The following is a 72,089-nucleotide window of genomic DNA, read 5'->3' as shown; positions in this document are numbered from 1 at the left end:
ATAACCCTTACCTTTTTTGGATCCACTATTATGCCCTTCTTAAAGACAACATGTCCTAAGTAATGTACTGCAATCTTGAAGAAACTGCACTTGTTGATCTTAGCATATAACTAATTCTCTCTCAACAACCTTAACACTAATGAAAAATTCTTAACATGCTCTTACTCATTTTTAGAATATACCAATATGTCATTAATGAACACAATATCACACACATAGATATGGTTAGGGCATTAGTCAAACCGAATGGAACTACAAAAAACTCAGAATTCCCATACCTGGTCTGGAAACTTGTATTGTAAATTATGGATCTCAGATCAATCTTTGAGAACACTGTTGTTCCCTTCATCTGATCAAACAAGTCAACAATCCTCAGAAATGAATGCCTATTCTTGATGGCCACTTTGATCAACTCCTTGTAGTCAATGCAAAATACGAGAGTACCATCCTTCTTCTTCATAAACAATACCAGTGTGCCCTAAGGTGATAAACTTGGCCTAATGTACCACTTAACAAGAATCTCTTTTAGCTATAAATTTAACTCTACCAAATCAGGTGTTCTCATCCTATAAGGTGCTTTTGATGTTGGTGCTACCCCTTGCACCAAATCAATAGAGAATTCTACTTCCCTGTGGGGTGGTAACTCTAAAGTCTCTTCAGGAAATACATCTTGAAACTGCTATAGAACTAGGTACCTTCTCAAAAAATATGCATCCTCAACTTCCTTACCTTTGTCACTAGAAATATGCACTGCAAATAACACACACCATTTTGGGCGACTTCGCTTTTCCTGCATAGTTGTCTCCATCCTAACTGTTATGGTTTTCTTCTTTCCCTGTAAGACCCTTGGTTCCCCATTGTCATCCAAAAATGCAATGGCTTTGTCATAACAATCCACCTTGGTCCTATGAAGGTACAACCAATCCATGCCCAACAACATATTGTATGATCCTAATCGAATACATTCAAATGTGTTGTGGTAGGCATACCATTAAAATCAAATGCACAAGCTTTTACCCAATGATGAACTCATTTCTTTCTCACTATAGCCAACGTTACTAACCAGGATTTTGCATTCATTTCTTTATTTAGACCACACTTATCCACCAAGTCAGGATTATCATAACTATAATTAGATCTAGGGTCAATCAAAATAGAAACAACTTGATCATAAATTTTACCACCCATCTCAATGATAGATACCTAATGGTTTTCCTGTCTATTATCCAGTGATGTATAGATACAAGGGATTCTCTGACCAACATCCCTAACAACCTCCACCTTCTGTGCACTATATATATGATGCCTACCACCGTGATTTTGTGGAAAATCTCTCTTAAGGTGTTCCTTACCGCATGTCCAACACTCCAACCATCCAGTACGATAATTTCTATGTTGCTATTGTGACCCATGTCTCTATGTAGCTACATTGAACTCATTTTGTGGTGCCACATTTTCTTTCTCTTCTGCATTTTGAGGCGTTTCTCTTTTCAACTTCCATTTCCCTTTACCTTTATCTTTCCCTTTCCATCCTTCTTTATATTGATTCTTATGCTTTGACTACTCATAGAATTGTTTCAATTTCTCAATAACTTCCTCAAGTGATCGAGGTTCATCATACTCAATCGAATCTCTAAATTCTAATGGTAAATCACTGAAAAAAGTTGAAATTTAGCTTTCTCATCTTTAATATATGCTAGATACCTCAATAGATCTAGGAACTTAGTCATGTACTCTTCATCTGTGATTGATCCCATCTTTAGCTTATAGAATTGTTTAGCCTTTCCATCGCAGTACCTCTTTGACAAGTACTTCTCCATGAAACGCCTCTTGAACTCATGCAAACTCACATCCACCTCCCTGATGTCCCTAACCCACTTCACATCTTCGCACTAGATATCTACTTTATCTCTCAAGCCGAAGATAGTAATTCTTGCCTTCAAGTTTTCTACGTAATTATGGAACTCAAACAACTTCTTCTTCCCAAGTATCCAAGCCTCTGCATCTTCTGTTTTCTTTAAATTACATCAAAAGTATGTGGATTTGTTTTCTTAAATTCATATTGAAAGTATTCCATATAACTCCTTCTTTAAGAATGATAACGATGAGGATCATAATATTTTTAGAACAAGAACTAGAATAATACCTGCATCCATCACCCCTCCTAACCAAAGTATCTAACAATCTTCCATATATAACCATGTCATCTCTATCTGACCTGTGACCACCATGAGACCTACTTCCATATGCCCCATTAGTTATGTCATATTGTCCATGGATGATCCGAAGTGGCCCATGTTGCTACAATTTTGACAAAATCTGAAGGATTATTCCATTCTCCTCTACTCCTTTCTCTTGTTCCTGCATGATTTTTTCATTGTCAGCCTTACAACTCGTTATTTCCTCCTTCAATATTCTCAACGTGTATTCTAAATTAGAAGATTGCCCAACACCACACTACACATATGAGTCATTAGGATAACCTCTGTAGTCTATCATTTTTCTAGTCATTTCTAATCTCTTTCCTGCAAGGCATACTATGTCCTCTAAACCAAATCACAATAAAGCAACATACCTTATAAAAATTCGAGGAAGATATATCTCTTTGGCAAGATCAACTAATCGACATAGTACATGTATAACATAATCATTGCAACATATGAAATATAATACATAAGCATATATCCATGTAACCGATAGTCTAACTAGAGTCCAGTCATAAATGCATGACCATATCAACTGCACATACCATGAACTCATGTATGACAACAACAACCATACCAATGTATACTGACAATATGCATGCATAAACAACATGTAACTAATCATACACTCATGATGATACTCTTCACAACAACAACATCCTCTTTCCCATGGTGACATCACTACAACCATGACCTAAAACATGCATACAAAAAAAGCATATAGACCACAAGGATGATTAACACACGTGCAACTGACATGAATCCATCACCAACACACATTTCCCATCCAGTCCAAGGGGTGAAACATGCTCTGATACCACTATGTGGTATCAGATATGACCCAAAGAGAGCGTAACTTGCTCTCATACCACTCTGTAACAACCTCATCCCACATCTACCCAAGTAGCCAACCAAACATGGTAAATATGCAATGAGAGGCTATTATGATGGGATTAAACCTCCTATGTGACCTTAATGAAGTGGAATCGATGGAAACACACCACACAAACCTTCCACATCAACAACAGAACTCCCAAGATCCATCCCAACTAGTCAGGTAACCATCCCCTCAGACCAACTGGAGTTTTATACCATTAAACCCATGGAAACTCCCTTGATATCAGCATGCATGGCTTTAGGAGGCTCTAGACGCTGCCACAAGATGGGTACGCATGCATCCAGGGAATTTTCTCCTTAGACTTGTGCCTGTGTCTATGAAATTTGTGCCACCTTTTTGGTCTAGAGCCTAGGTCACTACCTAGAACTCAATAACACTTTTGGAAATGAATTTACACAACATAATAATGATGTATTTGCAAAACATTGACAAGGTGTAGACTGGACCCCTACTATACATGACATGCATTTCATCAAACATGTCACAAATATGTAATCTATATATGTAAAAAACATATCTGAGCATAGGGGTATCATACTTACCTGAGAATCGTTAAGAAGCATTGTTCCCTCATATCATTAGATGCATTATCTTCTATTAGGTAACAGATACATTATTCATTCATTTACAAATAAACACATGAGGAGAGCCATACATCATCACTGTCATAAAACATGCTTCTAATTAGCATAATAACAACAAAAATATCAATGATCAATCAGCCATAGAATCCACATATACACCGATATATTTACACATAAGATGGAAGGGAAATAACCTCTTATTAATGAATGCAAAATCCAACTTGGGATGGAACTACCACATTCCACGTGACTATAGAATGACTGATCCAATTCTCTCTTCAATCATTCACCCCCGTGCCATATTCCAATCATGAATGTGGGACTCAAGCCAAAATAACCAACCAGGGCATCCTAAGGCTAAATGACCTCACCCTCATCAATAGAAACTAAGCTTTACTATAATCCATCCCAGATCACTAGGCTTTACCGTAATCCATACCAGATCACTAGGCTAAAAAATAAACATGTAATAACAGGCTTTACCATGATCTCCACCAAATCAATAGGCCAAACAAGCATGAACTAAAAAAAAGGTACCAACTGAATCTCATCAGCCTTTTTATTAATTAGGCCTCTATTCTCTTCATTTTCCTAATCACGTGCAACTTGTGACCTTTCACCTCCCTTTTCTCCTAATTTCCATTATTTTCATAAATAAATGTGAGAAAAATGCCATTTTTCCTTTCCAAAGACCTAGGCACTAACTTTACCAATTTCCATAGCCATAGTAAACCAATGAACACCCACACTAGGATGTCTTTCCCAACATTCAACTTGGAACAAATGTCCTATCAACCATGGTTATTATTTTTCCTTTATTAACTTTTATTACATGAAATTTTCCCTAGGGCTGTTACACTAAAATGTACCATTAAGTTATTGAAAGTGGTTGGGAGTCAAGCCCTGAAAAGGAAGCACTGATTCTAGGGTTGCATGTTCAAAACTGGAAATTTTGGGTTGCAAAAATTACCTTCCAGGCTTATGCATGTGACTAGAGGCCTACCATTGCATGGAGGCTTTTTCATGCATGCAACTAGAGGTCTAAATGACTAAAAAGGTAAATTAGTTGAGGGTTTAAGAACCTAGAGTGGTTGTTTAGCTCCTGGGGGTCCTATATCTCTCAAGTGAGGTTATTAAAGTTTCAGTTTGTGAACTCCACTTCCTTAATGAAGCTAGGAGGTCGAATCATGTCATAGTAGCTCTCAGCTCATGTTTACCTTGTAAAGCCAGTGAAACTAGGTAGATATGGGAGAGGTGGTTACAAAAAAGTTTTCAAAATGTTAGGAAATTATATAATTGGGCTGATAAAATCTCAAGGAAACTTCTTTCCTTATGAAACTAATTTCTATTTCATTATTGTAGATAAAAAATAGTTACATAAAAAAATAGTGAACAACAACATCATTAAAAACATGAGAAATGAAATAGAGGAATTCTTGAAATTACATTAATATGCGATAAAATTAGTAATGACTACATAAATAACTCATAATGAATAATTGTTCAAACAAACTCATACCTAATTGTGCACAAAACCATCAAAATGTAACTTCCAAAATTGCTAATGCTGGAAAATGAAAAAATGAAAATCATAACAACAACAGTACTAGAGGAGGGCTATAAATGTCTTAGGTTGGGCCCTACCTAAGGATAATTAGAGTCATTAAAGGAAAACCCAACTAAAATTTAGAATAAAAACTGCTTCCGTCAACTCAAAAATTATTCTTATATTACAAGACTTAAAGAATTACCTGAGAAAGAAAAAAGCCTAATATTGATTTCTAGTTCTTCCTTTTTCTCTCTATGCCCTACTGGGATAACTCAAGCCTCTTATTTATCCAGAAAGTGGGGAGTGAAATCCTTGATATGGGGGTCTCATTTTCCTCCAAAAATTCCTAGAAATATGGATCTTGTTCATGGTCCCCTTTGCAACAATAAGAGGGGGCATTAAATGCCCCAAACCAGAAGTGTTTAGGCCTTCCTACTATAGGGAACAAGTCCCTGAAATCTCTCTAGTGCTATATCTCTTGGAATTTTCTCAATATTGTAACATCCCTAGGATAAAACTTCATGTCATAAAGGTTAATAAAGGAAAAATAAGACCATGCTCATGGGACATGGATTCCAAACTAAATGTTGGGAAAAACACTATACTAGGCATCACATTTAGTTTGTTAATGTTTATGAAAATTGGAAAAGGAAAAGAGCAATTAATTGGAATTTATTTATGAGAAAAAAGGAAAATAGGAGAAAAGGGAGGGAAATGGACACAATTTTTCGTGCTAAAGAAATTACAAGGAAAATTGAGGAAAATGAAGAAAAATAGATGCATAAAGAATAAAAATTCTTTAGATAGCGAGTTAACAACTTTGTTAGTTCTATCTTCGATCAAGTGAGAAAGGGAGATATAGAGAAACAAGTGGGGAAATCATGCAAGAAAGCACAATAAGTAAAAGGAAAGCAAAGGAAAAACAAGGAAAGCAAGGAGAATGTTCGATCAATAGTTCAACAAGAATATTTTACAGGTAACAGGTTTCATGTGTGATTTCCTAGTTGAGGTGTGAATGCATGGTTCATGCATTTATTTATTGGTTCATTTGTTATTACTTGAATTGGTTTTGTCAGGTTTGATAGTGGTTTCAACTTTGCCTTGCCATTTCCTAGATAGCCATGGTGTGATGGGATTCATTCTTGGTTGATCTTTTGATTTCTAGAATTTTTTGGAACCGGGTAAAGCAGTCTTAGAAAAATTCCCAAGGGTTGGGGGTGGAGATGGTTCCCTCTAGGAATCCCTAGAAGAGTGGGTTGATAAAGGAAAATTCCTCAAGGTAGGGTGAATAAATTCTAAGGCATCCAAGCTTATTTTGGTTTTGTGATCTCTTAACCAATTCTTGCGAGATCATGGTAGTTTGAGGGTGGAGTTAGTTTATTTTCTGCATTCACTTGTTTGATTATGTCTTGGTTTACCCCACGAGATCCCACATTCATGCTTGGAATATGGCATGGGGGTGATTAGATGAAAGAAATATTTGGCTCAGCTCAATCTATGGTCAAGTGGTACGTGGAAGTCTCTGACTTGGTTGGCTTTTGCATATGTTAATAAGAGCTAATTTCCTTCTGTGATTTATGATAATTTGTACTTGTTAATATTTTGATTTGATGGTTTTTATGTCATGGTTAATATTCTTGTTATATTCTAGTGATAATCTTGGTTTATGATGTGCACTAGCTATGACTCTTATTATGATTTGATAATTTAATTAATGGTTGATGAATGCATGGGACAGAAAGTATGGTTGTTGCTACTTGAGAGGGAATTATACCTTCTCGGTGACTTTAAGCTAAAGTACAGATATTTACATTCATATATGCATTCATGATTGTAACTCACATATTAACCATATGTTTGACAAAATTTCTAGTATGTTTTAGTTAGTCTAGGTCAAGTTTTGGCTTCATGCTTGAACGATGAGAATTTTGGTTATTAGGAATATGATTATAGAAAGTGACAGGAAGTTTTGGGAAGTTGTCTAGAGGCTAGCCTACAAAAGTGTCTCATATCTCAGGGCTGCAGTCACACAACTGAGGATTTTGGGTCATAACCACATGGAGCAAGGCTTGTGAGTGTGATTCAAGGATAACAACCGCATCCTGGTAGTGTCAAGGGTGAAATTATATGTCGAGATCTGATAAATATGGTTACAACTCAAGGATTGGTCACCTAGGGTGGTTGTTCAGACTTTGAGCGATTTGTGGTTCCCGAGGAAGGTCAGTAAGTCTCAATTGTGGGCCCCACATTCTCAACTATAACTAAGAAGTTGGGTAATGTCATAGTGACACTTTGCTAAAAAATTTACATTGACGACTTGTAAAAGTGGGTAATGGCATGATTACAGATTGTTATAATAGATTCTTGTTTGTTGTGCATGCATTGTTATGGTTATCGTTGTCATATATGTATTCGGTTTTATAGTTTGAGTTACCATGCATGATAATCGAGATGATGTCGATAGGTTGATAAGTTGGTGTCATTATGTGTATATACATGTATATCATGTGAATCTGGACTGATTTATGTAGTTGAGATAGACTCCCATGAATTTTACTAAGGTATTTTTTATTATGTTTATATTTGGTTTATTTGAAATGGTATGTTTTCATGAAGTAGAAGTTCATAAATGAGAAGAAAAATCGTGGGTTACAGTTCACTTGACTCTCCTTATAGATCAAATGAGTAGAATGGGTAAGAGTAATCTCTTGACATAGTAGATATCTTGAGAAGTATGAAGGTAGAGATCAAGAGTTATGAGGTGGATAATGAAAAGATAATTCAATTACAGGAATGGCTTTCGAGGGCTGAGAAAAACCAAGTCGATGTCAATTTGGTCATCCATTGGAGCTTATCATATTTGTAGAGATAAGGATAGCTAAGGATCAATTATGGATAAGAGGAAAGGACTAATGATGCATATGGTAGCAAGTCTCATGGAGGGCATAGGTTAGATAAGGATGACATAGTTAGAGGTGGCAGATGGTTGGATACACCTAATACAAGAGTTAGTTTTTATGGGTTATATTCTAGTTTTGGTTTAGATAGATAGCATGCTCATCATCTCTATCATTCTTACAGGAGGAGTGATATGGGGTACTTTATAGATGAGTTCAAGAATGCCAAGCCTCCTACCTTTGATGGAGACATGAAGAAGCTAGAATATGCAGAAGCATGGTTGCCTAGAATGAAGAATTTCTTTGAGCTGTGTGATTATAAAGTTAACGTGAAATCCATAATAGCTATTTTTAGTCGCAAGGGAATAGAAAAAACTTAGTGGGAATGTGTAAAGCATGTCAAAGAGATCAAGACAAAGGGGTTTAGTTGGCATGAGTTCAAAAGACTCTTCAGGAAGAAGTAATTATCAAAGAGATACTATGATGGTAAGGCTAAGGAGTTCTATGAATTGATGATGGGGTCTATGAAAAATGAAGAGTACATGAAAAATTTTTTGGGGTTGTTGAGGTATGTACCTTATCTTAAGCATGAGAAGAAGAAGGTTCAAAGATTCATTAGTTGACTAGCATTAGAATTTGAGGATCAAATTGAGTATGATGAGCCTCAGTCATTGGAGGAAGTCATTGGGAACTTGAAACATTGTTATGAGTAGTTAAAGCATAATAATGAGCCTAAGCATTACTAGAAAGGAAATGACAAGACCGAAGGAAAATCATCTTCGAAACAAGAAATACATATGGGTGTTGTGAGAAATAAAATGTGGCTTCTTACAAGAATTTTAGTACAACAGAGAAGGGACATGGATCTTGTCTTGGAGAGTATCAGAATACAAGTAGTGGTAGGGAACCATTGCATTTTTGGATTTGTAGCAAAGATCATTGAAAGAAGGATTTTCCATTGTACTAGAATGCATAACCTCATATCTACAATGCTCAGGAGGTGCAAAAATTTGGGGATGTTAGTAAGAGAATTCCTTGGATTTATGCACCATTTGATTACAAGTAGGTGGATCAACAAACATTTGTTATTGATATGGAAGGAAATCTCTTTGATCAAGTTCTTTCCATTTTGATTGATCTTGGATATAATTATAGTTATATTAATCATGACCTGGTAGATAAGTGTGGCTTGAGTAAAGAAGCATATGTAGGGTCCTAGTTGGTGTAGTTAGCTACAGAGACCAAGAACAGCGTTCATAATTAGGTGAGTCCTTCTACATTTGAGTTGAACAGTATGCCTATATCATCACACCTAAATGTTCTTCTTTTCCATTCATACACCATTCTTTTGTGCATGGATTGATTTTACCTTAATAGGAATAATGTACATTGCTACGAGAAGGCTACTGAGTGCTTGGATGATGATGGAGAGAAGACAACCTTGTAGTGTAGGAAGAATCCTAATTCAGTGAGAATGGTTACGACTATGTAGGAAAAGCACAGTTACATGAAAGGTTGTGTATTGTTTATAGTGCATGTTTTTAGTAATAATCGGAAGGATGTTGAGGATGCTAGAGTCCTGAAGAGGTATATAGTTTTGCATCAGTTTTAGGATGTATTTCCAACAGAGATTTCAAAGTTACTACCTCATAGGGAATTGGACTTTTCTATTGAGCTAGTACAAAGAGGAACACAAACATCAAAGGCATCATAGAGGATGAGCACTCTAGAGTTAGTGGAATTGAAGTTGAAACTTAAGGAAATGTTTGATAAATGATACATTAGGCCCAATGTGTCAAGTTGGGGTGCACTGGTGTTGTTTGTAAAGAAGGATGGTACTCTCGAGTTGTTTATTGACTATGGGAAGTTGAACAAGGTGATGATCAAGAACAAGTATCCTTTGACATAGATTGATGATTTGTTTGATAAGTTGAAGGGAGCAATAATGTTTTCAAGTATTCACTTGAGATCAAGATATCATTAGGTACGCATAAAAAAAGACCACATATATAAGACTATATTCTATACTAGGTATGGCCATTATGAGTTTGTAGTGGTTTTGTTTGGTCTTACTAATTCTCTAGATACTTTCATGTGTTTGATGAATAGTGTGTTACATCCTTATCACAACAAGTTTCTAAATTTGTTCGTTGATGTTATATTGATATATTCTAAGAATGAGGAAAACCATGTACAACACCTGGTAGCAATGGTAATATTGCTAATAGAGTGTCAGTTGTATCCCAATCTTATTAAGTGTGGTTTCTTTCAAATAGAACTTAATTACTTGTGGCATGTTGTTTCTAAGGAAGGCATAGAAGTGGACCTGGAAAAGATGAAAGCTATCATGGAGTGGGAAACTCATAGGAACGTGGATCAGGTTATATCATTCAATCATGTTACTACAAGTGGTTCATAAAACAATTCTCATGGTTTTCCTATCCTATCACATCCTTGTAGAGAAAAGGGAAGAAGTTTGAATGGATTGAGGAGTGTGTTGTGGGGAAAAATGCCTATGCAGGACGATCCTATCCACCTAAGGTGTGACAGTGCCTTAGCAACAAATAGAAACAGCTATTCTAGTATTCTTCCTTTATGAATTAAGAATGAAGAGAGATGGATGGACTAACCGGTGTCTTCCGTCTGTCCCTCGATCCGGCTTCTCTTCTCCTTGGGAGTTCCCAGCTACTTGCCTTCTCGCTCACCCAGCTTCAAGAGGTTTCTGCAAGATCACAAGAAGAGAACACTACATAAAGACACAGATTCATATTCATAACTAGTTCAGGATTAGAAATAAACTAAACATACTAATGCAATCATACATCAAAGATACACCAGTATATAGGAGAAACCAAGATAGCTCTATTGATGAATAACAAGGTTCAGGAAGAGATACAAACCAGAGGGCTCCAATCCAGCATCTCCTTCCCAGCAAATGAAATTCCTATGTTCCCCTTCTTTCAAAGCATTAAGCACCCAATGATTCCAATATCAAACCAACAGTAATTCTTTGCAATAACAAAATTCCAGCCTCCAGATCTCATGGAGGAGAGATCCATATATAGATGTTTGGAGAGAGGATGAGTCAGCTTGAGATCTGACTAGTGTCCTCTCCCTCTGTCAGTTCTTGATTCCACTTGGAGGTTCTTGCTTCCACTTGGAGATTGGGAACCTCTTACTCATCACTAGTCGAATTCACTGAGGCAAGTGTCATTGAGGAAGATTCTGGAAGCTTCCTGGGTCTTGACACCTCTTGGAATGAACTTGCCATTTGTCAACTCTTGCTCAGCGCACCTTGGTAGTGCTTCTACCTGCGTTGCAATGCAGGTAGCCAGTGTTGACTTTGCATTTCAGCGCAGACAGCTAGTGGAGCCACTGAATTGATCCTGAATTGACTTGTTTTTGAGCAGTTTCTGGTGGAGAACTTCTGTGAATTGCTGTGGTTTGTTAGCCTTGTTCCTCTAGGGGTAGGAACAACATGTTTAGGGACTTTGGATCCCTTAGATTATGGACATTTCATGCTTATAGCTGTAAGGCACAAAAATGTCTATAACAGTTGCCCCCTAAAGTATGAGGTCGTTTATCGGGTGAAATGCTTTATCAGGAGGATCCGAAGTTCATTCATTGCTGGGAGGAGACCTGTAATACAATACAATACAATACATTATTTTTCATACTGCTTTCATGATCTAGCTAAGGCGGGCATTCCCATGCTCAGCTTTATAAATTCATTTTTCTGTACATAGAACAGACAATCGTCTGATGGTAGACTGATAATTTTGATGAAATTATCATCCTTTGGGTAGGATGATTATCTGCTGCAATGATGTACATGTCAATGTCTTTATCTTTCCTGAATATATATTGCAGCCCGGATGGATGAAACTGGATCCGGGGTCTTCAAACTCGTTCGATCTTCTCTCTAAGTACAAGTCGATCCATGTGAGAAATGTTCTGAAGTCGAACATGGAAAGACATCGCTTGATTACCGGTCAATGAGGTAAACCATTAACAAGCGTGAGAGGAATCATCGATAATGATAATGACCCTCAAGGTACTGCAGTACAATTCACGTGGTGTGAATAAAGGACTTGGCGTCGAACACCACACAAAATCTTTCGGTCGAAGGTCATTGATGTATACCTGTCGCCGGAAGTGAGAAATTTGCCATTGAGGCATGCAAGCTTCAAAGTACTGAAGGGTTTGTTCCTAGATCAACTTCTTGGATAATGAGCTGATGTCGACAAGAAGTGATCCGTCAATGGAGGGCCTTAATGAATCCCACATCAATGAGACGGAACGGAGCTAATGATTTTGATGGAGGTGAAAACGATCTGTGACATATGATTTAGGGTGGCGGTCATGAAAGGATGAAGGATAATGTACGGCAGTGGATGGGACACGGTTGACTTTTCTAAACGACTTCTCTTGAACATATGGCGACACTGATGTGATGGATTGGTAGCATTACCCCAAATATGGATGGTATGGCGAGACCATGGTGATGTGACCGGTGAATGAAACAACCCAACCCGATTGTGGTACGGAGGAAAAGTGTCATCTTCAAGAGCAACTTGCTACCATCAAAGTTTTCTTGAGTTTCTCCCAATTTTTCCCCAGTCATTGCTGACCAGTTCCTCTTTATTTTTGTCAAGCTTGAGGAGGATAACATATGCTTGTTCTATAACCTGCCCTTCAGGCAAGCCCATCGCTATGTTTTAACGAGCCTAGCGATAGTGAAACTCGTTCTTGTCTAAAGACAAGTTTGTCGCTATTTAATGATTTTAACGAGTCTAACGACAAAGATAACTTGGTCCTTTTCATTTTTAGAGAGTCTGAAAAGGTACATAAAGTTAACTCCAAAAGTCCTTCTTCGTCATCTAATCCCTTAGGTCCGAAAAAGTATAAAACAATACAGAAGGGATGAGTTTTCGATAGTTTTAACGAGCTGAATAAAACAAGCGCTCGATCTTTTTGTGCAATAATCCCTCAGGTCCAAAAAGATTAAAATCTAGAGGAGGGATAGCACTTCTTGTCCCTTTAACGAGCTGAAAGGCGAAGGACTCGGCAATCTTTTCATATTTTACGAGTCAGATGAAAAGAGCTTAAAGAAGACTCGTCTTTTGAGGAACGAGTGATGAAACAGGTTAGCAGCTGATTCCAGGTACATGTTGGAATTTTCCAATCACGGCAGTGTCACAAGGATGGCTAGTGAAATCACTCTTCACAGCTGTTCCTCAAAATGGGTAAACAAACATATGGAGGTGAACGATCGGCCAATGGAAAAGTGGAGGTGACGGTGCAAACACGACCAAGGCTTTAATGGCTGATAATGTTACATTCACAGTGGTTATTTACCGGAATAGTTCATTTTTTAACGAGCTTAAACGCGGGAAAACACTTGCTCGATCTTATGTTTATTTTTTAACGAGCATGAACTATACGATAAAACTGCTCAGATCTTGCGTTTATTTTTTAACGAGCATGAACTGTGTGCTAAAACTGCTCGATCAATCCAGTCATATGATAAAAATGTCTCACGTAAGATTCCATTTTCTATGGAGCTTGCACCTTACCAAAGCTATGCCCCACATCCTTTCGTTATGCAAGCTCGGAAACGACTAATCCTACGAGTTTAAAGGGTTAGACCTACAGGTTTAAAGGGAGGACCTAAAAATTTAAAAAAATAAATAGCCACCCCTTGCTTGCACTCCGAAAGGTTTGCATGCCCCCAGGTATAAAATAGAGTTTCAAGGTTACCCCTACTTTAGTCCGGCAAAACAATTGTTTTACCGGGAGAGGCCTACCTCTTTCAGGTTACCAAAGATTGCTCCATTCGCGGCCACGAATAAAACACTTCTTCGGCGATGTCTACCGAGATAAACAAAGTTGAGTGACGAAGCCCGCCGACTCACATAACTTTGACAAAAGAATCTTATTCTAGAACAACCCCTCTTCCAAACACATACGGGGTACGGACTAGTCATATTCTCCCGCGGAAACCTACCCTACACCCAAATTTTTCCTGCCAAAGCAGACCAGGATGCATGCCTCCTGGGTTCCAGTCATATCCTCCCGGATTACTCGCGCTCATCAGGAGGACGGACCGTGGGTTGAGACATTTCTTGCGTGAAGAGACCATTTAGGGATGGTATATGACTATTTGCGATGCGTGATCCGGGAAATGAAAGCTGGTCCACGAGCTTGACCACTCTTCCTTCGTGCGGAAAACACATTACTCTAAAGAGTGAGGAGACGATGGCTCCCATGCAATATATATAGTCTCGTCCAAGGAGTAGGTTATAATCCAAGGGTCCTTCAACGACCATCACGTTCATTTGAACGGTCTTCCCTTTCAATGTTATGGGTACATTGGGGAGGATCCCTAAAGGTCGACTGGTTCCTTTATCAAAGCCTGTCAGATTTCTCATTTCAGGCAAAAGTGTTGGCGAACCAAGCGCTTTCCAAGCAATAGAGGAAAGGATACTCACAGATGCCCCCTCATCAATGATAGTGCTAGCCATTACCATTCTGTATATTTGAACGATAATCCTGAATGGTATGCTTGCTGGCAAACGGGGTCTGCCTAGTTGGTTCCAGTTGAACGAGACAACTAGGTTGCTTGGTGGTGGGACCGAATAGACGGTCGGGTATAACTCTGACGAAGTTCCTTCCTGCGATAAAGGAATGGGCAAATTGCCCCCTTGTTCGTCGGAGTCTGTGTGGATGAAGAGAATTTGGACGGTGTCGTCTTTATTCTCCTCTCTGACGGTATCATTCGAAGATAGAGCCTCTGAAGGCAAAACCGGGTCAACTGCCACCTCAACCTTTTGACTTTCGTCAGGTATCGATTCAGACGGTTCATCCTCAATGATAGGTGCTTCGGCTGACCACCTGAGCGGGCCAGCCGGGTTCTCAACTGGTGAAGGACTTGGCAGGAGTTTTTGATATCCAGGAGGAAGTTGCACTGGTAAAACCAGGAAATCTTCCAAAACGCTTTTAGCCTCGTCTAAGAAGGGACAACGGTGGATGGCATGGTCGCCTTCACACAGTTTGCAGGGAAATCTAGCTTTCCCTCTCTGTCCTGTGACTTCACTTTCACTAGTTGACGGTGAGCTGTCAACATGGCTATCAGAGGTTGACGCCACCGAATTGTGCAAACAGGGAGACCAGTCCCTTAGTATCTGAGGGGTGCAGGGACAATCTCTGTGGAAGTGGTCTCCCTTGCATATGACACATGGCGATTTAGGCCTAGTCAGTGTTGTGTGTGGATTTTTGTCAGACGCCACTTGTTTGCCCCCAGTCGCTTTTGGCTCCTTCTTCTTCTTCTCTTTCTTCTTCTTTTCCTTCTTCTCCTTAGGAACTTGGTTTTTTGTTTTACCAGTTCCGTCAAGCGAAGAGGAAGGAGGAGAGGGAGAATTAGATGAAGTAGAAGGCTGGTGGGTAACTCTAGTCTGGTCTGACTATTGATTCAACTTTTCATGAATAATGGTGTTCTAAACGACATTGGTTGAGAAGAGCCAGACCGGCAGGCCAATTGTCAGTCCTGGAAGCGACAATGTGGCCATATGGGGCGCACCAACATCTCCCCAAGAGGAGAAGGGACTAGGATTTCCACCAAGGGGAATTCCTTGGTTGGTGTGCTCCATTTTCTCAACCTAAAGATCAACGCAGGAATAGGGGTGATTGTTCCGTTTAAAATAAATTTTAACGACGCTTTAGACACAACTTGCTTTTTCAATTTTAAAGAGTCGAGAAAAAGATAAAGATGACTCTAGTCTCCTTTGATGTTTTAACGAGCCAGAAGTGACAAATCCTCGGATGGACTTTTTCCGTTACAGAGTCTGAAAAAGGCCAAAAGGAACTCCTCTGGAGTTCTAGGCAGAGGGTGTGCCAAACTTTTCGCAAAACCGCATAATATTTTTTAAGGTACGGGTGGTTGATCTTCTTGAATGCTGTGTTCAGTGCATTGCGATCAGTAGGGCGGCCGACATGGCTTCCTAAGGATAAAGGTTTTATGCCTATAGGGGTCTCCGAATATATACGCGATGGTACGTGGGAGCACAATCCGTACTGGCGCTATCGTCCCTCAGGAGGAATCACCCACCATCAACGAGATTGACAGTCACCAGGCTTTACGACGCCGGAACACGTCTCTAGTGTTGGAAATAATACTGAGAGGGGGGGGGGTGAATCAGTATTATCAGATCAATAAAACTTTTCCAATTTCATGCTCAGAAACATATAAGCGACTTCAGTTAAGTGAACCCGCGTGCACACGCGACTATGTCTAAAGCAACTAGCGTATATTCAGAGATATTATGATTCAGTTAGCTTATCTTCAGTAAATGCATCAGAACATTATTAACCATATTAACAGTAATCAGGTGCAGTATAACAGAACAGATCATCACACATAAGGCACACACATGAACACCATGATATAAGGTGGAAACCCAATGTGGGTGAAAACCACCTGCTGCAATTTGTTTCTATCTTCCTTTAATAAGAAACTTCTTTTACAATGTACTGGTGCAGTCTTTTACCAGCACGCAGGCTACAACCTGCAGAGGGCTACAACCCTCATAGTTCTTGTACTAGCCGATCCATTTACTAATACGTAGGTGCCAACCCTACAGAAGGCTACAACCTTCACTCGTTTTCCAGCTGCTCCTGGAAGGGAGCTACAACCCCCTTGGCTCTTGTACTAGCTGATATATTTACAAGTACGTAGGTGCCGGCCTACAATCTTCCCGGGACCACATTTCATACATTTTCATACTGGATTCATGAAACTATCACCATTGTAGTACAACTTGCATCATCAATCTCTGAATCACCCAATACTGTATCACTAAAACCCTGTCAACAACAACCAGACAACATAAAAACAACCAGATCCAACTCCATCTTCATACTTCACATTGTATACGCTACTTTGACGATCCCAACCTGCGTGTATACACTCTTTTACCAAAGGCAACCCGCGTACAGATCTGTAAATTCAAACTTAAAACTCCGCAGCTATATCAGTCATCAAAACAGACCCAAATCATAACAATAAACATGCGTCAATAGATCTAGTCTATTCACAGTCAAACCATATGAAGATAATCATTCCAAGTCTTGAGATCTTGTTCCATCGTTCATCATCCTCCACATGAGTGAAACCTTGGTTCAGATCACCAACCCATAACCAGCGTTTGGATCTCACACTTCCTCAGATCTTCATCACTCACACACTCCATATCTTTTCCTAATGATCTTCTCCTTATATAGCCTTAGGCCCTTCACAATACCACGGGCCAAAACCATAGCAACACAATACCATCAACCTCGAAACTAGGGATCAACACGTCCGTCGAGACACCAAGGTCCAAAACCATAGGCACAACTTCCAAGGAATAACCGCCACGGACCAAAGATAAGTTTTCCACATACACGCTCTTTTACTGAAGCCAACCTGCGTGTACACGCGACTTGGGCTTAACGAACCTGCGTGTATGAACTTTCTTGGCATGCTGTACTAAGATCTGTCCTCTGATTAAGTTTCCATCACCTGTACCAACCTCTGAGCACCTGTACCAACCTCTGAGTGAGTTGCCATCAAGGACAACACTTGAATCATAATGCCAACAATCTCCCCCTTTGGACTTGATGGCAACCACCACACCAAGTCACTCTCCCCCTTTGACATCAAGGGCAAAGGGCGGACCAAGATATTCTCTTCTTTGGTATACCTTTTGTTGTCCATACTCCCCCTGAGTACCTGCTGAAATCTCCAAATGTGCTCCCCCTTTGTGTATGCCAAAGTGTACCAATCTATCCATCCTTCTCTTGCTGAATTGTGCTGTTCATGCTCCCCTTGACTGTAGGCAAGATCTGCAAAAGATGTTCTTCAAGAAGAGCAAGGACTTATACATTATAGAAGACCTTCCTATCACCAAAAGACTTAATACATACATTCATCACCCAACCTAGTGGGGATATACCAATATTGACTCATCCACCTAACCATGTGGAGATACATTAAGAGTTTACTCATGATAATACATGAACATTACATCATTCATCCCAGGCATAGTGGGGAAACCAACATAGGCCGTTACATGACCTTGACATCATAAAAGAGATACATGACATAGTGATGAAATATTTAGACCAAGACTTATGAAGGCCATCATGATCTGTACCATAAACATCAGCCTGCAATACCATTCCTTTGATCGAACAGCAAGATTTAGCTTCATAGACTTTATCAACAACTTCTAACCATAATGCCAACAATGCATTATTTGAAGTATATGCTCCCCCTGAGCAAGTATTAAAACATTTCCAGACATCCTCAGCAGACTGTAACTGTTAACCAATAGAGCATATACTGGACTGGATCATATCAGACCCCTTTTCTGAGTCTGTCCCCACTGCTTTTTCACAAACTGACATATACGCGACTTTGCAGTGTGAAACTCGCGTATATACGCGGCTATACTTCATGAAACTTGCGTATGAGAATTAGAACACTGAAGTTTTACACCTTCAGCTCCCCCTGAGTCTGTTATGTCTGTGCTGTGCTGAGTACCCTGTGCTGTGCCACATTTTTCTGACTGAACTTCCTTCTTCTTCCATATCTTCAAGCATGTTGATGATTTCTTCTTATCATGAGCTTTGTTCCTGCAATCCTTTGCTCTATGTCCAAACTTGTTACATGCATAGCATCTTACATGTTTCATATTCCTCCTATAGCAATCAGCAGCTTTGTGGCCAAACATATTGCAAGAAAAGCAATATCCATTAAAGTACCTTGAATGTAATGATCTTTCTGCATGATGGTCTTGAAACCTTCTTCTTCTACATATGGCTGCAACATGTCCAAGATTATGACATACATAACATTCAACATTATTCATGGGAGGAGTAAAAGATTTTCTTTGAGGAGTCTCTTTCCTTGGTTGTTGATAAGGTTGTCCTTTCATCTCCTTGTAGAGCCTTTCAGATTTTGCATTAGAGTTTCTTGTCTTATTTTGTGAACCAGATTCACCTCCAATAGACTCATGAAAACCAAGACCAGTTTTGATAGTAGGGGACCTTTGACTACTAAGAATATCATCCAAGATCTTAGTACTATCTTGAAATCGTAATAGTTTACCTTTTTCTTCTAATTTACTTTTGAAGATTTTTACCTCAACTTGATGTTGTTCTTCTCTTTCCAGACATTGCTTCTTCAAGGTCTCTTCAGCTTTCCTTCCTTCATCTAACTGATGCCTTAGTTCGAGGATCTCGTTTTCTTGCTCTTTATTCAGTGCTAGCAGCATTTGTCGAATTCTGGATGCACATTCCAACTTATCTTTTAATATGATGATTTCTTCTTTGAGGGCATTCTCCCTTTTGCTAGGTAGATCTTGCTGATCTATGATTTGATCTGATGCTTCATTTGCTTGTCCATCTTCAATCTGAGGTGATTCAGGATCTGAATACTTGCTTCCACTCAACGGTAGGTTGTCATTGTTCCTTTGAGCTGTCTTCTTCTTCTGACGTGCTTTCTTCCCCATTGTTCTACGAATCTCCTTCAAGCGATCAAGCTTCTCTAAAGGACCGGCTCTGATACCAATTGTTGGAAATAATACTGAGAGGGGGGGGGGGGGTAAATCAGTATTATCAGATCAATAAAACTTTTCCAATTTCATGCTCAGAAACATATACGCGACTTCAGTTAAGTGAAACCACGTGCACACGTGACTGTGTCTAAAGCAACTAGTGTATATTCAGAGATCTTATGATTCAGTTAGCTTATCTTCAGTAAATGCATCAGAACATTATTAACCATATTAACAGTAATCAGGTGCAGTATAACAGAACAGATCATCACACATGAACACCATGATATAAGGTGGAAACCCAATGTGGGTGAAAACCACCTGCTGCAATTTGTTTCTATCTTCCTTTAATAAGAAACTTCTTTTACAATGTACTGGTGCAGTCCTTTACCAGCACGCAGGCTACAACCTGCAGAGGGCTACAACCCTCATAGTTCTTGTACTAGCCGATCCATTTACTAGTACGTAGGTGCCAACCCTACAGAAGGCTACAACCTTCACTCGTTTTCCAACTGCTCCTGGAAGGGAGATACAACCCCCTTGGCTCTTGTACTAGCTGATATATTTACCAGTACGTAGGTGCCGGCCTACAATCTTCCCGGGACCACGTTTCATACATTTTCATACTGGATCCATGAAACTATCACCATTGTAGTACAACCTGCATCATCAATCTCTGAATCACCCAATACTGTATCACTGAAACCATGTCAACAACAACCAGACAACATAACAATAACCAGATCCAACTCCATCTTCATACTTCACATTGTATACGCTACTTTGACGATCCCAACCTGCGCGTATACGCTCTTTTACCAAAGGCAACCCTCGTACAGATCTGTAAATTCAAACTTAAAACTCCGCAGCTATATCAGTCATCAAAACAGACCTAGATCATAACAATAAACATGCGTCAATAGATCTAGTCTATTCACAGTCAAACCATATGAAGATAATCATTCCAAGCCTTGAGATCTCGTTCCATCGTTCATCATCCTCCACATGAGTGAAACCTTGGTTCAGATCACCAACCCATAACCAGCGTTTGGATCTCACACTTCCTCAGATCTTCATCACTCACACACTCCATATCTTTGCCTAATGATCTTCTCCTTATATAGCCTTAGGCCCTTCACAATACCACGGGCCAAAACCATAGCAACACAATACCATCAACCTCGAAACTAGGGATCAACACGTCCGTCGAGACACGAAGGTCCAAAACCATAGGCACAACTTCCAAGGAATAACCGCCACGGACCAAAGATAAGTTTTCCACATACACGCTCTTTTACTGAAGCCAACCTGCGTGTACACGCGACTTGGGCTTAACGAACCTGCGTGTATGAACTTTCTTGGCATGCTGTACTAAGATCTATCCTCTGATTAAGTTACCATCACCTGTACCAACCTCTGAGCACCTGTACCAACCTCTGAGTGAGTTGCCATCAAGGACAACACTTGAATCATAATGCCAACATCTAGCCTAGACCTCTATGTTGTGCGTTATGTTGCAAAGCGTTGTTAAGTTCATTCAATTTATTTTAGGTTGATATTTTTAGAAGTTTTCCTTTTGAGGTTCACCACGAGATGTATGATACAATTCCTAAATGCAGTCTAAAGATGATAAGCAAGCTTTATATCTTTTCAACTTATGAAAATCCTAGCTACAAAGGGAAAAGAAAGACACCATCTTTTCTCAAAGAGCAATCAGCACACTCTAATGCACTTTTCCTAAACCAAACATGCAAACTATCAAGATGCAAATGCACAATGCAGGTGTTTGTTTTCTGCTTTCTTAGTATTGATGCCTACAAAGAAAGCTTTTTTGTACAACTTTGAATTTTCTTTTAAATGACCAATACAAACAAGTTTACTTTTTCGAAATCAGAGAGGGTAGAAGAGATTACAACACTTAACGATTTTCGAAATGAATACCTGTTTCGACACTTAAAAGAGACAAACTCAAACCGAAAGCAAAAGTAAATGTATAATCAACTGTAAACAACCAATGAACTCTCTCCTAAGATCACAATCAACAGATCTGAATCAAGGGCTACAGGATGACTATTTCACTCTTGCAAAGGAAAACTGTAAATGACGCCACAAACACATAAAAACACTCATGGTCTTTTTGTACAAAAGGAGGCGAAATTTAAGTAGAGAAAAGGAGTTATTAGACAGGTACCTATGCTGGTTACAGGCTGCAAAAAACAGAGATCAAAACAAGGCAAAACAGAGCAGAGAACCCCAGCTGCACAACGCCTAACTGGATCAGCGCACCCTCAACGCAAAGGTTTTGACATTCAGCGCAGGTAGCCTTCACGGGACCTGCGTTGAAATGCAGAACCTCTTCACAGGGTCTGCGCTGAAGGAGAAACGAGAGTTTCTCACTGGGTTCTGGGTCACAGTTTGCTATTTAATCTACAGTTTCAGGCCAAATCAAAGCAACAAGCAAGGTACAATCAAAGGGATGCTTTGAGGAAGGGCTAAGATCTATCACAAAGGATCATCAAATCATTTGTGAGTCCATTGTTCATATCATAGACAAATCCAGTGATTGGATCAAAGCAGCAGCTGTCTACTTTGCATCTGAGAATAGCAGATGCAGTTCGATTGTTGCTGTTGAGTCTATGAAACAAACAATGATAGATACACAAATAAAATGACTAAAAAGATCTCCCCAGTGGAGTCGCCAATTTGTTGTGGGGAAAAATGCCTATGCAGGACGATCCTATCCACCTAAGGTGTGACAGTGCCTTAGTAACAAACAGAAACAACTATTCTAGTATTCTTCCTTTATGAATTAAGAATGAAGAGAGATGGATGGACTAACCGGTGTCTTCCGTCTGTCCCTCGATCCGGTTTCTCTTCTTTTGGGAGTTCCCAGCTACTTTCCTTCTCGCTCGCCCAGCTTCAAGAGGTTTCTGCAAGATCACAAGAAGAGAACACTACACAAAGACATAGATTCATATTCATAACTAGTTCAGGATTAGAAATAAACTAAACATACTAATGCAATCATACATCAAAGATACACCAGTATATAGGAGAAACCAAGATAGCTTTATTGATGAATAACGAGGTTCAGGAAGAGATACAACCCAGAGGGCTCCAATCCAGCATCTCCTTCCCAGCAAATGAAATTCCTATCTTCCCCTTCCTTCAAAGCATTAATCACCCAATGATTCCAATATCAAACCAACAACAATTCTTTGCAATAACAAAATTTCAGCCTCCAGATCTCATGGAGGAGAGATCCATATATAGATGTTTGGAGAGAGGATGAGTCAGCTTGAGATCTGACTAGTGTCCTCTCCCTCTGTCAGTTCTTGATTCCACTTGTAGGTTCTTGCTGCCACTTGGATATTGGGAACCTCTTACTCATCACTAGTCGAATTCACTGAGGCAAGTGTCATTGAGGAAGATTCTGGAAGCTTCTTGGGTCTTGACACCTCTTGGAATGAACTTGCCATTTGTCAACTCTTGCTCAGCGCACCCTGGTAGTGCTTCTACCTGCGTTGTAGTGCAGGTAGCCAGTGTTGACTTTTCATTTCAGCGCAGACAGCTAGTGGAGCCATTGAATTGATCCTGAATTGACTTGTTTTTGAGCAGTTTCTGGTGGAGAACTTTTGTGAATTGCTGTGGTTTGTTAGCCTTGTTCCTCTAGGGGTAGGAACAACATGTTTAGGGACTTTGGATCCCTTAGATTATATACATTTCATGCTTATAGTTGTAAGGCACAAAAATGTCTATAACAGAGTGTGCAACTAGTTTTGAGCATTTGAACCATTTACTTACAAATGATCCAGTCTTGAAGATTATAGATCGGGATAAAGATCTCATGGTATCTAGAAATTCTTACAAGATGGGACTTGGTGGAGTCACGATGCACGAAGAACATGTGGTATGTTATGAGTCAAGTAAATTGAATGACCACAATAGGAACTATGTGATGCATAATCTTTATTTGGAAGTTGTCATTCATGCCTTGAAGATGTGGATAGATTATCTTCTTCGCATCAAGTTTGTCTTGAAGAGTAATCACAGTGGGATTAGGTACTTGTTTGACCAACCTAATTTGAATGCCAGGTAAGCTAGATGGTTGGATACTCTGAATGAGTTTTATTTTGAGATTAGCTACATCAAGGGAAGGAGAATAGTGTTGTAGATGCTCTTAGTAGGAGCGTGTAAGTGAATCATATTGCAACAACTATTTCTTATGGGACAGACTTGCAGGAGTTAATCTTGTAGGAAATATAACATGATGTCAGGTATCAACAATTATGGCACATATTACAACAATAGGGTGAAGGTGATATGGATGAGGAGTATTGTCTCATAGCAGATGGCTTGCCCATATTCAGGAACAAGATTTATGTACAAGATGACAGTGAGCTCAAGAAGCTAATATTGAGGGAGTGTCATGTTAATTCGTATTCAGATCACTTGGGATATCATAATACGATGACAGTAGATATGAAATTCTACCATTGGATGAAATTGAGGAAAGAAGTGGCTGAATTTGTTTCTAAATGTTTTTATTGTCATTAGGTAAAAGAAAAAATGTAAGCATCCATGTGGTTTATTACAGGCAATTCTGATTCTAGATTGGAAATGAGAGGTCATTTCCATGGACTTCATTATAGATTTGTCAAGGAAATTGAGACAACATGATTCCATCATGGTTGTGGTTGACATGTTAAGTAAGGTAGCTCACTTCATTCGAGTTAAGTGTATAAATTTAGCTAGCGAGGTACCTCATATTTTCATCAGGGAGATAGTGATATTGCATGGTGTCCCTAAGAATATGATATCCAATATAGATGCCAAGTTCACTTCCAAGTTTTGGAAAGAGTTCTTTGCAGTTTTGGGGACCGAGTTTGATTTTGATACAACTTATCATCGATAGACAAATGGATAGACAGAGAGGGTAAACAAGATTCTTGGGTTATGCTGAGGATATATGTCATGCGTCAGCAGAGGAAGTAGGAAGGGTATTTTCCACTAATATTGTTTTCTTATAATGATGATTATTATAAGTCCTTGAAAATGAGTCCTTTTGAGGCTATTTACGGGCGTAGTTGTAATACTCCTATAAGCTGGAGTGATCTAGTGAGTAGGGTACTGATTGAACCAGACCTGTTGGCAGAGATAGAATAGGAGATGAAAGTTATTAAGAGGAGGTTGAAGGTAGCACATGATAGGTAGAAGAGTTGTCTATATTAGCACAGGTTATTTAAGGAGTTTCAGGTTGGGCAGCATGCATACATGCGCGTCAAGCCCAAGAGGATATCCTTGAGGATTAGATCATTTTCCATGTTGGCACCTCCATATTGCAGTCCTTTTTAGATCCTTGAGAAGATTAGACAAATGGTCTACAAATTTGTGCTCCCTCCAATAGTGAAAATCCATGATGTTTTCCATGTTTCATTACTTAAGACATATCTGAAGGATGTTGATCATGTGATTGACTAGTCTGTATTGTAGGTGGTACAAGAGGGATAATTCCATCCAAAACTATAATCCATATTGCAACAGAAAAATCTCATGCTCCAAAACCAAGCAATAGATCAAGCTAAAGTGTAGTGGAAGCACTTTAGGCCTGATGAAGCTACATGGGAGATGGTTGATGATTTGTGGGCTTTGTATCATTAATTATTTGTTGGGTCAAGCAAATGAGTTCTAGTATATGTATATATATGTGTGTGTGGATGGTTGTAGATACCACAATGAATTGTGTTATAAATCTCCAATAAGAAGTATGATTTTTACGTTTGTCATATTGGTCATGGTTTACAGTAGTTGTTCATTGTAAATACTAGATAGAGTTGTGTTATGAAGTTCCATAGGTAGTATTTTCTATTTTACTGGCTTCCTGGTTATAAGTGTGATCGAACAATGGGGAAGGTGTACCCATAGGGGGGCTGGTTGTGATAGCCCTACGGTAAAATTTCATGTAATAAAGGTTAATTAAGGAAAAATAAGACCAAGGTCACAGGACACATATTCTAAGTTGAATGCTGGGCAAAGCACTATAGTGGGAATCAATTTCAGTTTATTAATGGCTATGGAAATTCGTAAAGGAAAAGAGGAATTAATTGGCATTTATTAATGAAAATAAAGGAAAATAGGATAAAAGGAAGGGGAAGAGACATAGACTTGCATGCTAAGGAGCTTTGAATGAAAATGAATAAAAATGAAGTAAAAGAGAGGCAGCAACAAAAAAGGCTTCAGAGAACCAATTCACAGATTTTTTCAGTACTATGTTGGGCCAAGTGAAAAAGAGAGAGAGACAAACATAGAGAGAATCTACAAGAGAAAGCAAGAAAGTAAGTAACGGGGAAAAATGGAAATGGGGAGAAGGTTGGATCAATAACTTCATTACGAAGATTTTGCATTTAATAGGTTACATGTGTGATTTCTTAGCTGAGGTGTGAATGCATGGTTCATGCATTTGTTTATTGGTTCATTTGTTTTCATTACCATGGTTTTTTTCGCGTTTCATAGTGGTTTCAACCTTGCCTTTCCATTTCTTAGATAAAAATGGTGTGATGGGATTCATTCTTAGTGGGGGTTTGGATTGCCGAAATTTTTTGGAAGCCATTGTGGTGGTCTTAAGAAAAGTCCCAAGGGTTAGATGGAGACGATTTTCTCGAGGAAGCCCTGAACAAGCGTATGGAGACAGAAAAATTCCTTAAGGTACAATGAAGATATTCTGAGGCATGCAAGCTTGTTTTGGTTTTGTGGTATCCTGACCAATTTTAGCAAGATCGTGGTAGTTTGAGGGTGGAGGTGGTTTAACATCTAGATTCCATTGGTTGATTCTGTCTTAGTTTATACCACGAGATACCACATTTACTCTCAGAATATTCCATGCGGCTGATTGGCTGAAAGAAATATTTAGTTCAACTCAATATATGGTTGAGTGGTACATGGAATTCCCTTACATGGTTGGTTTTTTCATATGTTAATAAGAGATGATTTCCTATTTTTATTTATCAACATTTGTACTTGTTACTATGTTGATTTGATGGTAGTTATGTCATCGTTAATATCCTGCGGATATGTTGGTTATAAGATTGGTTTATGGTATGCTTTGGTTATGGCTCTTATTATGATTTGATAATTTAATGAATGGTTGTTGAATGCATGGGCTAACAAGTGTGATTTTAGCTACCTGAGAGGTCATTATACCTTCTTAGTGACTTTAAGATAAAGTACAAATATTTACACTTAGATATGCATTCATGACCTCTAACTCACATGTTTATCATATGTTTAAAGAAATGTATAGTATGTTCTAGTTAGTTTAGGTCAATTTCTGGCTTCATGTTTGAATTATTAGCATATTCATTATGAGAAATATGATTTTGGAAAGTTATAGGAATTTTTGGGCATTGGTCTAGAGACTATCCTAGAAAAGTAGCTCAGATCTCGGAAATGTAGGCACAAAACTGAGTATCTGGGATCATAACCACATGGACCAAGGCTTGTGAGTGTGATTGGAGGCTAACAAATACATGCAAGAAGTGTCAATGGTGTGGTTATAGGTCTAGATATGAGAAAAAAGGTTCCAGCTCAGAGATTGGTCACCTAGGGTGGTCTTCTAACCTTTGAGTGATATGTGGTCCCTAAGGAAGTTTAATAAGTCTCAATTGTCAGCCCCACTTTCTTAATTGGAACTAGGAGGTCAGGTCATTTCATAGTGGCACTTCACTTCACATTTACCTGTAGGACTTCTAAAAGTTGGTAAACATGAGGTGGCGTTGTTACAAATATATTCATAAATAATGTACAATAAACATGCTAAAGAACATAATATATGACAACCACATTGAACACTTCTATGAGTACATTAAGCTAGGAAAATACATTATTAAGTGCAGAAGCTGGGTTAAAAATATAGTTTTATGTGTGTAGGAGTGCATTGATGAGCCTTATAATTTATCTATTTTAGATTCCCATCACTTTGAACTTAGTGTAAAAGTGTAACCCCTCAATTCACTTTAAGTACAAGGCATTGAATGCATTGAGAATAATTGAAGGGTGGCTATTCTTATATTCACAAAAGCAATTTAATGCTAAGGTAGAGAAATTATGGATGTAGAAAATAATCTGAATGATCCAAGAGCATAGGTTGATTTGAATCAATGGTTTTACATAGTATCACGTTGAGATATATGAAATGTTTAATTTCAATATGCAAGTATGATGTATTGAAGGGATGACGTTTCTTGTAGTGGGTAGTTGACATTGCATTCGATGGATAGTTTCTCATAGAATAAACTTTTACACCATTGTGACATGATATTAACCCTTTTGGTGGCATGGATTAAATAGTCTACACAATAGTCAAATAAATTAAATGTTTTCTTATCAAATGTTCCATAGCCATGACATAATAATTATAGTGATTTGGGTGTCATAAGAAATGAAATTTGGTACAATAATTAAAGGCTCAAAGATAATATGCATTACATTTTCTAGTCTTGTTGTATATTAAAATATGAAAATCTCTTGTGATATGAGTTAGAAAGAGGTTTTCTCATTTAGATTACCTATACAAACTCTTGAAATATATCGCTATGTTATTGTACTAAGTATTGTTATATATTTTCTAGTATTTTATATATATATGAACATAGACTCTTGAAATATGTCATTATGTTATTATATTAAGTTTTGTTATTTTTTTAGTATTAACTTTATATACCATGTTATATTTATGAACAATAGATAAAAAATAATATATAAATAGGATAGGTGAACCTCATAATTGGGGGAGAAAAATAATATATGTTCACAAGTAATTATTGTAGAGTCAAAAAATTGCTAATGAGAAGATTTAAGGATATAAGAGTGTCATTTCATGAATGGAATTCTATGGTGATTGGTTAAATATAGAATCATAGAGACAATTTGAAGATGAAAATATACAAATTTTTTAATCATGTTGAGGATGATCAAAAGATTCATCAGGTGAGAGAGAGAGAAAAATTGTATTATGAAGTTCAACTGATGTAAAGAGCTCCATGGATAATGAGAAAAAGACTGTAGTTAGGAAAATTTGTATACCTTGAATGAAAACATTAAGAGGGTGAAATTGAGCTTCAACAATCCTTTTTTGATGTTTTAGGGACTAACATCATGTCTTAGACTTGAATCATCCTCAAATAAAGAGACCATTTATTAAAATCGAAAATTCCCAAAACATGTGTGCTACATATTTAAATATTCTTTCCAATGCACAACTCAAGGCCAATGAGAAATTAGGAAGGAGTGAGGTGCACTTATCATTAGAGAAAATTGTCCAAACGAACTGTAACACATTTGATGTTGCTAAAATTATATTTAGTTGTCTCTAATGATAAATAAATGAATACATTTTTTCCTCACTCAAACATGCCTACAATAGTCGCAACACCACCATATCTATTATTCTACTTTTCCTTATCACCATTAAAGCTAGCTTACTCATTATCATCTTATGTTTAGTACAGACTATGATATTTAGAAATCTGAACCATTTATGGATTTAAAATATAATCATATCTTGTTTTAATAACATCTATACATTATTTCAACATGTCATTTCAAGTTATTAAGAAGTATATGCATTTCAATATGAAAATAATGTGCATTTCTTATGAAAGAAGTATTTTTTATATGTGAGAAAAATTCATGCACCTTTTGTCGAAGTGAAATAATTATGTTTATGAAAAATGTCAATCTTCTATCATGAAGTAAAATAATTATACTTATGAAAAATGTGCACATGTTTTGGTGAAGCAAAGGATGTGCATTGTTTTGACCTCCCTTACTTGTCAACTAATTTGTCAAGGTCATATCTCTATTGATTATATTTTCCCAACAAAACATATTCTAATGTGCACATGTTTTGGTGAAGCAAAGCATGCACATTGTTTTGATCTACCTTGCTTGTCAACTGATTTGTCAAGTTCATATCTCTATAGATTATATTTTCCCAACAAAAAATATTCTAATGTGAGTGGGTTTGTTGGAAGTTACGTTTCTTCCACATTTTCAGTAGATTCATGTACCCACTCTCATCTTTCATCTTCATATGTAGAGCACGGAATAAGCCCCCAATGAAACTATATCTCAATTTATTTATTTTTCTGAAATTGAAATGATATAAGACAAACCAAATGAGTTGAAGTGTAACAATGAATTTTTTATTAAACTTCCATGTAATTTAATGTATCATTCCAAAAACGAACATATTCATATTGACACCCACAATATTCAAGAGACATCCAAAATATTCAATAGCTATTCGTTGACAATGTTATCCATTTGACATGTTGTGCCATTACCAATGCATTATTATTATACTAGCGAGTGACGAAGTCCTTCAGAGAAGTGAAGGCTATGTTCTTTCACAAGTTATTATGGATGTTCGAAGTTATGTAGAATTCTACTATTAGGATATCCCTCCCTTGATGGAAATTCAAGAGACATCCAAAATATTCAAGAACTATTCGGTGACAATGTTATCCATTTGACATGTTGTGCCATTACCAATGCATTATTATTATACTAGCGAGTGACGAAGTCCTCCATAGAAGTGAAGGCTATGTGCTTTCACAAGTTATTATGGATGTTCGAAGTTATGTAGAATTCTACTATTAGGATATCCCTCCCTTGATGGAAAATACTTACTCCCATACACATCGTAAGGTGGGAAGTATTATAATATGTGATATAATGATGTTATAATGACGTATTTTAATGAGTGCATGTTATTTTTATGAGAATTTTATCGGAATTATTGATTATTTATACTGTACCTTGTGCTATGGTTACATACTTGTATTATCACTATTTATTCACAAAACCTAAATATCAGTAAATCCCACCTACATCATGGAAGTGAATATGTCATTTCATTTATTTCCTTGAATTAATTTTTTTTGGATGATTAGAAATGTATATAAATGCTATTTGAAATTTATATTGTGCTTATTGAGCCAAGAGGTTAATTTTAAAGGGCAGTATGAGGGGATGTGTAACTCATCTCAATATGAGGGATATGAGGGGATGTATAAGTTTAGTATGAGGGAGGGGATGTGTAAGTCATCCCAATATGAGGGGATGTGTAAGTTAGCATAGTATGAGGGGAGTGGATGTGTAATTCATCCCAATATGAGGGGAATGAGGGGGGGATGTGTAACTCATCTCAATATGATGGGTATGAGGGGATGTATAAGTTTAGTATGAGGGAGGGGATGTGTAAGTCATCCCAATATGAGGGGATGTGTAAGTTAGTCTAGCATGAGGGGAGTGGATGTGTAATTCATCCCATTATGAGGGGAATGAGGGGATGTATAAGTTCAGCATGAGGGAGGGAATGTTTAGGTCACCCTGATATGAGAGGATGTGTAACTCAACCCAGTATGAGGGGATGTGTAAATCAATCCAATACGAGGGTATGTGTAAGTCAACTCAGTGTGAGGGGATGTGTCAGTCAATCGAGTATGAGGGAATGTATAAGTTCAGTATGAGGGAGGGGATGTGTAAGCTAGACCAATATGAGGGGATGTATAAGTCAACCCGGTATGAGGGGATTTATAAGTTCAGTATGAGGGAGGGGATGTGCAATTCAACCTAGTATGAGTAGATGTGTAAGTTCAGTATGAGGGTATGTGTAAGTTCATTATGAGGGGATGGGGATGTGTAAGTTTGTCCGTCCCTGACCACTATGAGGGGATGTGTAAAATTTTCCATCCTTACTTGGCCCATTAAAATAAAAATAAAAATAAAAATTATGTTCTAAAGAGAAAAATAATGTCCGTTATAATTTAAAAAGATGAAAATGTTGTAATGTAATTAGAAGTAAAAAAATGTGTGAATCAAACGTTTAAATAAGAAATATTTCAATTACATATTCAAATAAACTATTTGAAGATGTATGCTAACTAATTTATGTTGACATCAACTTTATATATGCCTATATATATACAAAAAAAATTAAGTTTTTATGGTTAAATTTTTTATTTGGTCTGATATATACTCATTCAAAAATACAATTTAAAGAATCAAAAATAATACATTGTATTTTTCACACCATTGTGAGTGGATGTGTAAGTTTGTCAGTTCGTGCATGCCCCAGTAAAAATAAATAAAAATTTAAAATTAGGCTCTAAAGAGAAAAATAATGTTGGTTCTAATTAAAAAAAATGAATATGATGTAAAGTAATTAGAAGTAAAAAAAAATGTGAAAAAAATGTTTAAATAAAAATGTTTCAACAAGAGATTTAAATAAACTATTTGAATATCTATGCTAACTAATTTATGTTTATATCAACTTTATATATATATATATATATATATATATATATATATATATATATATATATATATATATATATATAAGTTTTTATAGTTAAAATTTTTATTTGGTCCTATATATACTCATTCGAAAATACAATTTAAACAATGAAAAATAACACACCATTATGAGGGGATGTGTAAGTTTGGCAGTTCATGCGTGGCCCATTAAAATAAGAATAAAAAATTAAATTATGTTATAAATAGAAAAATAATGTCAGTTATAATTAAAAGAATGAATATGTTGTAAAGTAATTATAAGTAAAAAAATGTGTGAATCAAATATTTAAATAAAAATTAAGTTAAAAATAATTAATATTATTTTGTATTAATGGAGAAAATGGTTACATTGTTGTAACGTTCTCCCTAGTTTAGGATTAGTTCCTAAAGTTTAGGGGTTTGGGTGAAACTTCCTAATTCCTAGTGTTGTATTTAATGATGTAATCTCTCATTGATGAAATAGCGTGTACGAGAGTGATCTCTTTGTTTTGTTGAGTGTAGTCTCCAGGTGCAGGCCACACCTGAGAGCTACATCTCTTTCTTTTCAATTATGTTCACATTTTATCTTCGTATCAGAGCTCAGATTAGGTGAGCCTGATCTTTTGTCACCTTGTGGCTGAGGTGCCTTTGTAGCTAGCTTACCTGTGTGATAGAATTTCCTGTGTGGCAGAATTACCTGTGTGGCTTGAAGTACCTTTGTGGCCGCGTGTACACAAGAGCTCTATGCTCAATTGAGCAGGTGGACTACAAAACACCTCGCTCGGACTCAGATATTTTTTCTTCTGAGTGAAGAGGATATTGGCGCGCTTTTTGTGCTGACAGAAGCGCCAGGAGGGGGCATTAGCGCGGATTGTTTGGGATTATTCGTGCCAGAGTTCCAGAACGTCCAATTGGCGCGGAATTTAAGGAGGAAATCGTGACAGGAAAAATACTCGAACCCATTTTTAATTAGCGCGGATTTTTCGTTCGGGATAGCATCAAAACAAACGAGATTTTTTGCACGCTGATTGAGGACGTGCCAATCTTCCTTCAAGGAGATCTGCGGGAAGCCTCAACTTCGTTTGACAGTTTGCAAGGGGTGCAGATCGGCGAAGTTGCAGATCTATCCGGGAAAGGCAGATCGGATCAATTTTTTATCAGATCGGATCTTCGACTGTATTGAAGACGCCAAATTGCTCATTGGAGCGGGATTGCCAGACACTGTAGATCGGATCCAGAGGTGACAGATCGATCTAACAGGTATTGTTTTTCTTTTGTTGGGTAGATTCAAAATGATTAATACGATGGAATCTTACCTTAACGAGTCTGGTAAACCTAATGGATCTAACTTCACAAATTGGAAGTTTAAGATCTAGACCTTGGTCGAGGGTACGAATGCTTGGTCCATAGTTACAGGCGATGAGAAAAAGCCGAACGGAGGGCCACAGGAGCAAGATTGGGAAAAACGAGAGAACAAGGCCAAGGTCTTGTTGAAGATGTCTGTGAAAGACAATGTTCTTGTGCACATCAGAGACTGTAAAATGTTCGCGGACATCTGGACGAAAATCAAAAGTCTGTATGAGACCCAGAATACAAGCAAAGTCTTGGCACTTAAAAGAAAGCTATTTTCAATGATGATGGACGAAAGGGAGACTTCTACTACATTTGTTGCGCGAATTAAAGATGTGAAAGACGGATTGGGGGCCATCGGAGTGGAGGTGTCTGATGAAGATCTTATTGCAATCACAATGAACGGGATGCGTGATGATTTTCAAACGTTCATCACTGGAGTTTCGGCAAGGGAGAAAGTGCCCACATTTGATGATCTCACTGGGATCTTGCAGCAAGAGGAGGAGCGGCGGCAGAACTTGAACCCCCAGAGTGATGATCTTGCGCTGATGGCGAAACGACGATCATCCAAAGGAAAGCAGTCACAGCAGCAATCAAAGCAGAAAGGAGGAACATCACATAAGAATCTGCATTCTCATAAAGGTATGCTTGCAAATCATTCTCAAAAGAAATGTTATTATTGTGGAAAGAAGGGTCATATACAGAGTGAATGTTATAAGAAACAGGCTGATGATGCAAAGAAGAGGCAGGCAAATGCAAAGCACAGAGGATACTTTGTTGAAGAAGAAGACTTCAGTCATGAATTTCGATTGTTCACAGTCGACTGTGCCCTTTCACCATCTAATGAAGATGGCATTTGGTATGTCGATTCCAGAGCATCCTCTCGCATGACAGGTAAAAAGGAATTTTTTGATAGTCTTGAAGAAAGTATAAATGGATCAAAAATATATCTAGGAGATGATAGTGGATATGAGATTAAAGGTCATGGGGTGATTTCAGTTAAGTTACCAAATGGAAAAATTAGTCACCTTACAAATGTTTTATATGTACCTGGAATTAAGAAAAATCTGATATCTGTATCCATGATGGCTGATCAAGATATGCAAGTCGAGTTCTTCAAGACTAATTGTGTGATGAAGGATTGTAGGAATGAAATAGTTGCAACAGGCATGCGAGTTGGAAGCCTATACAGACTAGATGCAAAAAGCATACCAAAAAAAGCCATGGTTGCAGGAGGATCGACAGCTGAACAACTTTGGCATCAGAGGTTCAGTCATTTGAATTTGCAGGACCTCATTTTATTGCAGAAGAAAGGTATGGTCGAGGGACTCCCTATCTTTCATAATATTCAGTTAAATTGTGATGGTTGTGCCTTAGGTAAAATGCTTAGAGAACAGTTTCCTGTGCATGATAGGAGGAAGGAAACAGAGATTTTAGAACTAGTTCACACTGATGTATGCAGAACTATGCAGACAAGGTCACTAGGAGGAGCATACTATTTTTTGCTATTTACTGATGACTGCACTAGATATTCATGGGTTTATTTTTTGAACGAGAAAAGTCAGACTTTCCAGTGCTTCATAGAATTTAAAACCTTGGTGGAAAAGCAGTTTGGTAAGAGTATAAAAATTCTCTGATCTGATCAAGGGGGAGAATACAAGCTAAAGGAATTCATGAAATTCTGCAAATCTCACGGGATTGTTCAGCAGTATACAGTGCCACACAGACCATAGCAGAATGGAGTTGCACAGCGCAAAAACAGAACCTTGGTGGAGTGCGCAAGGAGCATGTTACAAGGTAAGGGTCTGTCTAATAGCTTTTGGGCAGAGGCTATTAATACTGCTGTATATTTGAAGAACAGAAGTCCTACCAGGTATCTTGGCTTCAAAACCCCTTTTGAAGCTCTATATGGATTTAAACCAGCAGTAAACCATCTAAGAGTATTTGGGTCAAAAGCATTTGCCCATATACCCAAAGCTGATAGGAAGAAATTAGATCCTAAAGCAGTTAAATGCATCTTTGTTGGTTATGTCACAGAATTTAAAGCATATAAATTGTTCAATCCTGAGTCTCGTAAGACATTTGCAAGCAGGGATGTAGTGTTTCATGAACAGGTACAGGAAGGGAAAGATGACGTTGGTGATGATTGGCACATTCCAATGCTATTGGAGGAAAGCAGCGAGGATGAAAGAGAGCAGGAGCAGAAAGAAGAGCAGAAAGAAGAGCAAAAAGAAGAACAACAAGAGGGTGATAATGCAAGCCTAGTTATAGCAAAAGAAAACAAATTTGAGGTAAGTCCCCTACCAAGGAGGTCAGGTAGGAAGACTCAATTACCGTTAAAATTGAGAAACTATGCTTTGATGTCAAAGGTTTTGAACATTGTAGAACCCTCTAATTATAAAGAAGCTAGTCAATTTAAGTAATGGAGAGCTGCAATGAATGAAGAAATGGAATCAATTCTTAGAAATGATACTTGGGATTTAGTTGAGCTGCCTAATAATAAAACACCCATAGGATGCAAATGGTTGTTTAAACCAAAAATGAATGCAGATGGAAGTATAGAAAAGTTAAAAGCTAGGCTGGTTGCAAAAGGATATTCACAGAAGGAAGGTATAGATTCTGATGATACTTTTGCACCTGTAGCAAAGTTAAATACAATCAGAATGCTTATTGCTTTGGCTACTAAATGCAATTGGGAATTACACCAGCTTGATGTTAAATCCGCATTTTTAAATGGTGATTTAAAAGAGGAAATTTACTTAGTACAGCCAGAAGGGTTTGTAAAGCAAGGGTAGGAACATCTTGTTTGCAGATTGAAAAAGACTTTATATGGTTTAAAGCAAGAACCGAGGTCTTGGTACGAAAAGGTTTATTCTTTCTTTGTAGAGCATGGTTTCCATAGAAGTTTAAATGACCCAAATTTATATACCAAGTACAATAATCAGGGGCCGATTATTTTGATTTCTTTGTATGTGGATGACATGATTATAACAGGAAATGAAGATGATTTAATCAAAGGAATCAAGAGGCTTATGGAATAAGTTTTTGAGATGAAGGATCTCGGAAGCCTTCACTACTGTCAGGGATTAGAAGTATGCAGAGATACTAGGCAAAATTTTCTTACCCAAGGGAAGTATGCCAGAAATTTGTTGGAAAAGTTTGGTATGGATCAGTGTATAGCAGCAGCGACACCTTTGCAGCAGAATCTGAAATTGAGCAGTGACGATGGCACTAAGGAGGTTGATGCCACAATGTACAGACAACTGGTTGGTAGCTTGATATATCTTACAACAACCAGACCTTACTTGGCATACTCTGTTAGTGTATTGAGCCAATTCATGTCGAAACCGCTTGAAAGTCACTGGATAGCAATAAAGAGCGTGTTGAGGTATCTTTGTGGTACTATTAATTATGGTATTTTATACACTGATGTATCTAATGTTACTCTAGCAGGTTTTTAAGACTCAGACTGGGCAGGTAACCTGGATGATTGGAGGTCCATCACAGGTTATGCATTCAACATAGGTTCCGGGGTCATAGCTTGGAGCAACAAGAGGCAGAGTACTGTAGCCTTGTCTTCATGTGAAGCTGAGTATCAATCATTGTGTGCAGCAACGTGTGAAGCGATCTGGTTGAGAAGGCTCCTCAAAAATGCAGGAAAAGAACAGAAGAATCCCACTTCCATCAGAAGCGACAACCAGAGCACCATTAAATTAGCATACAATCCAATGTTTCACAAAAACACCAAACATATAGACACTCAGTTTCATTTTGATAGAGAGAAAATACAGTCAAAAGAAATTGTTGTTGAATATTGTAAAACTTGTGACAATGTGGCTGATATTTTCACAAAGCCCCTTGCACGAGTGAAATTTGAATTGTTTAGAAAGATGCTAGGAGTCCAGGAGAACCCTTTCTCCATTAAGGGGGGGAGTTAAAAATAATTAATATTATTTTGTATTAATGGAGAAAATGGTTACATTGTTGTAACGTTCTCCCTAGTTTAGGATTAGTTCCTAAAGTTTAGGGGTTTGGGTGCAACTTCCTAATTCCTAGTATTGTATTTAATCATGTAACCTTTCATTGATGAAATAGAGTGTACCAGAGTGATCTCTCTGTTTTGGTGAGTGTAGTCTCCAGGTGTAGGCCACACCTGAGAGCTACATCTCTTTCTTTCCAATTCTGTTCACATTTTATCTAATTATTCCAACAATAGATTTAAATAAACTATTTGAAGATCTATGCTTATTAGTTTATGTTGATATCAACTTCATATATATATATATATATATATATATATATATATATATATATATATATAGGACCAAATAAAACAATAAAAACTTTATATATATATATATATATATATATATATATATATATATATATATATATATATATATATATAATAAGTTTTTATTGTTTTATTTGGTCCTATATATACTCTATTTAGAATTTTTAAACAATGAAAAATAAGACATTGTATTTTGCACTCTAAAAAAGTTTGCGGGTGAACAAATTTGATCCCTCTCGGTTGATGTTCCTAGATTTGACACATACTTCTTTAAAATATAAAGAAATACATAATGCTCTAAATAGAAAAATAATGTCAGATATAATAAAAATAATGAATATGTTGGAAAGTAATTAGAAGTAAGAAAATGTGAGAGTAACATATTTAAACCTTATTCTTTTCAAAAGTATTTCGAGAAGAGATTGAAATAAACTATTTGAATATCTATGTTAACTAATTTATGTGAATATCGACTTCATGTCTAACTATATAGAAAAAATTGTTAAAAAAAATATTTGAATGTCAATTATATATATATTGTATGAATGTAAATTTTTATAGTTAAGATGTTTATTTCATTATATATATATATATATATATATATATATATATATATATATATAATTTAAAAATACAATTTAAAAAAATTACACATTGTATTTTACTCTCTAAAAAAATTTACATGTGAAAAAAATTGATCTTTCTCTACTCATAATAAATTTGTACTTAAAATAAATTAATACTGATAGTTAATATTTAACAAAAATATTATTTCAATTACACTAAAAAAAATATAAGTAACCACACTAAAATTATAACAAATATATTGAAGTTGATAAATAGACCTAAACTATATAAAAATCATTTTAATATCTAGAATAAACTCCAAAAAAAAAAATTAAATATATAAAATATCTTCTAATAATCAAATATATAATCAAGTTATAATATTTTCATTATAACACATCATCATGAAAATAAATAATAAAAAAACTCTAACATTTTCACTATAACTCAAAATCGTTAACATAAATAATAAAATAAGCTTTATAATATGAAGATAATTTGGTAGCATGAATTACTTGCATATGTTAAAAAAAAACAAAAAAAAAAAAATTCATGTATTAAAATTTTAATATTATATTTAAAATAAAATATATGAAATAATAAATTTAAATAATATAATTAACCATTAAATATATAAGATATATTTAGATGGAAAAAGTTAATGGAAAAATGACCATATGCCAAATAACTTTCATTTTAGGTTGATTCAGAATGTCATTGTTTCTCTATTTGTTTTAAAGAACAATATCTTTATCAAGTCATGATAAGAAGTTTCTTATGTCAATCTCTTTAATGTAGACTTCTTTTAATCTAATTTCAACATTGCAGATACAAAATGTCAGTTTGTAGTGTAAATTAAATTTATTATAATTTAATAATAATATGGCAAACATGGAATATTACCGAACCACATGGGAGTGATTTAAGAATCAGTATGGATTTTAATTTCATTGTCATGACATAACAATGTAATATTGAAGGACCAATGTGAAACACTTCAAGCACATGGAAGGTGATCAGCAAAATCTTGCAAAATCTTTTAGATATTACAGAGCATTAGGGGAGAAAATAAAAAGGGATGACTCCATCACTCATTGACACCACTGCTAGAAAAGATATAGAGAGTGTTTGGGATAAATCGAGAATACTATGAACCAAATTCAAATGGATAGACCATTATGACGGTCGATGGAAACTTGTTGATAAAAATCCTAAACAGACAAAACACTTTAACGATCAAAAATTCGATATGAATTAATTGCGAATCCACAATGATTAAAATCCTAAATAGACAAACCACTTTAACGATAGTGCGAAAGGACATGGAATGTCATGTCGAAATTGTTATGGGGAATCAAAATCATTAGTAGCAAGTGTCAATGCCAATACAGAACTCCAAAACTGTTTTGTCGGTCCTCCAAATAATTTCGGAACTGGTGTGGGTAATCCAAGACATTATTAGTAAATGCAAGGGTCAATGTCCAAACTACATTGTTGGTTCTCGAGATCATATCGGTGGATGATTTGGTGAAACTAGTCTTAAGAAATATGGAAAAATATTAAAAAAGGTTCGTGTTTACATGGAGATATTTATGGTTATCAATAATTACTATGTAATAAATTAATGATTAGTTAATTATAATTTTTTATTTAATAAAAAGAATATATGTAATAAATTAATGATGGGTTAATTATCCTTTTTTATTTAATAAAAAATATATGTAATAAATTAATGATTGGTTAATTATTATTTTTTATTTAATAAAAAGAATATATGTAACAAATTAATTAATGTAATAGAAGTATAGTAAATTAATTTTTAAATTATTATTTTTAAAGCAGTAATTTTGTTTGGTTTCCATGTTTAATTGATTCTTGCTCTTTTAATATATATATTTATATATTTATTTATTTTAAATAAAAAACAATGTTAGCTATGATATATTTTAAGTACGGATTTAACATGAATCCAGACAGATCAAATTTTTTGAGGTGTAAATTTTTTAGAGTATAAAATATAATGTTAGCTTTCATTGTTTAAATTGTATTTTTGAATGCTAAATAGAGTATATATAGGACCAAATACAAATTTTGACCATAAAACTTAATTTTTTCAGTATATATACATTAAAAAAATGATATATAATATGTAAATAATTAATATTAAAATATTTTACATAACATGTATATAGACATATTTTATCATGCAAATTAAAATAGTTTTTTATTATTAATGTATTTTTAAGTATCTCGCAACATTAATTAGTATTAAAATATATTTTTGAAAAATATAAGATTTAAATGTCTTATTGATACTTTTTTTACTTCTACTTACATTACAACATATTATTATTTTTTTACTTCTAATTATTTTACAATATATTCATTTTTTTTGCTATAGCCTACATTTTTTTCCTATTTAAAAAAATAATTTTTATCTTTTATTTTTATTTTAAAGGAGAGGAATGGACAAACTTACACATCCCCGCATATTGGATTGTCCAATGAACCTCTATGTTGTACAATGAACGTGCTCATTGAACCTCTCGTCTCAATAATAAGATTATTTATTGTTAGTTTTGATTAAAGAATATTATTATCCTAACCACTAATTTTTGAACTTGATGTAATGAGCCTCTCGTCTCAATAATAAGATTATTTATTGTTAGTTTTGATTAAACAATATTATTATTCTAACGACTGATTTTCGAAGTTGATGTATTTAGTTTTTATTTAATCTTATTGATAAATAGGTTTTTCACCTTAACCCTAAAAATAAACCTCATTAATAAATTCCAAAATGTACCATCAAACACTACTGATGTAATTTATTTGAAAACTAACTACAAAACATATATTTTTAATCAATATTATTATAATTTATATTTATATATATATATATATATATATATATATATATAAAATCTTTAATAAATAATTTCTTTCAGATTGCACTAATTTATTCATTATTCTACATTTTATAAACACTTCAAAATTAATTTGTTCATTATTCTATGTTTTGTAAACACTGCAAAATATACTTGCCTTTAATCTAATTTGAAAAAACCAATATTCTCGCTTAAAGAAAGCCAATATTCTCACAATTAAACAAATTTATTCTATGTTTTTTAAGAAAGATACAAAACGTTCACTCTCACGATGGAAAATCGTAAACGCCATTGCAAAACAGCGAGGCCACGACGCACAACCATGCCCTGACGTTGAAGTTTTGCCACCCAAAAATTCATATCGCACAATTTCACGGAGCCTGATAAAACATGTCCCTTCGCCTGGACAACGTACAAATAATTATTGCAACTAAAAACAAAATTGCGGCGTTTGTAGACAACAATAACATAGCACGCGTGTAAGTAAAATATTGCGCGAGATTTTCTAGAACAGCGAAACATCAGCGTCTGACCTGCTCTCTAATATTATGTCCTCAAAACACAGTGTCGTGTAAATTCTCAGAAGTACTGAATCTCCCTGATTCCGAGACCATACAGACCCAATTGCTTCCAGTTTTGGAACGTTAAAACATTCAGAAAACGTCGAAACACCATGACGGCATCTTTATATATGGTTCTTTTACACGTCTGGCTGAATTGATTTATTACAGACAGATATGCCAGCTTGACTATGTACACTCTTGGTAGCAGGATTATGTATATCTAAAGCCTTTTTTTAAGGATTATGTATGCCTGAAAGCCTTTTTTTTAGGATTATGTATGCCTGAAAGTTGCTTAAGGCGCGACTTTTTCCGTTAAAAAAATATATACCATATTTTCATCTAAAAGAGGCCTAAAATCAATAAAAGTGTTGGACACATTCATGATAATTAGCTTCCGGGAAACTTATCGGAACTTCCGGGAGAAATTAGAACCTCATTTGGAAATTAGAAGAAAAACAAGGTACGAAGAAGTAAAGCATGAGTGCACATGGCTACGGAGGTTGAAGAATCGAAATCCATACAGTGGCATCTGCTGGTTGTACCTGATAAAGAAAGTGCCATGACAACTGGATTTGTCACTGTATCTTAATGTAGTAGGCTCGTACACATGCATGCCTAAATAAATAAAATAGCTGCGATGCTCGGCACATTGTGGCCCTCGCATTCGTTGAAGCTTTAACGCACCATGTTCATATAGGCTCTGAGCTGGATTTGGTAGATATTTCTAAACTTTCCGATGTCGGTGCATTATGATTTGCCTTACGGAAAATACCCCCGGTCCTTGCAAAGTTTCATGTTACTCTGCGGTGCTGGACGAACATGGCAAAAAAGACCAGAATCAATTAAGAATCGACCGGTACAGCGGTCCGAGTGTAGCATGTGGGTCATTAAACTTTTGTGAATTGGGATTGGAGTTCCAACTATGCATATACAACTCTTTTGTTTCATGTTTATGGAATTACATGAACGGTAGTGCTGGCTCCACATATGACAATTACATAACATGACTCTCACAACATCGCCTAGGAGGATAGTTTGATCTCGGAGATTTGAAGCACATTGAGTAGCTAAGTGAGTAAATATTACACCAAAATGTAGATAATACTTTGTTGGTTGATGTATAAAAGGTTTGATTTGAACAACATCGCCTAGGAGAATAGATTGATCTCGGAGATTTGAAGCACATTCAGTAGCTAAGTGAGTATATATTACACCAAAATGTAGATAATACTTTGTTGGTTGATGTATAAAAGGTTTGATTTGAAAATTTGTTAGTTCAACATTTGGTTGTATTTTCCGTGTTTTCAGGTCTAGTTATAGGAATTTGAACAAAGTATTTCATCGCTCTTGTAATTTTACCTAAAATGAGTTTGTTAAGGGAGTTATCATATGGTTTATGTAGAGGAAATTTCAATCAATGACCTTATTATTCATATAATATGGGTTAGCAAAGTGAATTAACCTAATTGTTTAAATATTTTATAAATATAAATTTATTAATGAATGTTATTTATGTGGATATATGAAAAGTAGACAATCTAACCATTGCCATTTTCATTTGGTTGGTTGGAATTGAGTAGTACATAAATGAATTTAAATTCATATAATTCTTTAATTACATAACAAAAATTTATGATTCAAAGAAATTTATATGGAAATCCATGTTATATTTCGGGCAAAATAAGTAAGAAATAGCACATTCTAAGTATTAGATTGTTATATTTTTAGTTCTATATAATATTTTTTTAGTAAGATTATGAATTTATTTGTTTGAAATGTTGTCTTAAATGCATAAATAGATTTTTTTTTGGTATGATTGCCAATTTTAATTGTTTAAAATGCTTTCTTAAATGAATAAATAGATTTAGCATTAAAAGTGATGTACTAAAATTTCAAGAATTACAAAGCTAAAACTTATAATTTAAATTAAAATGCCTCGTATAACTTGAAAACTAACATTTTAAGAAATTTAGTTATTTGAAATAACAATTTTTTATTTATTATTACCACAGGTGTGCCTATTTTGGAATAGTGGTTCCATAATTTTTATCACATAATTAAATTAAAATGACTCAGAGATATTTTTAATCTCTATTAACATCCATATATTATTTTCAATATTAATTAGAAATAAAAAGTTGAAATTTATTTCAAAGGTAATTTTTTTTAAAATTTCAATTTAATTAAAGAAAAATGTCAAATTTTAGTTTCATTAGATCTTTATTTATATCATTTAAGTCATATGAGTTATTGCTACTTTAATATGTTTTTTTTAGCTTTCATTTACATTAATATTTTTATAATTAATAATAATAATAATAATAATAATAAAATCAACCTCATAATCTAAAATGGATAATAAAATAAATTTCATAATATTTTATATTAATATAAAAATATATAATTAAAATTGAAATTAAATCTTAACACCTATCATTCATATATATATATACAAAATCCCCCGGATGCGAGTGGCATTAATGCACTTAATACTCTACATGACAGACAGTAAAGTATGGTACTGCCCGCTGCAGGGCAACGTGGCTTCCCAGAATTTCACCCTGCGCAAGAAGGATAAACTTAAGAAGGGAGGATTTGGTATGATCTCGGCATTAATGGTTTGCTCCATTCGAAGTGAAGTGGTGGTTATAATCATGGCGCTCTCGTTCATTCTCTTCACAATTGGTATTCAGTCTTCTTGCTACACGCCTTGGTTTGGTGCGGATTTTGGGGGAAAGTAGGTTTTGCTCACAGAGGCAAGCTTCATGCCTATACCCCGTTACCTTGGAGGCAGTATTACTATGTTAAGGGTATTGATGGCGGGATAAACTCTGCCATAAGCGGTAGGCTTTCTACTGCTCTGGAATTTAGCATTGGGCAGTCCTCGCCTTCCTCTTGGGCCTATTCTGTGCGCTTGTATTGGTTCATGGTGCAGTCCTTTTGCCCTCCTGTCATTGTTCCTGGTTGTTCAGGGCCTTCCCCTTCGCATCTCAATATAGTTCGCGAAAGTGGGAGGAATCGTTCCGGGGGTGCCGAGGTAGCCAAAGGCTTGCGAAGGTAAGCTGTTCTGTGGACCCTGAATTGTCTCCTGTCAATCTCCCCTCCTCTCCGGTGAATGTGCATCCTCCTAGCCCCGCTTGCAAGCCAATTCTGAATAGTGCGTTTGAAACCACTAATTTCAAGTTCCAAAGCAATCTTAAGATCACTGCTCATATCGCAATTATCCTTTCGGAAGAAGAAAACCAGCCGCTGACCTGCGTAGCTCCTGAGCCTTCTCAAAGCAGTGAGCAATTTACGGAGGGGGGAAGCCCTGAGAAACGAAAGGGAGATAGGCTTGGCAAGGAGGAAGCTCCAAGAGTTGCTCCGCCTCTTGAAGACATTATCCAGGTGGTCGGGGAAGGGAATTCCAGAGCCACTAATCATCCAATGGCGAACCCAGCGGGCGATAACACTGGAAGTGAAGATTTGTGGATTGGCGCGTGTCCGGTAGTGGAGAAGCCTCCTAGTGAGGATGTGGAAGTTTAAGGCCACCTGGGTCTGGTCAATCTTTCTTTTTGGTTTGTTGACGTTTCAGATGACTACTTCCAGGCAGTTTTGTTTGTAGTCATGGGTGAGCACTTTTAATCGGATGATTTTGTTTCCCTCTAGGGCAGTGGCATTATAATTATCCTCTGGTTTGCCAAGGAAAATGTATATCTTTCTTTCATCTTTCTTCTTATGTTTTACTAGTCTATGTGTGGGCTCCACATATGGTTTCTAGCTTTTTGTAACTGGTTTTCCAAGGTTCTTTCTATACTGGGGTAGTTTTGCTGAGTTGAGTGCTATGTGAGGCCTCAACTCCTTGTAATATTATTCTACTTTTTAGTTAATAGAATTTAGCCTTTATCCAAAAAATATATATATATATATAAAATCCATTACCAAAATTATATATCTTTCAAATACCTATATTGGTTACATACGTAGATAAAGACTTTTAGATTGTGGTCCAACGGCTTAATGTGATGTGTGATTTTATTTCAGCATTTAAGTCTTAATGTTTTGGTTATAAATCAAGTTGATTGGATAATAAAATGTATAAAAATAATTTAATATTTTATATTAATATAAAAATATAACAAAATTTTGAAATTAAATCTAAATATCATCTTTATTTTGTGATATATATAAAAGGTTACCATAATTATACATCTTTCAAATATCTATATTGATTATATCTTGAAATAAAGACTTTCAGGTTGTAGTCCAAGAGCTGCCTGTGGTGAGTTGGTCGCACAAGTTTTAATGGTACTTAATTTCCATTGATTCTTGTTAATATATATATAATCCTAAAAAAAACCTATTTCAGACTCTTTAGGTTGCGGTCCAGCTTCTGCCTATGGTGTTAATAACAGAAAAATTATATATATAATCTTTAAAATGATTATTTTACTCTCAAGATTGTGGTCTAGCAGTTGTTTATGTTGGATTAGTCTTCACAAGTCTCGAGGATATTGATTCTTGGTTAATTTGTCTCAATATATAATCATTAAAAAAAACTACGACTCTTAATTCGTGCCAATAACCAGAAAAGCGCATATATAAATATATATAATCATTAAAAAGACTATTTCCCTCTGAAGACATCTGTACTGGTTACATATTGAGATAGAGTAAAGACTATTTCCATTCCTATGTAACCTGTCAACATCCTTCTAAACCTATTAATTTTTTTTTTGTCATATTCAAGACTTCAGTTAAAAACTTAAAAGTCTTTCACGTCAATGTTAAAGACATGGATTTTACAAGATTTATGACAAGAAATCCATCCTTTCATCCCTATATTGATGGCATTTCATGATATCCATATCCGTTCATTCGCTGGCTTATGATCTACTACATATAGGATCTGTTCGGTCGAAGGAGTAGAAGCCCATGTACATGATCGCCATGGAATGGAATTGGAGGAACATGTATAAGGTTCGAGTTTACTTGATGCATCTTCTCCCGGCGCTGCAGAAGATTCAGAAGAGGCGGTACAGCTTACCGCAGCGCAAGCGAGCCATTCAATTCCGAGCCGACATGTGCTTGACGCACACTGCGAACAAAGGTTCTGCTTGGTGTCGAGCTCTGAGCCTCCGCCTCACAAACAGGAAAAGGCCGATGAAGACGATCGAATCTTTGGTCGGCCGAGTTCGTAGCATTAAGCGGGCGAAGAGGATCAGATTGGCTTCACTCAAATCTAGATGTTGTAAGAAAGCTGATATTGAAATATATGAGCATAATCATGGAGCCGTTGACATGAGACTGGGGACTCTGCGAAGCCTAGTTCCCGGTGGCGGGAATATGGCCAATGATACCCTTTTCAAGGAAACGGCTGACTACATCTTGAATCTTGAAATGCAAGTGCACGCCCTGGAAACCCTAGCAGAATTTTACACCAACAGTTCTGCAGATATTGTGGACAGCAGCAGGGACTAGAGGGAAGAGGTTGTCGTGCTATGTTAATATATTTATCTTCTTATTAGATCTAAGTAGATGATTACGCGCATCTATATATCTACTTTCACGCTATCAAGTGAAATCTGGGACCAGAAAATAATCGTTTCTCTATTTTCAATATTGTGTCGTTCTCTGTTTTGATGTGAATTTTTTTTAGGCACTTAGTGAGTTATTCTCTGTCTAAATTACTTTCGTGGTTAGGCTTTAGATTTCAGATTCTTGAAAGACATTTAGTATTCATACTCGGTGGCTTACAAGGTCGTCGGAGGATTATTTGAACGGTCTGTTCGTTGATCTTCGTCATCTATCGAAACTCTCCGTAGAGAAGCAAGTAATGAATTCTGTGCAACAACCAGTAGATCTGTCCCTTGCCGTTACTTCAGGAGGCCAACCTCCAACCGAAGTATTGGGACTAATGTGCACCTTGGAGCTGCAGTATCAGTACTCATTAATGCCCGGCAGTTAAGTTTAGTGGAGCTGATACTGAAGGATTCTGTGACATGGATTTGATATTTAAAGTGGGAAGCAACGGTGGCATAGAATTCTAAGTGTATATATTATCAATTTGTATTTGTCTATCGAGTGATGGACCATATAGATTTTGAAGGCACAGTCGTATGATATTTGGGCAAGTGATGGACAATAAAGCTGAATGCGAGAGATGGGATGGACAGTCTCCTCTCTCTCGTGGTGTATGTCCACGCATTCTGCTGTTAAAACTCTAATAGGTATTGCTATTAATTGCATATTATTCATTATTATGAGAATTCGTGCACGAACATTTATATTTGTGAAATTTTTATTTAGATATTAAATTTATGAAGCAATGAGAGGATTAAGTGAAATATTTATGTTTTTTTGTTCTTTTGGTTTTTTTTTTCATTTTATACATGCATAAAGGTTATTGTTGGTCTTGAAGAATGGCCTAATACTGTTTCACTACGGGAAAAGCTTTTGCGAATAAAGGTTCAATAGGCATTTTGGGGAGTAGAAGTTTTTTTTTTACGAATTATTAGTAGGTTATTCGAGGTGACATGGTTTTTATGAAAAATAGTGATGAGTCACTTTGCATTTCTAGATAGTATTATGAGATGGTTGTATTTAGTGTTGGTTTGACAACTGAATTATGATAGGTTTTTCCAATGTTTAAACACTAAAAAAAAATTGTGTATTAATTTTAGATTTTACTTTTAATATTTCTGGAAATTTTCTATATATATATAATTGGAGAAAGCCCATGAGGGATAGAGTATAGGTGACAGGTTGTTCTGCTAAGGCACTCCACAATATGAAGATCACTATTTGGAAACTCACTATGAGAAAAAATCTCATGATAATAGCTGGCTTATGCTAGGTTGAGATCCATTTTAACTACTTCAATATGAAAAATAGTGATGAGTCACTTTGCATTTCTAGATAGTATTATGAGATGGTTGTATTTAGTGTTGGTTTGGCAACTGAATTATGATAGGTTTTTCGAATGTTTAAACACTAAAAAAAAATTGTGTATTAATTTTAGATTTTACTTTTAATATTTCTGGACATTTTCTATATATATATAATTCGAGAAAGCCCATGAGGGGTAGAGTATAGGTGACAGGTTGTTCTGCTAAGGCACTCCACAATATGAAGATCACTATTTGGAAACTCACTATGAGAAAAAATCTCATGATAATAGCTGGCTTATGCTAGGTTGAGATCCATTTTAACTACTTCAATACCCATGGGTGGCCACTACAGAAGCAACAATTTAGAGGTGCCAATCATCTTAGGACCCACATAACCTAGCAAAGAAAAAAGGTTGATATAAAAATTATATTTCAAAAGGCTTGATAGTGAATTAAGATGAATTTACAATAATTCGTTTAATAAAAATATGGATTTATTATATATTTAATTTTATTATTATTTATTATTTTAATATTTGTGGACATTTTATTTGAGTTTTATTTTTGTTTTATTTTCATCCATTTTCTTTTGTAAGTTAAGTTTGTATTACTTTAAAGTTTCAGAATACATCATTTCAATCAACACAGTTCATGTTATTATCGGTCTCAATTTTCCACAAGGGAAGCCAAACTTCTTAATCAATCATTTAAGAGCAGGTATCAAAACTAAGCGTGTGTTGTTGGAAACAATGAGTATTATCATAGACTAAGTTACATAGAGAAACGAATTATCTAAGTCACTCAATTTGTGACAAGGGAAACCAAACCTCTTAACCAATAATTTAAGAACATGTATCAAAACTAAGTGTCTATTGGTGGGAACAATAAGTATTATCATAGAATAAGTTACATAGAGAAACGAATTATCTAAATCATAACATATCATGTGATCGAGAGTCTCAAGAGTTCATTTGAGTAGGGTGATGGGCACTTGTACTAGCTAGAGTAGAAGGCTTGAGCTGACATTGAAGATGACTTTCCAAGTGAGCTAGTCGAGCATCTAAGCTAGCCAAACATGAACGTTGATATCGTTCCACCCACTTAATATTGTTCGAGGAAAAGATAACGTCATTCTAATCTTTGTGCTTCTCCTTCAAGGCTCTGCACAAAGGCCAATGGAGGGTGATGAAGTCCCGATATTGGCTCCTTATTCTCGTTGTATGACCAAGGTCAAGAATCCAACTAGCTACTTCCTACATGATTTTAGACTCAAAGTATGATTGGCATTCATTAGTGCTAAGAGTTAAAAGTTGGTGAGTTTTTTGTGGATGTTAGGAGCAATAGCAGCATGAAAGATTGTTTCGACTTCTTGGGCCTTGGTGTGCAGTCAACCTTGCGAGCCTCTACCCTCATAGCCCTTGTGGTTATGCATGCATTTCCAAGGTATCCTACACCAATCCAAGGTATTCTACACCAATAAGAAAAGGACTAAGCAAGACAATTGTATCATGACAAACCCAGACAAAGGAGAGTAAAACTAAATAGACCAAACCTAAAGAAAATATAGGAGAAGTAAAGCGTATAGGATGGTCCAAGTTAGCCAAAAAAGAAAGGGCACAACATCAAAGATAGAGGCAAATACCTCTTGGGTCGGGCACCCTCACACTAGGAAGCTACAAAGTGTTGGCATTATGGCATTATGAACATATGTTGAACTTGATGGCAACCCTCTCTTAGACGGTCATTTCTCTTATATACACCATGATGGGGACAAGAAGAGCCAAGAGGAGAGAAGAAAGGCCATATACACATGTATTAGAGAAGAAAGACCATATACACATGTATTAATGTTATGGGAGGTGTTTAGGCGCTTAAAACCCATATATATGCATTATATCCCCTTTTCGGCGGTTACATGAATAATATCATTGCGGCATCGAAGTTTCAACATATCGCATAACAATTATATATATATATATATATATATATATATATATATATATATATATATATGTTTCGGCATATCGGCGCATTGGGGTTTCGGCTGTGTAACCCGGAAGCATATCGCAATGGACCCTATGGTGGCATTAACTCTGGCTATTAATAATATCGCATCCGCAGTTCGGCATATATGCGCGTCGGACTTCGTTGAAACCTTCGATTGCGATCGGACCCGATGGAGGCATCAAAAACGGTTTATAATATATCGCATCCGCAGTATATCGGAATACATAAAGGGTCACCCACCCCAATCCTCTGATTGCAAGTGGACCCGATGGTGGCATCAAACATGTCTTATAATAATATCGCATCCGGCTATGTGTCTTTGGTGAAATCCTCCGATTGCGATAAGAGGGGTCGGACCCGATGAAGGAATTAAAAGAATTTCATATTAAATCGCATCCGCGGTGTTCGCCCATAAGCCTCCAACTCCAAATCACCGATAGCGATGAAAGGAGCAGACCCGATATATTAATAAAGGTTGGTTAATAGGGCATATCGCATCCGACACATCGGATCGGACGTCGGGCATGTATTCTTAGCGATGAAAGGAGCGGACCCGATATATTAATAAAGGTTGGTTAATGGGGCATATCGCATCCGATCCATCGGATCGGACGTCGGGCATGTATTGTTAGCGATGAGAGCGGACCCGATATATTATTAGTGTGGATGCATTATGTTAAAAGCCCGCATTTTTGGTTTTGGGACCATTATCATAGTTTTCCCGCTTAAGCCTTCTCTTAAGAGAATTGGTCAAAACAGTTGCGCCTCAGGTTTGAGATCCTCTGGTTTCGATTCATGGTATTATCAAAAGCATGACTATATAAAGAAAAAGGGGATCCGGTGGCAAGGCATCGATTATGAATTGAAGATCTTAAGGGAGAATAGATCAGCATTCTTATGATTTGTTAAGGACAAATCCACTGAACCGAATTCAAGAAGAATGTGCGCAGGACGGTAGATCCGCATCGCTTCGGGGTATTGCGGTTTAGTTGAGAGCAGCCAACCGCAGGGAAGTAGCAGTCATTCCTTAACTCTGATATAGCGTCTTCTGTTGATTCGCTAAAGGTATCTGGGTCCGCATATTGGGTTTGTTTTGTGTATAGCCTCCGGGTGCTCTATTATATGTAGATCCTCTGTTTTATTGGGTGGCCAGATCGAATATTTATTTATATTTGATCTAGTGCTTGGGTTGGCGCTTGGGTGTTCTACTGTATAAAGAAAATATGTATTGATCTGATGCTGGGGTAACTTTGAAGAACTGTTTATATTTGATGACCATTGGATCTTCTTGGATCCAGTCTGAAAATTAATGAAACATGGTCCTTGAACGAAGTAGGGGGTTGTAGCTCCCTTCCAGGAGAGACTGGAAAATGAGAGAGAGTAGTAGCTCTCTGCAGGTTGCAGCCTGCGTACTGGTAAAAGACTGCACCAGTACAAACTCATTGTAAAAGAAATTCTATTTGAAAGAAGATAGAGACATATTGCAGTAGGTGGTTTTCACCCACATTGGGTTTCCACCTTATATCTGGTGTTCCTTTGTGTGACTATCTATTTTTATTGTTCTTGATTCATTATTATATGGTTCTGATATACAAGTTAATTATCAATATCAGAAGAATACTTTAAAGCATTAATTTGGATGGTTTACTAAAAAGAAATTAATAATACTGATTCACCCCCCCCCCCCCCCCCTCTCAGTATTATTTCCAACAATTGGTATCAGAGCAGGTCCTTCAGAGAAGCTTGATTGCTTGAAGGAAGATCGTTCATTATGAGCAACTACGAGAGGGAAGCATCAATCAGGCCACCGATTTTTGATGGGACAAACTTCAATTCTTGGAAGGTAAGAGTTACTGCCTATCTTCAATCTCTTGGTACGGAAGTTTGGGATATCATAGAGACAGGCTACACTTTTCCTTCAGCTACTCCTACAGATCTGACCGAGAAAAAGAAATATGAAACAAATGCTAAAGCAGTCAATACTCTGTTGGGATGCTTATCTCAACTAGAATTCATAAAGGTTATGCAATATAAATCCGCAAAAGAAATATGGGACAAGATTGTCTTGAGCTACGAAGGAGATGAACAGGTAAAGCGTGCTAAACTTCAAACCCTCAGGATTCAGTATAAGAATGTCAGAATGTATAATGATGAAAGTGTGGCTAACTATTTCCTTAGGGTAGATGAGATTGTTAACTGCATGAAAAACTTGGGTGAAGAAATAAAAGAGGCTATTGTGGTTGAAAAAGTTCTAAGATCCTTGTCCACCAAGTTTGAATCTAAAGTGTCCGCCATAGAAGAAAAGGAGAATCTACGAACTCTCACCATGTCACAGCTGCATGGAATTCTAACTTCTTATGAAATGAGAAAAGGAGGTCCTTCAGATAGGAGAGAAGCTGCCTTCAAGGCTTCAGGCAAAGGAGAGTACCTTGAATCAAGTCATGTGTCAGAAGAAGAAGAAGAATCAAATTTTGTCAGAAATCTTCAACGAGGTACTGGCAGATTCAGAGGTAAGTTACCCTTCAAATGTTTTGCTTGTGGGAGAGTAGGTCACTATGCTACCAAATGTTCTCATAAGGATAAGATTGACAAGGGAAAGGAATCTGTTAGATGGAACAAGAAACAGAATGCAAATAAGAAGAGCTATTACACCCATGAAGACAATGATGGTCTATCAAATAACGATGAAGATGAACAAGGTAATCCCTATAAACTTTTAATGGATTTTGAAGATGATGATTACATGGATACTCTAGATATAGATAGCTATTATGAGGAGATGTCTAGACTCAAGACATGCTTAGAAGAAAAGAATGTGATCATTGAGACTCTGCAAATCCAACTTGATGAAAAGGAACAATCTCTTGAAAAGTTAGAATGTGAAATTGTTGGGCTTCGAAAAGAAATTGAGAAAACAAAGGCTCTCAATCTTAAATTTGTTAAAGGATCTGAAACTCTGGATGAGATCATCAATGTACAACACTCTCCTCTAATTAAGACAGGTCTGGGGTATAATGGAGAAACATCTCAAGCATCCACCTCGAAGAGTTATCTCGATGTTGCAAGAAGATATGAGCAAAAGCCAAACAGAGATCACCAGGTAAAACAGGGACAAATTTCATCAAGAATAAACAAAGACTACCAGAAAAATCAGGGACAATTCACCTTAAGGACGAACAAAAGCTACAATCAGCCAAGATCCTCTGAATTTACCTCAAGAATGGATGAAAATATAAATTACAATCATACGACTGGTAAATTTGATAATCGCAGAAGTTTCTTCAATGGCCAATGTTTCTCTTGCCATAACTTCGATCACAAAGCAGCTCAATGTGTTGCCTACAAGACAATCATGACTAGAGAAGCTCAAAATCAAAGAAGTATGACTGGAATTACAAAAGGACCTATAACAACTTCTCGGCTCTTGAAAATGAAATTGAATGCTCTATCTGTAATAACTTTGGTCATGAAGACTCTGAATGCAGGAGTAGGTTTCAGCAAACAAAGGAACAAGATTCAAGCACTAGAACATGGAAAATAAAGGAACCTCGACCAGAAAGATGTGGGATAGCATTTTATGCAGAAGGACAGGAAAATCAATGGTACATCGACAGCGGATGTTCGAAGCATATGACAAGTGATAAAGAAAAACTTGAATCATACACTGCTTTAGAAAAAGGAAAGAAAGTTTCATTTGGGAATGATACTCCTGCTGCCATAAAAGGAAAAGGTATTGCTCAATTGAAAGAAAAGGTCAAAGCAGGAAATGTTTTGTGCGTTGATGGATTGAAACATAATCTTCTAAGTGTCAGTTAGATGTGCGATCAAGGAACCGAGGTAATATTTAGATCAAATGGATGTCGTGTTCGTGATCTTGATACAGGTGAAACAGTGATCAAAGGCAAAAGAACTCCAAACAATCTATACATATTTGAAGAAGGACAACAACAATGCTATATGAGCAAGGATGATGAGCACTGGTTATGGCACCGGAGGTTGGGGCATCTAATTTTTTCACAAATAAGGAAAGCATGCAAGTATCAGGCAGTTCGTGATCTTCCAGATATCAAAATTCCAGAGAATACAATATGCAAATCATGTCAGTTTGGTAAACAAACCAGGACTAACTTCCCTGAGAAGGAAGGATCAGCTAGCAAACCTCTCGAACTTATTCATACAGATGTATGTGGTCCATTTAGGACAAGGACACCTCGAGTTGAGGAATACCTTATATTATTCATTGACGACTTCTCTAGGTTTGTTTGGTTAGGACTTATGAAACACAAAGACGAAGCATTTGAAAAATTCAAATCCTTCAATGCCTTGGTCGAAAATGAATCAGATCACAAAATTAAGTGTCTCAGGTCTGACAGAGGTGGGGAATTTACCTCAAATGAATTTTTCGATTTCTGTGAAGAGCATGGAATAAAAAGGGAATTCTCTACAGTAAGGAATCCTCAGCAAAATGGAGTGGTGGAAAGGATGAACAGAGCAGTCCAACAAATGGCCCATGCCATGCTTGATGAATCTGGAACTCCTGCAACCTTATGGGGTGAAGCTACATATGCCGCGGTTGTTATTCTCAACAAAACAAATGTCCGAGTAAACAACACTCAAACTCCTCATGAGCTCTGGTATGGTAAGAATCCTTCGGTAAAGCATTTTAAAATTTTTGGAAGCAAATGCTATATTAAGAATACTGATGAACAGCTTGGCAAACTTGAGCCTAGAGCAGATGAAGGCATTCTCCTTGGTTATTCTCCTTATAGCAAAGCATATAAGTGTTACAATAAAAGACTTGGAAGAATTGTTGACAGCATTGATGTAGTGGTTGATGAAAAAGGATACATTCCTAGGCAAGTAAATCATGAAGATATCGAAGAGGATGAAGACTACCCTTCAAATCAGACTGATAATGAAGAAGAAGAACCTCAAGAGGCTCCAGAGGAATAGATAAGGATAGAAGAAAAGACTCCATCCAGGCATGTTCAAAAGAATCATCCAGAATCTCAGATTTTGGGGCAGAAGGAGGCAGGTGTACAAACAAGAAGAACAATAGCAGAAGCCTCAAGCTACTTGGCATTGGTCTCCTCCACTGAGCCACAAAATGTAAAAGAAGCATGCAGAGATGAATGTTGGGTCAAGGCTATGGATGAAGAACTTGAGCATATCGAAAAGAACAGCACTTGGGAATTAGTTCCTAGACCAAAAGATAAGAATGTCATAGGGACAAAATGGATCTTCAAAAATAAGTTGAATGAAAATGGGGAAGTAGTTAGAAACAAGGCAAGACTGGTTTGTAAGGGATATTATCAGCAAGAAGGAATAGACATTGAAGAAACTTTTTCTCCTGTTGCTAGACTTGAAGCTACCCGAATGCTCCTTGCTCTTTCAAGCTTTCAAAAATTCAAAGTATTTCAAATGGATGTGAAATCCGCTTTTCTGAATGGATATTTAGAAGAAGAAGTATACATTGAGCAGCCAGATGGGTTCATTCTTGGGAATGATCCAAACCTTGTATGTAGACTAAAAAAGGCTCTCTATGGTCTTAAACAAGCTCCAAGGGCTTGGTACTACCGTTTGGACAAATATCTTCATCAACAAGGTTTTTCAAAAGGATCAGCAGATAGCAATCTTTATATAAAAATTGAAAATGACGAGTTGCTAATACTTGTTGTGTATGTAGATGATATTATTTTTGGCAGCAATGAAGAAACTATGAGTCAAAACTTTGCCTTGGTAATGCAGAAAGAATTCGAAATGTCCCTGCTAGGTGAACTGACATACTTTCTTGGATTGCAAATCCAACAAAATAAAGACGGTATCTTCTTGTCTCAAACCGAGTACCTCAAGTAGATTTTGAAGAAGTATGGCATGGAAGATTCAAAACCAGTATGTACTCCCATGGTTACAGGATGCAGTCTTAGTGCGAATGATGAATCGGTTGCAGTTCATCAACCAACATACAGATCTATGATTGCAAGTCTACTTTATTTGACAGGTACCCGAACAGACATCATGCATGTAGTTGGAATAGTTGGAAGATTTCAGGAAAACCCAAAGGAAACTCATCTTCAGGCAGTAAAGAGAATCTTCAAATATCTTCAAGGAACTCAAAAGTTTGGCTTATGGTATCCTAGAGATACAGATCTCACACTTCATGCTTACACAGATGCAGATTGGGCTGGAAGTGTGGATAACAGGAAAAGCACAAGTGGTGGTGCTTTCTTTATGGGTTCCAGATTACTATCTTGGTTCAGCAAGAAACAAAGTTCGATTGCTTTATCTACAGCTGAAGCAGAATATGTGGCTGCTGAGTCTTGTTGCACCCAACTTCTTTGGATGATGCAGACTTTACAGGATTTCCAAATCACTTGTACTCCACCTATCCCCATCTTATGTGATAATACAAGTGCAATCAGCATTTCAAAGAACCTAGTCATGCATTCAAAAACCAAGCACATACCGATCAAGTATCATTTTCTCAAAGAACAAGTGCTTGAACAAAAGGTAAAGTTGGAATACATTTCTTCTAAGGAACAAGTGGCTGATATATTTACCAAACCATTGCCCGGGGAGACTTTTGAATACCTCAGGCAGAAGCTGGGGGTTGTCGACGCATCATCCTGCTGTTAATTCTCAGATTGGTGCTTGTACACGAGGTTCTGATGGGGTATACGTGTACAAGGTTCAGGGGGAGCATAATTCATTGTTGGCATTATCGTATTACAGAAGGAGGAACATGTTGGGTAAATGAACTGTATCTATCCATGGCAATAAAGATGCTGAATTATATGCAGTATAGCACGGTTCCTATTTTATATATAGCCAGAATAGCTCGACTTTCTGTCCTAAAGTCAGAGGGACAAAATCAGGAGGAGCAAGCTCTCAAGGGGAGAAATAGTTAGGAGAAGCAAATATCCACCCTTTGCCCTTGATGTCAAAGGGGGAGAGTGCTTTTTCGATGGTGTTGTTGCCATCAAGTCCAAAGGGGGAGATTGTTGGCATTATGGCATTATGAACATATGTTGAACTTGATGGAAACCCTCTCTTAGACGGTCATTTCTCTTATATACACCATGATGGGGACAAGAAGAGCCAAGAGGAGAGAAGAAAGGCCATATACACATGTATTAGAGAAGAAAGACCATATACACATGTATTAATGTTATGGGAGGTGTTTGGGTGCTTAAAACCCATATATATGCATTATATCCGCTTTTCGGCGGTTACATGAATAATATCATTGCGGCATCGAAGTTTCGGCATATCGCATAACAATTATATATATATATATATATATATATATGTTTCGGCATATCGGCGCATTGGGGTTTCGGCTGTGTAACCCGGAAGCATATCGCAATGGACCCGATGGTGGCATTAACTTTGCCTTATAATAATATCGCATCCACAGTTCGGCATATATGCGCGTCGGACTTCGTTGAAACCTTCGATTGCGGTCGGACCCGATGGAGGCATCAAACACGGTTTATAATATATCGCGTCCGCAGTATATCGGAATACATAAAGGGTCATCCACCCTAATCCTCCGATTGCGAGCGGACCCGATGGTGGCATCAAACATGGCTTATAATAATATCGCATCCAGCTATGTGTCTTTGGTGAAATCCTCCGATTGCGATAAGAGGGGTCGGACCCGATGAAGGAATTAAAAGCATTTCATATTAAATCGCATCCGCGGTTTTCACCCATAAGCCTCCCACTTCAAATCGCCGATAGCGATGAAAGGAGCGACCCGATATATTAATAAAGGCTGGTTAATAGGGCATATCGCATCCGATCCATCGGAACGGACGTCGGGCATGTATTGTTAGCGATGAAAGGAGCAGACCCGATATATTAATAAAGCCTGGTTAATGGGGCATATCGCATCCGATCCATCGGATCGGACGTCAGGCATGTATTTTTAGCGATGAGAGCGGACCCGATATATTATTAGTGTGGATGCATTATGTTAAAAGTCTGCATTTGTGGTTTTGGGACCATTATCATAGTTTTCCTGCTTAAGCCTTCTCTTAAGAGAATTGGTCAAAACAGTTGTGCCTCAGGTTTCAGATCCTTTGGTTTTGATTCATGGTATTATCAAAAGCGTGACTATATAAAGAAAAAGGGGATCCGGTGGCAAGGCATCGATTATGAATTGAAGATCTTAAGAGAGAATAGATCAACATTCTTATGATCTGTCAAGGAAAAATCTACTGAACCGAATCCAAGAAGAATGCGCGCGGGACGACAGATCCGCATCGCTTTGGGGTATTGCAATTCAGTTGAGAGCAGCCAACCGCGGGGAAGTAGCAGTCATTCCTTAACTCTGATATAGCGTCTTCTATTGATTCGCTAAAGGTCTCTGGGTCCGCATATTGGGTTTGTTTTGTGTCTAGCCTCCGGGTGCTCTGTTATATGTAGATCCTCTGTTTTATTGGGTGGCCAGATCGAATATTTATTTATATTTGATCTAGTGCTTGGGTTGGCGCTTGGGTGTTCTGCTGTATAAAGAAAATATGTATTGATCTGATGTTGGGGTAACTCTGAAGAATTGTTTATACTTGATGACCATTGGATCTTCTTGGATCCAGTCTGAAAATTAACGAAACATGGTCCTTGAACGAAGTAGGGGGTTGTAGCTCCCTTCCAGGAGAGACTGGAAAATGAGAGAGGGTTGTAGCTCTCTGCAGGTTGCAGCCTGCGTACTGGTAAAAGACTGCACCAGTACAAACTCATTGTAAAAGAAATTCTATTTGAAAGAAGATAGAGACATATTGCAGCAGGTGGTTTTCACCCACATTGGGTTTCCACCTTATATATGGTGTTCCTTTGTGTGACTATCTGTTTTTACTGTGCTTGATTCATTATTATATGGTTCTGATATACAAGCTAATTATCAATATCAGAAGAATACTTTAAAGCATAAATTTGGATGGTTTATTGAAAAGAAATTAATAATACTGATTCACCCCCCCCTCTCAGTATTATTTCCAACACAAAGTGTGGGTCAGATTGAAGCTGCTAAATTTTTAAAAGAACACCACTAGACATCAACCACACAAACTAAGAAAAATAACAACAAAAATAAGAGATATCGATATGAATCGAGAACCTGCTATCATCTCTCTTTGTGAGAGCCATTAAATTTTCAGAAATTGTGTGCATGGTGGTGCCACCAACTTCTATTGCCTCCATCCCCAATTAATTTTTCAATGTCACTTGGCATGAAATATTTGTGTGCATAGGTTTTGTCTCTGGTTCTAAATCCCATAACCCACACAAGTAGTTGATACTTGGGGACATAGAGGTCGAATAAACTAGCATGCAAGCATAGGTCACTACTACTTCAATTTTGGAGGAAAGTCATCAAGTCTTGAGAAGAGGTCGGGATTCACACCATGGCATTGCAAACTTTCCCCAAGAACAAGACCAACACTACCAAAGAACCTAGACAATAATCCCACCAGCAACAGGGAAAAAAGCTAGTCATACCATAAATTCCAGTGAGAAATATCTTGATTAACTCGACAAATAAACATAAAAAAGTTGATCATCATAGAGATTAAGAAATAAAGGTTTACATTTGCATGCCTAAAGTGGGGTGGTAATGTCTTCCCCCACTTTTAAATGTCATGGGAAGTGACATGGTAGGGGTGCCTCCCATCTCTTTTGCCATATTTCTTCCCACCATGATAGACATCATTTGCATTTATTTTGTTTTTCCTTTATTATATTGATATTTTTATACTATTTTTTTCGTATTTCTATTTTGTTTTAGATTATTTGATATTAGTAAATATGTAATGCAAGTTACCTCCAATATTATCATATTGATATTTTCAAAAAATAGTTATCTAAATGTAATATTAATTAATTCAATGTTCTAAACTATTTGCATCCTATCATTAAAATATAATTAGTTTTTAACGTTAAAATTGAAATAAATATATTATTTGATACAAATATTAAAATATTTAATTTAAAAGGGATATTAAATTTTCTATTTTCTATACATGGGTGGGATTATTTTTTATTAATTAATATTCTACATCTTCAAAATTAAATATTTTTTTTAAGCTTGGTAAGACTATATCTTCATCATGTGCAATATATCACTCTGATAAGGCAGGGAATTGAACTTGTAACTTCACATCAAAAAGTGCCTTAACAAAGCACCCAATCTCCATCTATCCCAAACTTATGAACAATATTAAATAATTATTTTATTAATAGTTTATTCTTCAAATTATTAATTTTTTTGTTTTTCATTGATCATCAATATTAAATATTTTTTAAATCGATAATACTTCAATATTAAAATGCATTTTATTTTTGCAAATTACGAGGATATTTTCAATTCTTTTAAATATATGATTAAACTAAGGTAAAAATAAATTTAACATTCTGAATTTGATGCTCAACCTTGCAAATCAATGTTTTTTCAGTACTTTTACTTCATTCGAGCTATGTATTTTTAAAATATTTATCGCTTTATCATTTAAGTTCACCAGTTTTTTATATGTTTAATTGTCTATTTTAAATATATTTTAAGTGAATTTTATTTAAAATGTGATAGCATTAATTTTACAGGTAGAGATAGCTATAATTGTGAATTTAAAACTATTCGGGCTACATTATCTTCTTATTATTGAATAACTAACGTCAATATATAAACACCTTTTTATCTAACTGTTAGCTCTGCTATGTACTTGCACATTTGGCGGACCAAAACACTAGCATGGTTGTGTGTTTTTAGCAAGCAGGGAGCCTGCAATAGTCCATTTTCCTCCTCCTCCATTTTTTCCTACACTCCCATAACCCTCGTTATCCCTGTTTTACTCCAAAATTCGGCATAAACCCATTTTGGTTTAACTCCCGGGCACCGAATTTAAACTGTCACATAACCGCTGTCATATAACCGCGTGCCTTCAAAACAAACGCTATCTGCCAATCCGGTGCTTTCCCTGTCACATCAGTCATAAACATGTGTGTTTAACCCTCGCCACCCGATCATTTGCCGCATGATCCGACGGCATTCGCACCTCCCATGCCCGTAACATGCCTGTGCTTTAACCAACAGGGAAAGTGATTTCCTGTCGATCCCATCTGCCACACGTCACCCGCTGATTGCGATCGCTCCCCCTGTGTACGATTACCGCCGTCCTCCAAAAGGGGTGCAGGGAATACCGCTCACCGCCAAAACTGCCCTCCCTGCTCGCTAACCCTTGTGCAGCTTCCTCGCCCGACGACCTTTGGATCTCCCCGCCTGAGATCCAATGGCCCGCGATCTCCCCACTCTCATATCTCCTGATATCTTCCGCGAACCGATCCCCGCCGTTCATCTGCCGGATCCAACGGCTGATATTTGTTCCGGCCTTGCCCATGCCTCCGCCATACTGTCCATGCCACCCTCGACTGTTCTGTGCTACCGAAGGATGAAGGCGATCATCTACCAACACTCTACGCAGTTAATTGTCAACTACTACATTCAATGCATTGTACACCCAAGAAGAAGAAGGACAATGCCAAAGAAGAAACTTACATTCAGCAATTAAGGAATTCCATCCTTTAGGACACTCCACCTGCACGAGAAGGACAGCAGAGTATCTGGAAAGGCCAATTTTGTTCATTAAAGCATGCAGTTTGTAGCAGAGGCCCGTTTTAGATAGTTAATGTGGTTGGTGGTCCATTCTGACCCCTCCTCGTATAGGATAGCAGACTATTTTTGTAATCAACTTCTATATATACCCAGAAACAAGATGTGATGAGGGTTGATGGTTGTAGTTTGATCTAAGGTTCAACTTCTGGAGACTGTAACTACTATGATACTTGTAGCGTCTGGTCTTCATTTTCAGCTAATACAAGCTTCTTTTGTTGTTAATTGCTCACTTTCCATTTCTACTCTGTTCTAGGATGTGCTTGTTATGTATTTTTCATGTGCTCTTGACATTTAGCATTAGAGGGGATGTCAGCCCACCTCTGTGTTAGAATCTAGCATGTATCATTGAATGTGCTCTACAGGTTCCTGTTTACCTAGTGCCAGAGAGTTATCATCCTATCTGTGCATTAGGAAATAGATTTGCAGACCTCTTTATTGGTTGCAGCCAGCCATCACATGGTATTGTGCATCTGCTGGTGTGGTCAATATTCTTCATGTTCACCTAATCCTCAAATTATGAGTAATTAGTGGTCTAAAGTCTTGTAGTCTAGGGTTTTCACCCATGTTTGGAGTTAAGAATAGTAGAAGTGGCTATCTTGCTTGAATATGCATCATTCCTTCCATTCATCCACCCATTTCCAACATTTATGTTGAGTTTGTAATGTTCTCGAGCATCTCTGAGATACAACCTAGGAGAGTTTCTTGGGGTGATAACATTAAATGGTGACGTTGCTGGGGAGAGGAGATTGAAGCTCAGCTTCCCTGGGAGACGACATAGTTCCAGGTTTTGATGATAGATAAGGGCTGGACACATTTCTGGTTGTAATCATCTATCTGGTGACTCCATTGGAGGAAGACCAACCTTTGACGACTCCACATTGTAGTTCTGGCTCAGTTTGTGAGCCATACTCAAAGAAATCCTCTGAAATTAGCAGCTGTTCCAGTACTTGACCCTGAGCAGATTGTTAAACCGAAGAAAACATCACAGAAAGGGGCATCAGGATCAGGTAAGCCTAAGAGAACTCATGCATCTCTAAAAGATAAAGTTATAGCTGAAGATATGCAGTTTGAAGATTTTGATTCCAGCATTGTTAGTAAGGAAATTCCTTCAGAGATTAATACAACCCTTTGTCCATCTAGTTCCCCTTTGAATCTCAATCCAAAGAAAGTTTCCCATACAGTCCATAACATCCTATTGTCTCTGTCATCCATTTCATTGTTTCATACTGCTCAATCTACCAGTATCCTTCCACATATCCCAGTCATGGCAGGCCAGCAAGCACCCACGAAGATAGAAAGAATTGTTGCCGCTAGATATGGACCTTTGGTCTTGCCTGTTCCTTTGAATCCCATGCCTATGGGAGAATATCAAAAATATATTACCAAGTTTACTGGTACAGAGTGAGTGACAGCAGAAGAACACCTTGAGGATTTTTATAGTTATGTTGATAACTTAGATATAAGTGAAAATGATGTGTGGAAGAGAGTTTTTGTCTAGAGCCTTGATGGAGAGGCCAGAAAGTGGTTCAGAGAACTAGCCCCTAGATCTATTACTCAGATTGAAGCCTTAGATGATTAGTTTTTGAAACGCTGGGGAGATAAAAAATACTTGCTATATTACCATACTGAGTTTGTTAACCTGAAGAGAGAAAATGGGGAATCTTTACCTGATTTTAATAAAACATTCAATCATATGTATGGTAAGATACCAGCTGAGGTAAAGCCAACCCCTACCTCAGCTAAACTCACTTATGCCAATGCTTTTGACTTTGATTTCTACCTATTATTAAGAGAAAGAAGATGTGCTACTCTGGCAGACATGCAGGATGCAACCCTAGAAGTAGAGTCTAATATCATGGCTACAGAAAATCACAAAAGTCAAGCTGACAGAAGGAGGCAGAGAGGCTAGGCTTCTACTTCCTCTGCATCATCTTCCGATCCCAAATTTGATAAAATGACTAGAATGATAGAATCATTGGCTGCTAAGATATCTAAGCTGGAGGTTGAGCAGAACTCAGGAAAGACAGGGAAACAGAACACATTTGCTCCTAGAAATCCAAATCCTTTCAGAAGAGCAAATGAATAGTTGCAAATCATTCAGAGGGGAAAAGAAACAAATGAAGAACAAAAGGTTAAAGCTCCTTTCCAGAATGTAGTCATGGAGGAGGAATAGTTTGAAGATGAGGATGAAATTCACTGCATGGAAGATAAAGGCAGTGCTGGATTTTTGACATTGGCTGCATATGAAGAATCATTGCTGTAGGAACAAGACAATCAGGAGTGGGACAAAGAAGATTTTCTTCAAGCTGGTGACCAACAAAGATACAATCTGAGGTCAAATGAAAAAAATGTCAAAGAGAATCGTGCCCAAAGAGCTGCTATCCAAACAGAGTCACAGAATATCAGACAGAGAAGACCAACAACTGATCCAGTCATCCTCAATGCTCTAGTTCAAGAGGTAAGAGGTTTTGACAAGCTACCTTCCTCTTTCAGCTTAGAGTCAGAAGTCTAGAAGTTAAAAAAATATGTGCCTCTTATAGAGTTGGTAAAGAGTGAAGTGTTTAGAAAGCCTATCCTTAAAGCTCTTGAGCTGGAAACCACACAAACCTCCACTGACTCTGTCAATTTGCAAGATGATAAGCCTGCTATTGTGCTTAGTCCCATGATTGAACCTGTTGATAATAATTCTCCATCATTTTATGTCTCCTTCACCATTCATGACAAAACCCTCGACAACTGCCTACTAGATACAAGGGCCAGTCACAATTTGATGCCTAAAGCTGTCATGGAAGAGTTAGGCCTTGACATCACCAGACCATATCATGATTTATTCTCATTTGATTCAAGAAAAGTGAAATGTCTGGGGTTGATTAAAGACTTAGCCATTACCATAAATCAGCTACCCATGAAGAGTATGATGATGGATATTGTGGTAGCAGATGTTCCTCCTAAATTTGGCATGTTGTTGTCTAGGGGATGGATTAAGAGACAAGGTGGGACATTACAGAATGACCTATCTTATGCCACCATCCCAGTTTTTGGAGGAGAAAGCAGGAGATTGTACAGGGAAGCACAGTTGACATACATCATTAGTGATGAGAAGAAGCCTACTAATCATCCCATATATGCCGTGGACACTAATTTTGGAGCATGTATCCTCCAAATAGAAGAATCTTAGAAGGCCTCAATGCAGATCAAGAAACCAACAGTTTAGGCTGAAGAAGAGCAAGGAAGTCAAGCTTGGGAGATGTTCTTTGATGGAGCATGTTCCAGGGAGATTGCATGAGCAGGGGTGGTGCTGACATCTCCAGAACAAAGAAGCACACAGTTGTCTTTCAAGCTGGCTTTTCAAGTCACTAACAATATAGTAGAGTATGAGGCTCTGCTATTGGGCCTTAATGTAGCTAAAGACAGAGGAATCAAGAACATAAAGGTGTTTGGGGATGCTGATTTGATCATTCAGCAAGTAAATAAAACATTTCAAGCAAAACACCCAAGGCTGAAAGCGTACAGAGATGAGGTATGGAGACTCAAAGATTCTTTTGATGATTTCTGTATTTCATATATTCCTAGAGCCAAAAATCAGCTTGTTGATTCCCTTGTTGTGGCTGCTGGCATGTTTATCCCTCCCATGCCTCCCAGACTAGTTTATGAAGTCCAAATGAAATATAGGCCATCCTTGCCTGATAATGTCCAACATTGGAAAGTTTTTGATGATGATGATGAATTAAATAGGTTTTTGCAAGTCATTGACAAATTTTCTGAAATGAAAATTGACCAAGAAAATGAAGCCTTGGAAGAAAACCCCCAGTCCCAGCTTAGCAATAGAATTTGCAAAAATAGCATTGTCCAGCTTCCCAACAATTATATACCTAAGGGTTTAATTCCTTTAGAAAGGATATTTGATCAGAATGATGTGCCTTACAAGGCCGCCCAAAAAGAAGATCAATCTACAGTCTGTAAGCATGATATAGGAAGTCTAGGTCAGCCTAGATACATAAATCTGTCCTCTCGTCTGTCTGCTGACCAAAGTTCAGAATACTGCAATTTAATGAACCAATTTGCTGATGTCTTTGCCTGGGAGTATAGTGACCTGAAAACCTATGATAAAAATGATTATCCAACACAAAATCCCTTTAGAGAAATATACCATCCCCTTCAAGCAGAAGTTGAGACCAATATACCCTATGCTCCTCCCTCTGATTGAAAAAGAAATTAAAAGGTTGCTAGATTCCAAAATCATAGTTCCTCTCAGATATTCAAAATGGGTAGCCAATTTGGTGGTAGCGAGGAAGAAAAGTGTAGAAATCAGACTGTGCGTTGATTTCAAAAACTTAAAAAAATACTCTAAGAAAGACAACTCTCCTCTACCCAAGATGGAGCATTTGCTGTAAAAGGTCTCAAGAGCCAAAGTAATGTCTTTCTTGGATGGATTTTCAGGCTTTAATCAGATTATTGTGCATCCAAATGATCAAGAGAAGACTGCATTCACCACTCCTTGGGGCACTTTTATGTATGCCAAGATGCCTTTTGGGTTGATGAATGCTTGAGCAACCTTTCAGAGAGCTATGGATATAGCATTTGTAAGAGAGAAGGATAAATTTGTCCTTATCTACCTTGATGACATAACAGTATATTCCAGTAGCCACCAAGATCATCTGCAACATTTGAAGAAGGTGTTCCTAAAATGCAGAAGGTTTGGGATTTCAGTCAATCCTAAAAGGTCACAGTTTTCTTTAGAAGAAGGCAAGTTGTTAGGACATGTTGTTTCTGTTGCAGGTGTCCGAATTGACCCAGAAAGAGTAAAAGCAATACAGACCCTATGTGTCTCGAGATCAAAGAAGGACATCCAGTCCTTTCTCGGCAAGATTAATTTTGTGAGGAAGATTATCCCAAATTTTGCAAAACTTGTGAAGCATACTACCTCCATGTTGAAGAAGGGGTCAGAGATCAAATGGATTGATATAGCAAGAGGATATTTTGAGTCCATTAATAAAGCTATTATGGAGGCTCCCATTTTAATAAGTCCAGATTATAGCAAGGAGTTCCATATATTTTCATTTGCCTCTGAAGACACCATTGCAGTAGTTTTATTGCAAGCAGATGAAGAAGGCTCAGAGCATCCGGTGGCATTTTTCAACAAAAACCTAAGGGATACTGAACTAAGGTATGACATTATTGAAAAAAAAGCATATGCTCTTATCAAATCCTTGAAAGCTTTCAGAGTTTACATTCTGCATTCCAAGATAATCGCATATGTACCCTCTGCTGTAATAAAAGATGTCTTAACAAAACCTGATGCTGATGGAAGAAGGGCTAAATGGATCACAAAGTTGATTGAATTTAACATAGAATTAAAGCCCACCAAGCTGGTCAGAGGTCAGGGTCTTGCCAAGTTATTGACTGAATAAAATTGCAGATCATCGGATATAAATTTCCTGTGCACAATTACAGAAATTGGTCAGACAGATGAAGAAGAGGAAGCAGTTGAACAAGAGAGAAAGCAACGAGTGGTAGAAAATGTAGCTTCTTGTGATTGGTATTCTGCAATAATTAATTTCTTGCTGAAGTTAGAAATCCCTTCAGGACTTACTCAAAGTCAAGTCAAAACTGTTAAGCTTAGGGCAGCTAAATACTGCATTAACAAAAATTTGCTCTATTGGAAGGATCCATCTGGTTGCTTTTGAGGTGTCTGGACAAAGAACAGTCCATGGAAGTTATGCAGTAGTTTCATTCCAGCATGTGTGGAGGGCAGCATTATTGGAGGACTATAGCCTATAAAATCCTCAGAGTTGGATATTATTGGCCCACTTTATTTTCTGATGTATTTTCATTTGTTAAATCTTGTGAGAGGTGCGAAAGATTTGAAGGGAAACAGCAACTGAAGTCCCTTCCCTTAAAACTAATACATGCAAAAGGACCTTTTCAGCATTGGGGCTTGGATTTCATTGGACAAATCAATCCACATTCCAGTGGCCAACACAGATGGATATTAGTAGCCACTGATTATTTTACTAAGTGGATTGAAGCAATCCCTACCAGAAAGGCTGATCATAATGTGGTCATGAAGTTTTTATTTGAAAATATCTTTACCAGATTTGGCTATCCACATAAATTAGTCATAGATAATGCAACAACCTTCAGGGCAAAAGAATTGGTGGACATGTGTGACTCAATGGGCATTAAGCTTGTTCATTCCACCTCATATTATCCTCAATGCAATGGTGTAGCTGTTATAGACATTTTTGTGCCTTACAGCATGGAGCATGAAATGTCAATAATCTAAGGGATCCAAAGTCCCTAAACATGTTGTTCCCACCCCTAGAGGAACAAGGTCAGCAAACCACAGCACTACAGATCAGTTCTCCACTGAAAAACACTCAAAAACAGGTCAATTTTGGATCAAAGCAGCTGCTCCACTAAGCATCTGCGCTGAATGTCAAAAGCTCTATGGTGTACCTGCGCTGCATAGCAAGTGCAACAAAGGCTACCTGCGCTGGGCGTACTTTGACATGTGGAGGAATCTTTTCTCAATGTGCCAGTGCCCAGGAAGCTTCCAAAATGACACTTGGATCAGAAGATTCGCCTAATGATGAGTAAAGAGGTTCTAAAACTCCAAGTGGAAGGTAGAAACTCCGAGTGGACTCAAGGACTGAAGAACAACTGGAGTTGAAGAGGACAACAAGTCACACATCAAGCTGACTTATCTTCACTCCAAAACTCTATATAAGGATCTCATCCCATGGGACCAGGAGGCCGGGAATTTTGTGCAAAGAATTGATGTTGGTTTACAGTTGTGAGTATTGGGTGATTGCTTGAGGGAGGTGAAGAGGAGATTTCTTTCCATCGGGAAGGTGATGCTGGATTGGACCTCTCACGGTTGTATCACCGCCTGAACCTTACTTCCTTATATTAATAAAGCATTTGAGGTTCTTCTATTCGCATGTGTTTCAATGGTGTATTGTCTTACTTGCGTATTTTATTTATGCTAATCCTTGAATCAATTATGAATGCATGCTTCTTGTAGTTTCCCTTTCCTCTCTTGTTCGCAGGATCTCGTGTAGCTGGGCCCGTGAGAAGACTTGGAGCTGGGAGCAAGCGGAAAATAGAGGAGATTGGATCGATCATTTGCGAAAGACATCGGTAAGTGGATCTCTTCCTTTCATCTCTTGCATGTCATAAAGAAGTAACTTTAGATAGCTTTGCTTCAGCTGTTGCTAAGGAACTATCACCCTTAGAGTGGGATAGGGTCATTCCGTGTTGGATACTTTTCCCCACAACAGACTGGCGACTCCGCTGGGGATCGTGTCTTGTTGGTAGCTTGTGTTTCTTGCTATTCATTTCCTAAACAAAGGGAGTACCGAATCGAACTGCATTCGAATCCTTCGAATGCAAAGTAGAGGGCAGCTACTCTAGCTCAGTGCTGGGCATGTTTATGATTTGAAGAGCTGATCCACAAGGACTCTTTTTAGCTCTTTGTGATAGTGTTCATCTTCCTTAATCATCCTCTAGTGTATACTTGGCTGATAGCCTCTGATTTGGCCAAAAACCATTGATTTTTGAGCAAACTGTGACCCGAAATCTGAGAGAGACGAGAGTTGTCTCTTCAGTGCAGCTGCAGCAAAGGCTACCTGCGCTGCAACGCAGGTCCCGAAGGGGCTGCCTGCGCTGCATGTTAGATTGACAATGCAGCACCTGCGCTGATCCAGTTTTGCCTTGAGCAACTGGGGTTCCCCACTGTCTGTTGCCCAGTTTTCAATATTGTTTTTGCAGCCTGTTGTCAACCTGTATACCCAGCTGAAACTACCTTTCTTTGCCTTCATTTCGCCTCAGTTGTATGAAGAAACCGTGATTGTTCTTATTGTATTTCTTGCTGTCATTCACAGTTTCCCGTAGCGAAAGTGAACTAGTCTTGCTGTGACCTCTTGGATCTAGAGCTGTAAGAAAGTGTCGTTGTGATTCTAAGAGCTAGTTTATTGCTTTTCATAGCTGCTTGAACATTTTCTTTCGTTATATGGTTCGAATTTCAGTATTTATTGTGTTGAAACGAGTTAATCTTAAGGTGTTCTTTTGATTATTGGACAAAAACTTGTTTGCTTTCGCTTGAAATTGAATTCGAAATCATACAACAGCTTTCTTTTTGTAATACATCAACATTAAGGAAGAAGAAAAGAAATACTTGCATTGTGCATGTGCATTTTGACAGTTTTCATGTTGATTTAGGAAAGTGCATCAGTGTGTGCTCTATGATCTGTTTGAAAAGATGATGTCTTTCTTTTCCTTCAGTAGTTAAGATTTTCATAAGTTGAAAGAATTGAAAAAAACTTGCTTATCATTCTTAGACTGCATTTAAGAGTTGTATCATACATCACGTGGTGATCCATAAAGGAAAATTGCTAAGTAAGATCAACCTAAAATGAACTGAATTTACCTAACAACACTTTGAAACATAATGAAACACAATAGAGGTCTAGGTAGAGACGTGAACCGACGTCGTTAAACATAGCGACTGTCGATCTCTACGAAGGTGGGTGATTCCTCCTGAGGGACGATAGCACTAATACGGACTTGTGCCCCCGCGTACCGTCGCGTATATTGGGGGACCCCTATAGGAACAAAGCCTTTATCCATAGGAAGCTGTGTCGGCCGCCCTACTGATCGCGATGCAGTGAACACAACATTCACGAAGATCGACCACTCGTACCGTAAAACGTATTCTGTGGTTTCGCGAAAGGTTTGACACACCCTCTTCCTAGAACTCCAGAGTAGTTTCTTTTGGCCTTTTTCAAACTCTATAACTGAAAAAGTCCATCCGAGCATTTGTCACTTCGGGCTCGTTAATACATCGAAGGAGACTAGAGTCATCTTTAGCTTTTTCTCGACTCTTAAAAAGTGAAAAAGCAAGTTGTGTCTAAAGCGTCGTCATATAAAATTCATTCTAAACGGAACATAATCACCCCTTATTCCTACGTTGATCTTTAGGTTGAGAACATGGAACACACCAACCAAGGGATTCCACATGGTGGGACCCCTAGCCCTTTCTCCTCTTGGGGAGAAGTTGGTGCGCCCCACATGGTCACGTTGTCACTTCCAGGACTGACAATTGGCCTGCCAGTTTGGCTGTTCTCAACCACTGTAGTTCAGACCACCACCGTTCCTGAATAGTCGAGTCAACAGTTAGACCAGTCTAAAGCTACCCTCCAGCCTTCCACTTCTTATAAGCATTCCTCCGATCCTTCTTCTTTGAGAGGTCAAGCCGCCGAAAGCGGAGCTCCCGTAGAAAAGAAGAAGGAAAAGAAGAAGAAAGAAAAGAAGCAGAAGGAGCCAAAGGCGCCTGGGGGCAAGCAAAAGGCATCTAACAAAAATCCACACACAGCACGGACCGGGCCCAAATCGCCATGTGTCATATGTAGAGAGGACCACCTCCACCGTGATTGTCCCAGTATTCCCCGGATACTAAGGGACTGGTCCCCTCGTTTGCACAGTTCAGAAGCGTCAACCTCTGACAACCAGGTTGAATGCTTACCGTCAACCAACGAAAGTGAAGGTCCTAGACGACGAAGGGGAATGAGATTCCCCTGCGAACTGTGTGAAGGAAATCACACCCTCCGCCGTTGTCCCTTTTTAGACGAAGCCAAGAGAGTTTTGGAAGATCAACTGGTTGCACCGTTGCTACTTCCTCTTGGATACCAAAAACTCGCGCCAAGTCCTTGGTTGGTTGAAAATATAGCTGCCCCGCTCATAGGGCCAGCTGAAGTGTCAGTCACTGAAAGTGAACCTACTGAATCCGGACTGGACGAAAGTCCAAAGGTCGAAAC

The 72,089-nt window shown here is 37.3% G+C and overlaps 1 protein-coding gene across 1 annotated transcript; it reads left to right on the top strand.

Annotated features, from left to right (window-relative positions):
* Positions 1-46,588: 46,588 nt before the first annotated feature.
* Positions 46,589-48,035, top strand: LOC149231239 (transcription factor IBH1-like 1). The gene has a single exon (XM_089376238.1). The coding sequence runs from the start codon at positions 46,642-46,644 to the stop codon at positions 47,185-47,187; it is 546 nt and encodes a 181-aa protein (XP_089232364.1). The 5' UTR covers positions 46,589-46,641; the 3' UTR covers positions 47,188-48,035.
* The last annotated feature ends 24,054 nt before the right edge of the window (positions 48,036-72,089 follow it).

The sequence above is a fragment of the Pinus tabuliformis genome, chromosome J (assembly GCF_031772625.1).
Source record: "Pinus tabuliformis cultivar Carrire ecotype Pingquan chromosome J, CPIR1, whole genome shotgun sequence".
NCBI lineage: Eukaryota > Viridiplantae > Streptophyta > Pinopsida > Pinales > Pinaceae > Pinus > Pinus tabuliformis.
The sequence above is the reverse complement of the archived record's forward strand: the minus strand, read 5'-3'. Positions and strand labels throughout refer to the sequence as shown.

What these genes read in the sequence shown, in the direction of transcription:
- LOC149231239 (XM_089376238.1), top strand. Translation starts at nt 46,642, where the DNA reads ATGTACATGATCGCCATGGAATGGAATTGGAGGAACATGTATAAGGTT.